Source organism: Diplotaxodon limnothrissa, linkage group LG11, assembly GCF_057381915.1.
Source record: "Diplotaxodon limnothrissa isolate DT_005_m linkage group LG11, D_limnothrissa_male_GT1.1, whole genome shotgun sequence".
Lineage (NCBI taxonomy): Eukaryota > Metazoa > Chordata > Actinopteri > Cichliformes > Cichlidae > Diplotaxodon > Diplotaxodon limnothrissa.
This window is the reverse complement of record NC_140606.1, coordinates 21,094,878-21,162,748: the sequence shown is the minus strand read 5'-3', so window position 1 is coordinate 21,162,748 and position 67,871 is coordinate 21,094,878. Positions and strand designations below refer to the sequence as shown.

At 39.0% G+C, this 67,871-nt stretch overlaps 4 protein-coding genes across 4 annotated transcripts in view; all 4 read left to right on the top strand.

Moving 5' to 3' along the window:
• Positions 1-13,300: 13,300 nt before the first annotated feature.
• On the top strand, positions 13,301-17,775 carry LOC146622686 (myelin-associated glycoprotein). Its single transcript, XM_085366341.1, has 8 exons — positions 13,301-13,343; positions 14,070-14,471; positions 15,154-15,465; positions 15,547-15,810; positions 16,608-16,880; positions 17,161-17,263; positions 17,356-17,521; positions 17,620-17,775. The coding sequence occupies exons 1-8, from the start codon at positions 13,301-13,303 to the stop codon at positions 17,773-17,775; spliced, it is 1,719 nt and encodes a 572-aa protein (XP_085222467.1).
• Positions 17,776-19,028: 1,253 nt separating this feature from the next.
• Positions 19,029-38,497, top strand: xrcc1 (X-ray repair complementing 1). The gene is made up of 17 exons (XM_085366337.1): positions 19,029-19,483; positions 19,582-19,674; positions 20,759-20,866; positions 20,954-21,112; positions 21,462-21,539; positions 22,592-22,715; positions 22,917-23,023; positions 24,938-25,100; positions 25,177-25,417; positions 26,525-26,641; positions 33,506-33,587; positions 33,662-33,761; positions 35,579-35,627; positions 36,448-36,584; positions 36,728-36,818; positions 36,914-36,989; positions 37,536-38,497. Exons 1-17 carry the CDS (start codon positions 19,433-19,435, stop codon positions 37,641-37,643), a joined length of 1,884 nt encoding a protein of 627 aa, XP_085222463.1. The 5' UTR covers positions 19,029-19,432; the 3' UTR covers positions 37,644-38,497.
• Positions 38,498-52,290: 13,793 nt separating this feature from the next.
• On the top strand, positions 52,291-54,099 carry LOC146622684 (protein FAM200C-like). The gene has a single exon (XM_085364900.1). The coding sequence runs from the start codon at positions 52,291-52,293 to the stop codon at positions 54,097-54,099; it is 1,809 nt and encodes a 602-aa protein (XP_085221026.1).
• A 7,863-nt stretch (positions 54,100-61,962) lies between these two features.
• Positions 61,963-67,871, top strand: part of drd2l (dopamine receptor D2 like) — a 7,368-nt gene continuing 1,459 nt past the window's right edge. Inside the window, exons 1-6 of the mRNA XM_085366343.1 lie at positions 61,963-62,334; positions 63,668-63,777; positions 65,067-65,203; positions 66,710-66,924; positions 67,227-67,310; positions 67,390-67,744. Coding sequence (XP_085222469.1) covers positions 61,963-62,334; positions 63,668-63,777; positions 65,067-65,203; positions 66,710-66,924; positions 67,227-67,310; positions 67,390-67,744 — 1,273 coding nt within the window. The remainder of the gene's footprint in view (positions 62,335-63,667; positions 63,778-65,066; positions 65,204-66,709; positions 66,925-67,226; positions 67,311-67,389; positions 67,745-67,871) is intronic.

Below are 67,871 nucleotides of genomic sequence, written 5' to 3'. Positions count from 1 at the left end.
TCAAATGATGTTTGAGAATATTTTTAGTGCGTTAGCGCAAGATAACAGTGTGATACAGCACATATTTTTCACTCAGTAATAGGGCTCATTATCGCCTTTAAAATATGTGACAATGACAGTAATGGTAATTGTGCAAAGCCCAGCGTTCCCATGTAACTACTGTCACTACGAGGATAATTATTCTGCTTCAAAAAATCTGCTAAGATACCAGCATACAGCTGTTTTTTCAAAAAGTTATGTTCATAAACATGATAGACGAGAGAAAAAGAAAATCCTTCACCTTTTTCCTGTGGAACTTTTTCCTCGACAAATATGATGTTTAATCTAAATCGCAGTGAATCAAAGAATGATAGAAATGTTAGCTTTGCATAAAACTTTGATATTTCTTCCATATTTAAGATATAAAAACTTACATTCTTACGAGCTTCATAGAGAAGTCATTTCCACATATGTGAGGTTTTTTAAGAACTGTTCAGGAAGCGATGTAAAAAGAGGAAATAACACAAAAGTATGAGTGTGAATATTAGATAGATGCTTTTACCAGAAGTGGCTGTTAACAGTAACACCTTCTTTTCTGACCATGATCTCCACAACACGTCTTGCACCACTGAATGTGCTGTAAACATTTCTATTCACTTAGTAATAATGTTCATTATTTGGCTTTGTGTTAATTGGCTAAAGGAATAAAGTAGATTAATGTTTCTATTTTCTAAACAAGAAATTGAAAGTTAAAAACAGTAACAGTAAGACCGATGTTGTGTAAATTTCATTAATAAATAATATGTACAATATTACTTATTAATGAATATAGGTGTGTTCACCTGTCACGTGCACAGATAAATTAAAATTTCTATCAAAGCCTACAGAAATTGAATTTAATGTTTTTCATCTTTGGCAGTTACACAAGTTGACACTAGGTGGGAGTGTTTTCGGGGGTTAGTTTGTCCTGTCTCTGAGCAGGAGCGTTTTCATTGTTCTACAATGTCATGGCTGTCAGGTTTCAGTTAACGGACTCAGGCGCAGACCGGGACTCCTTACAGGATTTACAGATTTTATTTACACAACGACACCAGGTGATGCTATTTACAAAGTGCTGGAGGGAGGGGAGGGGGGTCCAGGGTTCCGGGGTATGTGAGGGAAAAGACGGGAATCTGACGTCCTCCAAAGGCTCTCTCTCTTCACTCCCCACACTGGGGAAACACCATCCACTCACTCGTCCACGGGATGACAGGCAGGCAGGGAAAGGTCCGGGATAGATCTGTACACAGAGATTATAGTTAGAGGCGAACAGACGGAACGAACTCACAGATCCTTATTTACAATCTACTGAGCGACTGACGCTGATAACTCAACGATCCAGCGACGAGTGACACAGTGCTGCTGTCTTAAATCGGCCTTGTGATTATCCCGATCGGCAGCAGGTGCGTGGGCCAGGGGCGGGAGCCCATAATGAGCATCGCCCCGGCAGGAGAGAGAGAGAGAGAGAGAGAAAACATGTTGCCTAATACAGAATCAGCTGGTGAGGCACAGGGACCATGACAATGGCCATGTTTGTGGATTTTTTTCCAGCTTCCATATAGTTATTATATAGTCAATGTTCACTGAAATACAAATATAGTCAGCCACAACTAAAATCCAAAGTCATAATTATAGTTAACTTTTGATGACAATTATGAAAGAAAGAAAGCAGAACTGCAATGACATTGAAAGAAATAGCAGCAGGGAAACGTAATCTGATACTGTGGTTTTGTTTGAAACCACAGTCTGTATTGTTACGAATAGTCAGAGTTTTTCCAAACAAAACCACAGTATCAGATTACGTTTCCCTGTTGCTGTTTCTTTCAATGTCATTGCAGTTCTGCTTTCTGTCTTTCAGACACACTACTGTCAAAGTTATTACTGGTAATCAACTTTTGGACTCAAAATGCACAGCCCAGCAACCAACAGAGTGCTACTCAACAAGTTTTATTAAAAAGTTTGGGTTTTTTTTAAATAAAAAAAATAAAATAAATCAAAGCAGCAAAGACTTGAGCCCAAGGAAACACTGGGGTTTACAAGATTCAGTTCAAGTGGTTGTTCTGTCTGAAGAGGTGAAAGTGGTAAGCTGGAGCAGAGGTTAGTTTAAATAACTTAATCTTTTTTAGTAGTTACTTGATACTTTCCAGAGAAAAGCAACAATGTAGGATTAGACTGACAAGAGTTCCTCAAGGCGGTGGAAGGTGGACAGGCAGGTATGTATTACACGCAAGTTTCCACAGTTTTCTTCTCAAGGAATGTGGCAGAGAGCGGTGGCTCAAGCTGGTCCTTGAAAACCCAGTTACTACTTATCAGATAGAAGGGAAGTGTGACAAATGCAAAGCGTGAAGCTACACCAATAGGCAGAGTCCAGAGCAACGGCCATAGATAGGGCAAAAAAAATTAATAAATAAAAGGCTACAGAAGAACCCCAAATCAGCACCAAACCATGACAATCAAACCCTTCTCTGTCCAAAACTTTCTGCGTTTGCTATGTCAACAGTAGCTATAATGTTCCTCTGCATCACACTAAACAGAAGGTTTCTCACTCCGTAACAAAAAGTCAAATAAAATACATCATGTACATGTCTATACTTATAGATACCTAGGAATATCTATTACTTACATAGTAATAGTAGTGGTAAAATAGTTCAATTTATGTCTTGCATATTTCCACAACCCTCTATCCATAATCACATACTGTGTATGCTACCATTGTATATAGTGTATTATTACTTATTTTGTATTTGTTTGTATTTTATTTGTATTTTTGTATTTTTTTTCTTCTGCTATCTGTACCTGAGCTGAGATAACGCACAAATTTCCGCACTGTGGGATCAATAAAGCCTTATCTTATCTTATCATATCTTATCTTGTCATTATTTGGTGCATGTTACTACTATGTCAAGTGTAGCTGTGTGGCAGGCAGGATGAGGACCCAAATAAAGGACAGGATGAATGAAAAGAGGAAGCTTTATTGCTGTATTAGAAACACAAACTAAATAGAAAACTCAGAAACTAGAAACTAAGAACTGGAAACAACAAACAACCCCTTATCCTAACACTAGGTGGTAGTGTGTTCATATGCTAGCTCTGAGCTGGAGACTTCTAATTGTTCAGCAGTGTCATGGATATGATTATGACTTCCATATATATAAGCTAAAAACTAGTCACGATTAAAATTCATTGCTGAATTAACTTTGACTGTTATGACAATTAGCTAATAAGAATATTGTGTGTTGACATGAATAGTCAGATTTTTTCGGTCCCTGGTGTCTTTTCTTTAAATGTCATTGTAGTTCTGCTTTCTGCCTTTCAGATCCACTGCTGTCAATGTCAACAACCAACAGAGCGCTTTATTCATGAGACTCAGAAAATGCATACTGATTCCACTGTCGTGGTGTAGAGACATAAATAAAAAAAATATGTCTTTGACAACAAATTATGGAAAAACTGGAAGTTTTATTTGAAAAATAGTCAAAGGAGCTTGCAAAGAAAAGCGTCTGGACTTCTTTAAGTTGCTTGAAGACGTTTCACCTCTCATCCGAGAAGCTTCTTCAGTTCTAAGGTCAAATGGTGGAGAGTCCCAGATATAAACCTAGTGGGAGTAACCCCCCACAGAGGGACAAAAGGACCCCCTGATGATCCTCTAATCGCCTGAGCCAAGGTGGGAAACTGGGCGTGGGTCCCAATCAGCCAGAGTTTCGGGTGTGTTCATTGTGAAACCTGGGGGTTTACGACACCAACTCTCTGCCATCTATAATCCAGTTTTGAGATCCCTTCCCAGACGCCTTAACGCCCACTCACATCCTGGGCCATCTGACCTCAGGAATTCGCATGATAAGGTGGGGCCAGGTTTCACAATGAACTCACCCGAAACTCTGGCTGATTGGGACCCACACCCAGTTTCCCACCTTGGCTCAGGCGATTAGAGGATCATCAGGGGGTCCTTTTGTCCCTCTGTGGGGGGTCACTCCCACTAGGTTTATATCTGGGACTCTCCACCATTTGACCTTAGAACTGAAGAAGCTTCTCGGATGAGAGGTGAAACGTCTTCAAGCAACTTAAAGAAGTCCAGACGCTTTTCTTTGCAAGCTCCTTTGACTACGATGACCTGGATGACTGAGAACCTTCACAGACATATTTGAAAAATACGTTTTTTATTTGTATTTTAACAACAAAGAAAGTGAATGGATGGCCTACCTTGTAAACAATAATAGAAACATTTTCTTGTGCATTCTGCTTTCTTTCCATTCTCTTGTTATTTTTTTTAAATGAATACAATTTATTTTTCTTTAATACGTAAAAAAAAAAAAGATTTACAGAAACATTAAATAAATTTGTCATTCGAGCTGAATTTTACTTTCAGCTCAGAGTTTCTGTGATGTTGAAGAATTTCTTCTCTCTTTGGTGTGAAACATGTGGACACTAGAGGGCAGCGTGTTGATTTATTAATTCCAACTGAGTTTGGAAAAGAACCGACTTCTAAATTATCACACTGACACTTAAAAACACTTAAAAATCATTGTAATTATGTGAATCTTGTAATATTAACTAATAATAGTATTAGTTGTATTTAGAGTCCAATTGACCATTCAAAAAATGTGCAGGTACAGTGTTGTCAGTCATAAAAGGTTAATCACAAAGAACATACTAATCTATTAAAAGTTCTCTCGGGTTCAATGACAATTTAAACATCTAAAGCATGTTATCAGGTTGAAATTGTTAATTCTCCAGATGATAGAGCAGTATTACAGGTGGTTTTAAGTTATTAATACACCTGTCTGGGTTTTTAGGATCTACTTTCACAACTTGAAGTCAGACCGTAAGATTTTTTTTTTTTTTTTTACGTGTTTATTTCTTTTTCTTTCTTTTTTTTCACAGAAAAGAAAGAAAGAAAAAAAACACCAACACACACACACACACACACACACACACACACACACACACACACACACACACACACACACAAAAACATATTTTCACTCAATTACCCACAGATATAGAAAGAGAAAAAGATAAACTCCAAGAATGAATTGTCCTTTACACTTACTTCCTATTTAACTGAGAACATCTTAATCGCAACCACCCCCCCTCAACAGTTGGGACAAATCATTTGGCAAATAAGAAAGCAAAGGGGACCAAACATTGAGAAAGAGACCCTCATTTCCTCCTAAAATAGCGGCAGTTCTTTCGTGAGGAATAACTTTAAATAATTCTCTGTACCACAACGTCACAGAGGGAGGTTCATCCTTAACCCAATTAATGAGAATACATTTCCTAGCTACCAGCAATAGTTTGTCACATAATTTGCGCTGCAAGTGATTCAATGTTACTTCTTTTGAGGATAGGCCAAGAAGAAAATACCCGGGGTCCCTTTGAATCAGATTGTTAAAAATATTACTTAGTTCTTGAGATATGAAGCTCCAAAATCTTTTGATTAATTTACATTCCCAAAAGTAATGAAAAAAAGTGCCAGTTTCTTTTTGACATTTACTACAAAAATGGGAAATATGAGGTGCAATCTTATGCAAGACATTAGGAGCTATATAAAGGCGATGTATGATTTTGTATTGGGTTTCTCGCAAGCGGTTGCAAGTAAAAGTAGAACTACTCATGTTAATGGCTCCTTTCCGTAAGATTTAATGGTTGAGATGGTTCATTTCTGTGTGATCATTTTCCTCTAATCACTTCTGTAGAATAGTTCAGTAGCTCCTCAATCTTTGTCTGAAGCTCTTTGGCTTTCTCTGCATTCGCCCCCTTTTCCATTGTCCCTGCCACCTGGAGCCCCCTCAGCACTGACTGCAGGGCATCCGCATTCTTGACGGAGTCCATCTGGTCTCTGTCAGTCCGGATCTCCTCCACCCAATCCAGGTATGCCTGAAGTAACCCAAGGTCATCCACAAAGTTTGCAATGATCCTGAGTTCCGGCCGACGTTTCTCCAGTTCCTTCAGTCTTCTCCTCCCAGTTGCTCCAATGTCATTTCCAACAATGCTGTACAATGAAGAAATCACTGGTTAACAGATTTTTGGACATGCCTTTTTACAACCCTCAGCTATTATCAAACATTTAAAAAAAAGGAACCCAGATTAAAGATGGCAGTGGTATAACATGGAGTGCATTGGACACATGCAGATTTATTTTTTAATCTTACGTCAGTGTCTTCAGAGAAGTGTTTTTGCTGAGACAGTTGACGATGTTTTCTGTTCCTCTCTCTGTGATGCCGGTGATGTCCAGATAAAGTTCCTCCACAGTGTTGTTGTTCTCCAAAGCATTCCACAGCTCCAAACCCCCCTCAGGACCCAGGTTGTTGCCGCACATACTGTACACAGAAGCAGGAAACATATTCTGTGTGTGCTGCTTATATCAAAAAATGTCAAGGGGTCATGGGGAAAAGCATTTTTTGTGGCAATCAGAAACAGAATTTCTACAAATCTCACACTACTCACCAGAAGTGTCATTATCCTATAATTGGAAAGCATCAGCTTAAGCAAAGTTTTAATTGGTTGCTTGCTTCCATTAATTCTCTGCTAGTTTTCTGAGTTCAGGACACATTAATTGATTAATCACACTATAACTAAATATATTAAATTGCATTACAATTTTATGTATATGTAGGGTGTATGTGCAAAAGAGTTTGAGAAATAAAGCTAATCTTTAATTAGTTTGTCTTGGCCCCTGAGTTATGCCTTTGAGTTACACCTTTAGTGTTTTGGATGCTTGGCCTTTAGTTTTTTCCACTTTTCAAATCTAATTTCGGTAAGTCTCTGGAGTTTATTTGTGTCAGATTCTTTGTATTTTGATTTATTTCCCAAGCCTCCTCCAATATCCCTTTATATGTCTCTTGTCTGTGCATCTTTATTTAGTAGTCTTTATTAGCTGGATGGATGGGTTTAATTATTGTTCCTAGTTTTTAATTTATTTCTAGCTAAGTTTTAGTTCCTGATTTGTTTTTGGTTTTATTCGTATACCTTCCAGAGTTTTGAGTCTTTTTTAAAATCCTGTTTTACTTCATTAGATTCTCTCTCTTGTGTTTATCTCAGTGATGTTCAGCTATGTTTAGTTTCCCTCCTGTTTCTGTGTCCAACCATGCCCGTGTTTTCCTTCGCATCATACTTTGTCCCTGTGTTGATAGTTCATGGTGCGGTCACAGTTTTTTCTCCAGCGCTCTTCTTTTCTGTAAGGTTTGTGTTTAGGATATTATCACCTCTAATTAGGGCTTGTTTTTTGTTAACTTACTGTCCAGTCTGAATTTGAGTCCAGTCATCCTGCATTTCACAATGCAGCTATGCAATATTTCTATGATAAATATGTTTTTGGACTACTTTCCATGTAAATGGCTAAAACATAACATTTAAGTCAGTCACACACTGTAGGTTCTAAAAAATAATTTTCACCTGAGTGTTGAATATTTTAAATGACTTACAAGAGCTTCTTCACTTGGCACTCATTTGATTTCAGAATAGCAGATTCTAAAATAGCTGCTTGCTTATCCAGGCAGTTGTATCTCAAACTGAAAGAAAGAAACTTTTGGTTAACATTGTTTTTGGCCGTCTTACATGTAAGGGGGTTTGGGTCCATCCCAGCATGCATTAAACAGAAGGCAGGGCTAACACACATAGAGAGAAGCATGCAGACACGGGGGGAATATGCAAGCTCCCCACAGAATGGCATCAAACAGCTGGAAAGCTCAAACCCCAACTTATTTTTATTTTATTTTAACTGCAGTATATATTTTTAAGTGAATATAAAATGAGCTACTCACTAGAGAGATTCACATCGATGTAGAATTGGTCTCAGTCTGTTGAGTCCTCGGTTTCCGATGTTAGAGTAGCCCAAGTTGAGCTCTTGCAGCTTGTGTGGGGAAAACTGCAGCACGTAGTGTATCGCTGCACAGTCCACAACACTGAGCTTCATTTTAAACAGGTTGAGTTTTGTGATCTCTGGTGCTGCAAAGCTAGTGGTTTCCTTCATGTGGAACTCCATCAGACAGTGGAGAAGATTTAGGGCTACCTGGTTTTCCAGCTCCCTGGTTTTGAACTGATCTCGGAACCACAAACCGAGCCTGTTGGGGATGCTGTCTTCTTGCTCGATGGGAGAATGCACAAGACCTTCTAAATGGCCTGACAACCGTGCTCGCAGCATTCCCATGAAGAAACGTGTGAACATTTGGAGACTTTCGAGCTTATCCACGCTAAGGTGTAAATTTTGAAGGGGTGCAGCAGTAGAGGACGATGGACGTACCCCGAAGCACCAAAAGTCAAGAGCTTGTATTATGTCGTCCTGGCTGGAGAGGTTGATTGCGCAGTACAAGGCAGCTAGATGTTCTTGAACAGTAAGGTGGAAGAAAGAAAACATCTCCACTGTCTCCTCTTTAATAGGCTGGAGGATATGACAGAGGAAGGTGCTCTGAACATCAGCAGGTGTGACACCGTAGTTCTCCAAATCTGCTTTATCAAACAATATCTTCTTTTGTAGAAGGTTTTCATAAGCCAGTTTCCCCAGTTTCATCAGTTGTTGTTTAGCTAGGCTAAGAACCTCTGATCTACGTGTGCTTCTCTCTGTCCTCCCTTTTAGTCCATGGTGTTTGACTGCTGTAAACAAATAGCAGAAATAAACCTCGCTGACTGTTCTGGGTGGGCTTAACTCCAGAGACTTCGATTCACCTGCATTGTTAGGCTGTGAAGAGAAGAACTCAGCCATAGCGGTACAGATGATGTAGCAATAAAGAGGGATGAAGGAAAGCACAAATAGGTTGTCATTGTTCACAATGTAATCATACACCTTTTGAGCAACTTCACTGTCTTTGTAAAACTTGGTGGTGTACTCCTTCACCTGGTCCTCCTCAAAGCCCAGCACCACACAACATCTCTGGAAGAAACGCTTGGGAGCTTCTGTAGATGGCCTTGTTGTAATTATGACTGATGCTTCTGGAAGAAGGCTTCCTTTTATCAAAGCCACCATCAGCTCTGACACCAGAACGTTTGATTTTACATCAATGTTTTTGTCTGGTCTGTTCCAGTCCAGAGGGGATTTAAACTCATCTAAACCATCTAAGATGAAAAGCAATGATCTTGGTGTGGTGAGCAGGTCAGGTAGAGCCTCCTTTAGGTATCGGAACCGTTGTTCAAGAAGCTCCAGTAAACTCAGTGGTTTATCAACTAGATTGAGCTCTCTGAAGCGTAGGTCAAAAATGCAGGTGAATTCACGCATGTTCTTCCCAATTGCCCACTCGTAGACCAATCTCTGTACTGCCACACTCTTTCCTATACCTGCAATACCCTTCACTTTCACCCTTTTAGGGGCTCGTCCCAATGCTTCTTGGGGGCTCAAAAGATGACCGGGCCGGATACGCTGGCAGGCCTGGTGGACATAGATGCGAGCACGTCTGCCCGCCAAGGCAAAGTACTCATGTTGGCTACTGTCAACTAAGTCATTGTCTTCTGTCACGAAAAGGTCAGTGTAGCGGATCTCGATGTGAGAAGCTGAGTTTGAAGCCTCCCTGTTTCCCTCTGAGTAACATTTTAACTGCTCTGTGCGTTTCAGTAAGGTTGTTTTATGGGCAGAAATTGAAACTGGAATAGAAGATAAAGATATTTTTAAAAAACTAAATTACATTATTCTGCAGTGTTTTATAAGATAAAGATTGTGGCTTCTTGAATTCAGTTGACCTGTTTTCATCCTACCTCGGCTGCTGGCCAACTTTAGACTTCTGCAAGATTTTGGCTCTTCCTTAGCTGCAATATGAAAGTCAGATCTCCTTACTTGATTGCAAGCACAGGAATCAAATCACGAAAAATTGCATTTGCCTAATGTCAGTTTACATTTTAAATTGACTGATTATGTCCATTTCCAGCTCTATATACATTTTTTTATAGACTCAAGTAGAGAAGTTTGTGTGATTAACAGTTCAGAATAACCCTTTTTTACAGTATAACGGTAAATCAAGGCATACATTCAAATTCATACACATATTCCATATACAGCAAAAAATGAAACCAGGAATTATAAATTTAAAAAAACAGGACAACATTTATTGCTTATCTCTATAAAGAAAACATACCAGAAATAACGTACACTACTATATAATTCATATGTAAACATTTTTTTTGATGAAACAATGAATTCATACCATTAACGTCAGTGGTGAGGGTGAATCCTTTGCTCTTTGCTTTAAACAGTTTAGCAATGGGGTTTTTGGACTTCTTGTCTGTTGAAATCATAGAATAATTTATAGTTATTTTATATGCATTTGTTTAAAATGTCAGATTCACAGGTGACTCTGCTGACTGAGCATTTTCATATCCCTGAGTCTCATCATCAGGGAACTATGAATACCTGATCCAAATATCCAAATCACTGACACATTTTAACTTATGATAGTTGAGCTCAATGTCCATTATCTCTTAACCCTTTACAGCCGATCGGAGCGGGCACGCTCTGTTTTGCGTAACTATTTTTAAATCCCGGTAGCTCTGCAACCAAGTAAGCTAGCGCAATAATTTTTTTTGCATATGAAACTGGAGGAGTTGTACTTACATCTTATGCCATCAGCTTGTCCTAGGTCACAGTTTCCTTCCACATATAGCTTTGCAAAAACTGCATAAAAATCACTTGCAGCAACAAAAACATGATATTCCAGAAACACGCTTCGCCGATCCATCAGCTGTTTGTAACACTTCCTACGTCCATCAGCGCGAACTATCACATGACCGCATGACCTGCCCGAAACCGGAAGTGACGTCATTTTGCGGAAATGTAGTTTTTTACGATCGGGGCCTTATGAGCTTGTGTTTTACTTGTTATGTGTTTTAAAAAGTTATGTTTGACTTTATGACTTTCTGTGTCGTTTCTGGGATGCTTAAGACTCATATTGCACTGCTGGAAATAGTTTATTTTGATGCATATGCTGTTATTTTGCAAATTTGCACTATAATATTTATTTTCGTTTTTCCTGCAGTATATAAAAATTGGTGTATTTCAAAAATAAAACTATGAAGACACTCAAAATAAATTTCCTGTGGTGGGAAACTAGTTTGTGTAACTTTTTTGTATTTACAGTTTTGAGGGATAAGCCTCTTAAATTTCTCTAACTAGAAATATATGTTAAAAAATCAAAAACGATTTTCAATTTTTTTGTAGTTTATTGCACTTTTTTGCAATTTATGTAATTACTATGCACCTAATGCAGACATATTATTAAAGTTTGGGCTATAATGGTTGTATTGATGTATAGCAACTTGAAATGCTCCCAAAAATGGCTCCACAGCATGTAAAAATATAATATAAGCTCTGGCGAACTTGGTTCTATGGTAGGTCTTAAAGGGTTAAAACTCTCACCAAAGCAAAAAAAAAAAAAAAAAAAAAAATCCTGGCGAGGCATCAAAGCTGATTGTACCCTGCATCTAATCTTCTTTCATGTCTTTCCTCAATAGGTTGTAAAAGTTGTCTTCTATTAACAGCCCCTCACGATCAGCTCAAGGTTGCAAAGAAGATTAACTTCAGTTACACCTGTTTATGTAAAAACCAGCACATTAAAGCAGCCTCACCTTCAACTTTCACAGATGTAGGTGCTGATTTAGTGACTGCATCGTTCCTGCAGTGTCTCTCGACCCAGACCTGCAGGTCTCTGCAGTAGTAATCCTGCACTTCCCTCAACACCTGCAGGAACTTTTGGCTGCTGTCCTCTGTGGCACACACTGTCTCCAGTGCCTTTGCCACAGCATTGGAAGGCGACCTCTCCAGCAAAGACAGGTAGCAGGCAGACGAAAGCACCTCGGCATCACGGAGCCAACGCAGCAAGGGCGCTGGATGGTCACATGTCCACTTCAGCAATAAGTCTCTCTGAGAACGGAGCAGCTGCTGAGCTGAGCTCATAACTTCTTACAATAGTGCTGACCCCCAAAGCAAAAAAGTAATCAAAGCTTTAAATGAATTGTTACTGTATTCAGTAATATAAGAGAAGACCCAAACTTTGATGTTTCAGTTCTCACACATATACCAAACTGCATTTATGCACATGAACAACAATAAGGATTTCTGTACAAACGGTACCATTCTCAACACATACCTTATCCGTGCACTGTAGTATCTTTACATTAAGCTGTGGTTTTAATCCACATCTGGTGTTGCCATTGCAGTCTTGAGTTTTGGCACGAAGGCAGTTTGCAGTCTGTTTTAAGGAGCAGGGAGGTGCAAGCAGCAATTCAAACAAGCTTTGAAAGGGTCCAGAGTTCAAGCAGTTAAAGCCTTTGTACCCGACTCTGATTACTTGGTTTTGTTTGAGCCTGAAGAAAAATTTATCTCAAGGTGATAATGACAATAACTGCAACAAAATGGAAACAAATTTAAAATAAGTTATAAAAGTTGTTCCACATGTAGTCTGTGTTGAATATCTGCTCTGTCACTACACACTGCATGGAAATGAAATTACTCATATTAATATATTTAGTCAGATCATTTTAAAAGGTGTTAAATAAAGACTAAGTGCCCTAAAATTATTTATGCCAAATTCAGTTTACGAAATATGTCTCAATGTACGATAATAGAGAAAACAATTCTTATTTAATCTAAGGAGCTTGGAAAGAAAAGCGTCTGGACTTCTTTAAGACGCTTTTCTTTCCAAGTTCCTTAGACTATGATGACCTGGATGACTGAGAACCTTCACAGACAATTCTTATTTAAATGCTTCAACTTCATAAAGTTTCAATATTACACTTTCCCCCTTCATCCGTGATGACCTACTTACACACATGCAGACATTTGCTGTCAACAGCATAGCAAATATGTCACTAAAAAGTTAATATTCAAACCCCTCTTTTTTTCCACACTCTTTTTTTTTTTCACTATTGTGGTTTGGCTGGTCCGTACACAGGGAATGAGAAATGTATCAGATTTGAGTTGCTAGTCCCTTTGAGGAACTGGGCAACAGCATGAGAGTGACTCACTCACTGTCATGTGCTGTCTCATAGCTGCTTGCTGAGGTCTTTCTTTCCTTTGCAAAAAGGACTTCAGCACTTTAATGATTTTTGGATCATTTATAAGCTATATATATTCTAAAGTTATAACCCTATGATTTATTTGTTTTATAATTACACTATGAGCGACAAAGATAAGTGGAGGTAAAATAAACAAATATAATAAACAGTCATTTGATAATGGACGTTTGAGGGGGGCATCACAGGAAGTCATAGTACCAGTTGCATAATGAAACAATCAAGCTTCCCCCTCTTTGCGCCTTTGTTCATCCTTCCCTGTCTGAGCCATCAGAGCAGGGCTGCAGACATGCAGGCAGACATCGTCTTCCTTGTGTGTCCTCTGATTTTTGGTAAGTAATTAAACAAATTATTGATCATTTTAAATATACTTTAAACTTTCTTGAAAAAAAAAGAAATTCCAAAAAATTAACATAGTTGCTTTTTGGCTACATTTGGAGGACGTTTGCCATGTGGTGTAATTTAATGAATCCCTGTGCTCCACTGGCTTCTCCTAAATTATCAATATAAGAGGTTTATTTTAAGTACTTTTTTTGTCTTTTGAATGTTTTCTGCAAAATATTTTGTGCTGATGAAAATTAAATACTAACAAATCAGATTGTAATTTTGTAATAAAATGCTCTACATTTTTATAACTTAAAACAAATGTTTTTCATTACAAGAACATAGACATGTTTTGCAGTCTGAATAGTAGATTTAACTATTAACAGAGTTAAAACTCCAGCTGCTCTCTTCCTCTTTCTAAATATACAACTGTTGCAAAACAGTGTGGTATTTGTAAGATTTCCAGATAGCACAAACCTCTTGTCATATAAAGTTTAGTTTTTACGATGACCTTTCTATACAGTCTCAAGAAATCAATGCTGTTACAGCTTTTACAGCTTCTTTTTTAAATATATGAAATATTTTAATCAGCCGTGTCCTTGAGACATTCTCTTATGCTTTTTAGTTGTCATAATAAAACTGTGAAATATCACTGCTGTGTCTCAATTATGTAAAGTTCAATCTACTGTCGAATAATGCTGGATAAATGATTTTCTGTGCTTTCTGTACAACAGCAACATTGTGGAGGGGGGTGCAGGCTGTCTCTCCTGTACCCTCAGTCCCTGACCGTGTCCAGGCTCTGGTGGGGACCTGTGTGGTTATTCCCTGCTCCTTTACGCCTCCAGCCCCTCATCCTATTAGAGGGAGGAAGCAGTGGGTAGATGTGCGGCTAAGGTTCAGAGGTGGTGGCCCTTTTTTTCCTCTTCAGAGCACCGCTTTTAACAGCCAGGACAAAGGCCAAGTGAGCAGGGATTTCCAAGGCAGAGCATCCCTCTTTGGCGAAATCGCAGATGGTGACTGCTCAGTGAAAATCGAAAGGATCAGGGAGGATGACCCCCAGGTGTTTGAAATTTCTCTGAAGACAGTGGGCGACTCACTCTGGGGGAAGCCAAGGAGCTTCAATCTGGACCGTATTTGTGAGTGAGGAAAACAATGCATGTCCTCTTTTCTACTTTTTAAAACACTTTGATTTTTTTCACATGATAAATATTACATAGAAGAATTATTAGTACAATCAGACAATAGAGAATCCCCCGCATTGAAAGTTATATTTAAAAAAAAAAGCTGCATGAAGTGCATATGTGTCTTAAGCAGATTAACTATTAAATAAACTTTAAAATGTTTCCCGTGAAAACATATTTTCTTAAATCTAAAATAAATGTACAGGAAGAGCATTAAGCATTTCTTTTTATCTTTACATTTATAAATAAAAATTCACATTTTCTTTATAGAGCGCCAATTCACAACTATAGTCACTCAACACACTTTATATTTTAGGTAAAAGACCCTAACAATCACACAGCGCCATCTTAGCAAGAACTTCATGAGACTGGGAAGGAAAAACTCTGGTTTAACAGGAAGAAGCCCGACTAGCTGTTTGGGGGTGAATCAATATCAACTACAGGAAAAACACAAAAGAAGAAATATGGGATTATTCATTAAACAGTTTTGTTTCTATCACATATGAGTAGACTTGTTCAGTAGTTCTAGCACTAATGGTTGTTGTAAGAGAATTCGTCTTTTTGCTTGTATGATTTTTATGTTTTTAATACACTAAAGTGTTAAAATCATAATGATGGAGATTTTCCTTCTTGGCAGACACCCCTGAAGCTCCTGTCATCAGCGGCATCATGTCAGCCACAGAAGGACAACTGGTCACCCTGAACTGCTCTGTCAACTACCACTGCCCCTCCAGACTGCCTGATCTGCAGTGGAGGTGGGAGCGAGGAGCCCAGAAGAATATAACTGAACCTGGGGAAGTACAGACACTCTACCCAGATCCCCACAGGAAAATTTTACTGGCCTCTTTGACCTTTACTGTAACACACCAGGTGAAGCCCAAGCTCAGGTGTCAGGTCATCTTCCCAGGCCCTAAAACACTATCCACTTTGAAGGACCTACATGTGACGTGTAAGTATAAATTTGACACGTGTATTTGTGTTCCTGGCTCAGTAAGCTAAAACCTTCCTTTTTCCCTTTTAATGCTCTTAGTTCCTCCAAAAGATGTGAAGATTCAAGTCCAGACCCTGGCAGTGAAGGAGGGGGGCAATGCACTGCTCATGTGCTCATGTAAAGCTGACCCTCCAGCAACAGAGTACCACTGGTCCTATAGTCAACATGGCCGCACTGTGCACCTCAACCAGCGAACGCACACAGTCCGGCTGTACAACGTGACACGAGATATGAGGGTCCGGTGCGTAGCTCAGAACCTGATTGGCCGAGGAGAATCGCGACCCACAACTCTTAATATACAATGTAATTCTACCGCTTCTTGGTCTTCTCTGCATCCCATATATACGTGTTGTTAGGTTGCACCCAACTAACCAAACCATAGGATTTGATTTAACCAGGCATTTATTTGGCATCAAATTAACAAGGTTCAACAAGTAGAGCTTGATAAAAACAGATGAGGGGGATAATAAAAGGAAAATAAAACAACTACAGGTGCATAATTCAAATCCAACTGACAAGTAAAAACTGAAATCTGAACTTTGAACTCTCCCAGGAGAAAAAGCAATTGTTAAGTTTCAGTCATGTAAGTAGGTTGGTCCATGACAGAAACACAAAAATTAAGGGAAAGACAATAAGCTTTTGTTGTGTGAAGATAGAGCAAACTGCAGAGCAGCCATTGAGAGAAACAAAAAACAGGTGATTATACATTAACCAGGATGGATTTGAAAATAAAGGGCAAAAAACCTGTTTATCACCCAGTACATTGTTATGTGTACTGGGTGATAAGCAGGACAATTAAATCCCAATGAGTTTGTCTTACACAGAGTTAAATGTGGAGTTCTGCATGCATCTATTTGATTTCACTGACCAAACAGTCTGCAAGGCCTGTAAAGACACTAATCACAGCCAATAAATAGTGAATGAACTGTTGTTTTTACATACGCCAAGTAGGCTAGAAGGCAACTCATTTTCTGTAAATTTCTCATCCAACCCATTCAAAAAATTATAAAATTGCCTTTTAATCCTTAGATCCTGTGTTTTGTGTAGATATATCCTCATAAATATTATTGAGAACCTAATGACAGTATTATCTCTTCCAGATAAGCCGGCCATCATCCAGCTCTCCTCTACCTGTACTGTAGAGGAATCAGAGGTGGTGTGCCAGTGTTCGGTCGACTCCAACCCTAAACCTGCAATCACCTGGAGCGTTAATGGGTCTGTTCCACCTCAAGATTACAACGTGTCTGTAACATCAGAGCCCACTGTGCTAACGGCTATTCTGAGAGGGCAAATGGAAAAACCTCAGATGGTGATTTGCTTTGCTTTCAACGCTCTGGGAAACGACTCGCTGGTCTTGCTGCAGGGAGAAGAAGGTGTGTTCAAAGCACTGTTTTTCCATACTAAGAAAGACAACAGCCCTGCCTCTTGTTTATTCACTCTGATGTCTTGCTTGTGTTGAAACTTCTGTGCAGCATGCCTGCAGCTTAAAAACACAAGTAGAAGAAAAGAAGCTGCAAAGAAAACCAAATAATTTTCTTGAGCTATGATTGGAAAATCTGATTTTTCTTGTTTGCACTGAAGTTTGAAGTTGATATAATCCAGTGATGGGACACTATATGCTGATCCACTGCTGCTCTTGTGGTCCACATACAGAGATAGCATTTTTCCTGTGGTTGGTTTTACCTGCTGTCACTGCTGTCCTGGTCATATTCCTCCTGGCCCTTCTTGTCTACTGCTGCAAAAAGAGAGCTAGAAAGTATGTGCAGAAACATTTCCTGTTAAAAGTTTGCTTGGATTGTGTCACGCCTAATTATCAAGTCTATCAAATACCTGTTCTGCTTCTCTCAGGCACATTCTAAGAAGACATCCCACCATGTATCCTGGAGGATTGGAAATTTATCAGGACAGGATGCCTCTATATATAAACTGCACAGAAGTGACTCATGTTTACACCAATGGCAGCTACCAGCTTGTTTACCAGAACTGCACGCCTCTTTTTGTCCGCACTAAGCAGGTATTTGATAACCTTGATCTTTCAGTGCACAGTTTTTCCAGAGGAAATAGCAAATCACTTATTCCAGTGCAAACAGCTGCTCTCCCTTTTTTTTTTAGATCCGTCCAATGGGCAGGAGAGGTGGGGAGAGACGAAGACCTGGACCAGGTGGAAGAATTAACCAAGAAGCTGGTCAGGAAGTCAGAGGCGTAAGAGAGGTGCAGGGTACAGCTGTGGAAGATGCAGAGACGGGCATCTACCTGGAAATTCTCTGATCACAAAGCTAAATTACAGTTACATTGTACATTGGATTAATACTGTTCTCAGGATATTGCATACATTGTAAATCAATACTTGTATATATGTCATTTGCATTTGATAACATTGCACTCTGATCTGTGGTTGGTCTATCTTTCTTCTAGTTTCTAAACTGAACAATTTCTGCCATCGAGTGACAGAGATGTGCTTTGCTCTTCAAAAAAAAAAAAAAAAGAGCCAAGGGAGATGAAAAGGTTTGATGAAAGAGTTTTCATCGTTTTATCTGTGAAGCCCTTGAGGAAAAAAAGAAAACAGACCCTCAAATCTGATGTAGTCTGGCCAGACCACTCAGTTGCATTTCTAAAAGCAGCTGGAGCACAAGAGTGATCCTCAGGAAGCTTTAAAAGTTTCTCTGGAAGGACAAAGAGCTGCTCCAGCTGTGATGAAATTTATAACATTCATTACATCAGCAGTGACTCGGTTGTGTTAAGCATACCTGGAAGTTTTTCTTGTGTTGGAACTTTAATGACTTCTTTATGGCTATTGTTTAACTAATTTCCCTTAGTGTTCATCAGCTTCATCAGCTTGAGTATACACACACCCACACACACACACACACACACACACACGGAGTTCAACAGTAAACAACAAAAAAGAATAATGCAGAGAATCCTTCCTTTCATGCTCATCTACTCGAAAAGTCAAATTTATTTACATGTTTGATTATGAACTTTTTTTACTTCACTTTTTTTGTATGCATACTGAATCAGTGCACTTTTATTTACACTGGTCTGTACAAATGTTTCCTATATTATATCTTCTAGAGCTTTCTTATCTAATTTTATACTTCTGTAATTATGTGTACATTGCTGATCTCCAGTTTGATTTATGATGTACTCTCAATTTAAAAACACAACCTATTTTTGGGCTCTTTTTGTTGCTGGTGTAATGCATAATTTTGCAGATATGGTGTTATCGAACACTGACAGCTGAAAGGCTAATGTACATTCTCCCTGCTCTGAGATCTTAAAGTGTCTGCTCACGACGTTTAAAAGTGTATGTTTTGTCACAAAAGAGACAAACTGCGCAGGATCGGAAAAGATTTCAAGAATAAGTGCTCTCTTTGAATGCCTCTTCACATGGTGACCGACTGGTGGCAATATAAACCTCAGTGACACAACAATTCAATCATAGAAGAAGAAAATAAAGCTCTGATTGGATAGAAAAGTCGTTAGTCGGAAGGTACGTCATATCCTGGCGTTTACAGGCTTTTGGTGGGAAAATGTGTGCACCTTCACGCACATTTAACTCATAATCAAAATCTGTAGTATGAATTTTCTGTAACAGCAGAGTAACGGATATATGCCATGCCTATAACGCTGTGAACAGATTACGCGGAACAGCCCTTTAGGTGTGCTAAAGTCACCAAAATCATTAGTGAGAGTTGCCTATTGTTTGTTAGCATGCTAACATGTTAGTCATCGGTTTATCTGACCAATAAGAAATTAAACTTTCAGGATTAAATCACTTCTAGTGGAGAGAAACTGGATGTGTCTTATGACTTGTTAGCCGTTTGCGATCGCTTCGTGGGGAGGCACGCGCCCGTTTGGTTTATGTGACTGATCAGTGAATCGATCAGCTTTTAGCCTGACGATCATCAGTAACAACAACGAAATGCCAGAAATCAAACTCAAGCACGTCGTGTCGTGCAGCACCGAGGACTCTGTAAGTGCAACATGATGTATTGCTTTTGTGAGATTTGTATGAAGAAAGCTGAGCTGTGAGGCTGCTTCATACTCACATGTGTTGTGTTACAAAAACAGACGCACAGGGCAGACAACCTCCTGAGCTCTGACACGTACAGAAAGTGGAAAGCAGCCAGACCCGGGGAGAAGCAGATATCAGTCATTCTCCAGGTTTGTTTGTTTTGTTGTTGTTTTTGTGTGTTCAAGTGACACCAAACTAATTCAATAACATGTGAGGTGTCGTTGATTAGATTAGTTAGATGGCAGATACTTACATATATTACATAAACACCAAATTACACACATGTAACTTTGGGAGAATCATACAATCTATTGAATTCAAACAAACTTTTTGTATTTGCTTTCTTTACACTAGAAGAAGTTTACACGCAAATTATAATTATAAAGTGAATTTCAGACGTTGTGTTACCGTCCCTGGTCATAACCTGAGATCCGCTGTCTCTGCTGCCAATCTCACAATCACGACTCACAATCACGACTGAGAACTAATCACTTTCTCCAAGTAATCATTTATATTAGCTTTTTTCCAATCTTGCCCTGTGAGGGGCGGCAGATGGCTGCTGGAGGTTTCTTCCTGTTAAAAGGGAGTTTTTCCTTCCCACTGTCACTAAAGCGCTTGCTCATAGGGGGTCATATGATTGTTGGGTTTCTCTTTGTATGTATTATTGAAGGATCTACCTTACAATATAAAACACCTTGAGGTGACTGTTGTTGTGATTTTGTGCTGTATAAATCAAACTGAATTGAAGCAGTCTGTAATTTTGTTTTGAAAGGTGCTATTAAATAAAGTTATTGCTACTGTTATTAGATAATGATGATCAAATATATTTAAAGTTATGCTTTGAGTTGCTCTAAATAATGTGTTTATCTGGTACATCACCAAATAAAATTGTATACTGATACATCCAGGTACTTTTAACATTTCATTTGTTATTAATCATGTCTTTCTTACCATACAGACAAATTTGGTGATATTTGCATTTATCTAGAAAAAGCTGAATTTGTCTTTATTGTGCAGAGATCAGACGGCTGAATGCAGCACCACGTGGTTTTAGAATAATTCGATTAATTAATAGTGTGTTGATTCTTCTCTTGCTTTACTTTCGGCCTTAGAATAGTTTTTTTTTTCAAGCTTTATTTAACCGCAGCTCTTGAGATTAAGAATCTCTTTTGGAAGTGTATCCTGTGCTTCCTTGGGAAGTATTACCATGCAACTTTTACTTTTCTCCCTCAGTTTGAAAAGGAAGAGCAGGTGCACAGCATTGATATTGGAAATGAAGGTTCAGCTTTCATTGAGGTGTTGGTGGGGAATTCTTCAGCTGTCAGAGATCAAGACTATGAGGTATTCTTACAAATAATAATAATCGCACTTCCTGAATGCTGTAATGACTTCATTTTATCCAGTCTGATTTTAATCTCACTCTTTTAGGTTCTCCTGGTTATGTCTTCCTTCATGTCGCCCACGGAGAGCCGCAGTGGCACCAACATGAACCGTGTGCGTTTCTTTGGGCCCAACCAGCTGCAAAAGAGCACAGCTCAGGAGAAGTGGGACAGAGTGAAAATTGTGTGTAGCCAGCCATACAGCAAGGTAAGTGTCTAAGAGTGTTTGATGTGTAAAGTGACAAGCCCTTTGTAATTAGCAAATATGTCTATTATTAAGACTGAAGCCGTTTATGGAATGATGACAGTGTCTGAATACAGCAGTGCAACAGGACCTGTTCTATAGTGTCAAATGAAAGCAACATAATTGCAGTGTAGCGTGGTTTTCCAGTTACGGTAACTTTTTATTATGCAATGAAATATAAGCGCTGAGATGATCTTTCCAGATCCTTTGTCTCAGGTATCCTGTTGTTGAGGCACCGTTTGAAGTTGTAATGGAGTTTGAATTGTGTCTCTTTGATGGAAATATAATGTGAATCTGTCTTTGCTCTTTATAGAATATTGCATATGGGCTTGCCTTTGTTAAGTTTCATTCGCCACCTGACAAAGACGATCCTCCTCCAACTTCCTCCCCAGTAAGTACTCCACTGAGACCATGCACACCAATCAGGAAAAACAGTATGCCCTCTGATAGGTGACGTGAATAAGACCGATTATCTCTTCATCATGGCAACTGTTAGTGGGTGGGATGTATTAGGGAGCAAGTGAACATTTAACCCTCAAAGTTGATGTGTTAGAAGGAGGAAAAATGGGCAAGCAAAATGTTTGACATAGTCCAGATCGTGATGGTACATCTCCAAACCTGCATCTCCTCTGGGGTGTTCCCACTCTGCAGGGGTCAGTATCTATCAAAAGTCGTTCAAGGAAGGATAAGACGTGATGGGGTCATCAATGCACAGACAAGCTACTGTACTTTAGGCTTTGTAAAGGCTAAATATTCTATTACACTAATAGAAAGTAAAAAATATGAACAAAGTTTTTGGATTGGAAAAAATTCTGACGTGCCTTGAAATGGAATTTTTCCAGGCCTACAGACGGCTACAATAACAGCTTTCTCTGTCTCAACCTCACACTTTCCAAGTGTATGGGCTCGCTGACTCGTTTTTGGATCATATTAACTAAAATGTTAGTCTGGTCATACTATATTTCAAAATGTAGCTGTGGTATGAAACTCCACTGTGACACGCTGCCCTTCTCATCACATCTGTTTTTCTTTTAGCAACTGATGATGACGAATGGTGACAACTGTTGAAGTGTTGAGGTTCATTCGCCAATTCTGTCTTTTCAGTGATTTAAAACATCTTTTAAATGTTTTAAATCACACTCCAAGTTAATAATCTGTGCGACTTTGTTATAGTAAAATTCAAAATGTGCTTGCTGAGGTACTCTTTTACTTGAACAGGAATTTTTACTTGATTTATGTTTTTTTACTTTCGTTTATGCTGTAGTGGGAATTCAGCATAAACGCCTGACGCTTTTGTTTTAGCACTTCCTGGATATTAATCTACTTTCTTACTCATGGACTCATTTGTCATGTTACAGCCTTTTTGCTGTATTAGGGGAAATGCACTTCCATCTCTCTATCTTCCTTATTGCCTCTGAAGTCTTCCTTCTTCTGTCCTGTCAGAAACTGACAAAGCTGGGACAGTTCAGGGTGAAGGATGAGTCTCCTGCATCCGGGCCCAGCCTTCAACCTGGCAGTCTCTTCTTCAGTCGGGAGAACGCAACAAAGTCGAGCACTTCACTCAAAGGTAAATCCAATTATTTGAGTTTACCAGCTGCTGGAGGCCAGTTAAATTCTTTATGTTCACTGTAATAATAAAACTGTAATTTTGTTAAATAATAAAAACTCAACAGAGCACTAATTAGTTTTAAAAGAAGTGATTTCAAAGACATTCTTTATGATCAGGCTGCTTTCTTTCTTAACCTGCTCTCTGCACCTCTCTCTGTAGCGTCTCCTCAGAGTGAGAAGATAAGCTACGCTGCTGCTGCTCTGCAAGCGAGCGGCAGCTCCCACTCATCAGGCCAGGCCTCGTCTTCCACCTCTGCCTCACCACAGGTAGTAAACACCCCCGCCCTCCACTTAATGGGCAGGAGGATTTTCTCTATATTTAGACCACATGAAAGTGGATAGTTTGTTTTAGTTTGGGATCTGTGGTATCATGTGATACTGTAGCATGGTGGCTCAGTGGTTAGCACTGTTGCCTTACAGTAAGAGGGTTCTGGTTTCAAACCCAGAAAGGTCACTGCATGGGGTTTACATGTTGTCCCCATGCTCACACAGTTTTTCTTTGAGAGCTGCAATGAGAATGAAAAAGATACCAGGTTAATGCTGCCTGTGGCAACTTCTTAATCTTAAGAGTTTCACTTCCATCAAAGCTTTTGATCTAATAACTGAAGTAAAAATAGGTCAAGGTTGGAATCATTGTTACTGAGCACCTCTTTTCACAGAACTGCATCGGTTGAAGATCCTGGTTTCATTGAGTTATTTTCCCACATGCACAGTCCTCATGGTTCATTGATAAGGAAATTTAAATCTGAGATGGAGGGTACCTCTTGTTACCGGCACAGCCATTCCCCTTTAAGAACCTGTGTGTGATGTAATTCCCTTGTTGTTTAGTGTGCGAGAAGCAGCTGGTGACAGAAGTGATTAAGTTCCCAGAATCACAATTAAAGGGTCTGAATATGCACATGTTTCAGTGTAAGGCCGAGACCCCAAAACAAAGACTTCCTTCTTTCTTTCCCCTTAACATTAAATATTAGAAGGTAATGAGCCAGTACCAGCACATCAGTATTTTAAACTTTCAGGGAGCCTTAAAAAAACTTCAATTTCAAACTCTGAACAGCCTGTGGGGTGTCAATAGCAACAATGGCAGAATACTTGAAACTGACTTTACCTCATAGTGGGCATTGATATGAACTTTTTTGTAAATGCACGTATTTAAACTGGAGTAACATTAGGCTAAGGTAGCTTGACTGAAAGAGAAATACACGTGTGCTCCCTGGTTTATTATCATGACAAAACTATATGGTTGAAAAATAGGAAACTGTTGTGAAATAAATTTGATACTTGTAATTTTTTTTATACTTTTTACCTTCACCTTCAAGAAAGCCTAAAATACATTGTGTATTTTTTTTTCCATGTGTACATGGCACACATGAAAATGCACCATTGTTATTTTGCTTGAGGACACCTTGAGAAGGAAAGTAGGAGGGGCTCAGACACGTGGAAGTGACAGCCGCATGTCACTTTGGCTTTTGAAAGGAAAATTGAATAAAAGCCACCTGCTGCGATGAGCTGCACAAATACATGCCTGTGCATAGTAAAGCCAGCTGAAAGCTACCCCAGTTAGATACAGTTGTGCACGTAAGTTTACAAATCCTGGCAAAATTTATGATTGTTTCTTTGGATCATTTTTCTGTTTTGTTTTGATTTCATTGTCAAGCTGGAATATCCAAGTGCGTCCTATGCACAGCTTCTGGGCTGATGTCTACAACTCTTCCTTCAGTTCAGAAACCAAAGTTTCTGTCTCTACTGTTAGGCACAATGTAAGCATCTGCTTTGTGACATGGGTACAGCAATGTTGTTCTTCTGGTGATTTGACCATGTTGCCCATTTTTTTTACCCATTTGTTTGTATCCCAAAAAATTTTCTGTGCAGTTGTGGCTGATTTTTTTTTTTTTTGTATTTTTTTTGTATTTTTTTATTTTGATGGTCTTCTAAACGTGGCTTGGTTTCAACATAATCCCTCATTTTCCACTTCTTAAATAGAATTTGAACAGTGCTGATTCTCTATTCCTTTATATATAAAGTTCCACTATGTTCTCCCACAGATCCTTTGATAATTCTTTTGCTTTCCCCATGACTTCATTGATTTTATCTATAGACTACAGTAATAATATAAACTGGTACCAGGTGTTAGCGGACTTCAGGCATGAAATAGCAATTTCAACTCTGAATTTTCACCTCTAGCCACCAGCAAAAAGGAAATTTGAATTCAGCAAAGAGCGACAATCTGCTCCCGGCCCTCCTCCCTCGAAGAAAAAAAGTCCATCTGGTTCACCTGAGGGTAAAGCCGCAACCCCCAAACACAAGCCGAGTTCAGTCAGTACACCCAGCCCAAGCACGGCCAAAGGTAACACAGTCTCGGAATCTTTGCATTATTTATTCATGTGGAGAACTTTCCTTGAGTTTTCTAATAATCTCTACAGCATCACCAGTTCAGAAGGCTGCTGACAGGAAGAGGGAGAGTGAGTCTAAACCTGAGCCTAAAACTAAGCAGAAGGCCAAATCCCAGAAAGAGCAGCAGGTCCCATTCACCCGGCTCATGGAGGGGGTGGTGTTTGTCCTCAGTGGATTTCAGAACCCCTTCCGAGGGGAGCTGAGGGAAAAAGCGCTGGAAATGGGAGCCAAGTATCGACCCGATTGGACGCCTGACGCCACACATCTTATGTAAGTTGCTGAAAGGAATGGATTGGCATAATCTAGCATTCATAACTTTAATTCATCCCTGAATTTAATACTACTGACTTTAGATGAAAAGATTTATTCCATTGTCCGTGTCTGCTCAGTGAATGGGGAGCTAAAGCCTGCGGGTGGTTAGTGTATTAGCAAAAAGTGGGAAACGGGGAGTCTGGTACTGTTCAAGGTTAACAAAACCTGCTTATCCAAACTTCTGAATTACTTATTGGCATTTCTGTCTTTGTGGTGGGCTAACAGCTGCAGGCTCTATCCTCTAGTCTTATGCTTTATGGACAGACATTAAAGTTATATCAGTTTTCTCTGCTATTTTTTACGATTTTAGAACAGTAAAAATTTATAGTACCTACTGTTCCGAAGGACATTTGGGGTGTTTTTTCATAACCTCGTGCAAAAATATAATGTCACTTTATTTACAGTGTTGTTGGGTTTAGTTGACACCACCAACACAACATCAGTTCTACTAAAATATGGCTTTTATTTTACCACATCAGCTCAAGCTGTTAAGGACATTGTTTACTGCCGTCCTTTGGTGTCAAGGACAGCTCACAAATATAGGATTCACCAAGAGAATGCGCGGAGATAAATGAGCAAATGCAAAAGAGCTGCAGATAAGGCAAAAGATCAATATGTGGTGAAACTGCAGAAAGTTGGCACATGATAAAAATGAAGGGAGATAAGCAGAAGGAAAACGTTTTCAAGCTATGCTTTTTATAAATAGTTTTAAAATTGAATGTTGTGTGAGACGTTCAAACTGAAATATCATAATGATCTCTGAAAATAATCACGGTAAATAACGAGATCACGTTATCTTTCAACAAAATTTCAAACGTGCCTTGCAAGAGATCTGTGTTGTAATTGTTTCAGATGGGTTTTTGTGTGTGTGTGTGATTTCGATTATCATCTTTGAAAAAGATCAGAGTTTTGTGTAAAAGTCCTGTCAGCACTCGCAGTAATTCAGTTTGATTGCATCTTGATCTCTGCTGTCAGAGCAGCCTGCCCTTGTTAGCGTCTCTTTACTGATGTAACCATACGTGTCTCTGTGTGTCCGTGCATCTCTTTCGGCCCATTAATCTGCAGCTGTGCCTTCGCTAACACCCCCAAGTACAGCCAGGTGAAATCAGCGGGTGGAATCATCGTACGCAAGGATTGGGTGCTGGATTGCCACAAGAGGAAGCAGAAAATCTCCTACAAAAGGTGAGTGGGAAATGCAGAAGAAATGGTTTTACTTTAATAACAGACAGTGGCTCAAGCTTGACTACAGGAACTTTAAAAGGGCACTTCCACTCAGTGACAGCCGGGTTATAACCTGGAACATGTGTCCAACATTTGAATCCGCATCTGATTAAGGCCACGTCGGCATCTCTACATCACACGGTCTATGCAAAACACTCTCATTGATTAAATCATCGCAACATACACCCCTCACAGCAGTGTTTGCCGCTTGCTGCAGAGAACATTATAACCTTGAGCAGATGATCCCTGCTGTGATCACAAATTCAACCCACCCAACTCCAGCAGCTATCTAATTATAGGGCTCATTATAGGGGAAACTTTAGCAGCATCAAGATCCTTCTGTCATCGCTCCACACAAATCTGTGTGTGCTGAATAATGTAGAGCTGGATGCTCATCTCAGGCAGTGGATGGCCCAAATTAATTGGGATAGGACTGCAATTTACTTTATGTAGCTGGGCCCTATAATATAAGGAGTCCTTTCATACTTGTTTTGTTGGCAGTGATTGCCTCTGGTTCGAAGTCGAGCCATGCAAGGTTCATTAAGCTCAGGCATATGTGAGTATATGAAACCTGGTATTCTATAAGCTGTACTAATTTTAATCACTGTTATTTGTAAGTAGTTTTGTGTACATCTTGCTAATGAATCAGCTTCATCCCTGTGTTGTATAGTAATAATGTTACTATACTAAAAACAATGGGCAGGTGGGGCTAGTGGTTTCTGAGAGCCCAATATTAAATATTGTACTCCATTGCTGCTTTTTTTGTGTGAATTTACTGAACTGTTCTGCCTTTTTAAAGGGTCTTATCTTGAATGTAGTCAAGAAGACAGAATATATGTAAAAACACCTATTACTCATACCCTATAGCAATGGTCCCCAACCCCCGGGCCAAGGACCGGTACCGGGCCGCGAGAGTTGATATTGTAAAAAGAAGGTACTGGGTTTGAATCCACCGGCTGTCTAAGGATTAGGATTTGGGGTTCGGTGTGCAGCGTTTGCATGTTCTGTTCGGGTGCTCTGGCTTCCTTTCTCAGGCCAAAGACATGCATGTTAGGTTTAATGGCAGTTCCAAACTGGCCAGATGTGTGAATGTGAGAGTGAAGTTTTCTGTGTGTTTGCTCTGCAGCAGACTTGGGACTTGTCTAGGGTGCACAGTGCCAGATATCGCATCAATATCAGACATGTGATAATATCCTAAACAACCCAGTGGCAGTACAGTTATAGTAAGAGAGACACTTCCGACCCCCTTCCCTTTCTGTAGCCGCTTTACTGCAGCCTGAGTTTATCTACACACTTTATGGTTGACAAAGACGGATGACTACTCTTAATGGCCTACGTTTATCTGTGTCTAACTCCTCGTACACAATATGAGACTCACCACCAAATAACAAGCAGTGGGGACGAAACAAACTGTTGAAGACTTCTCAGATTATTTCCTCATATGCTGTCTGCTTCTGCATCAGGCTTTACGAGGGTTTCACCTACCGCTGCCTGCTGTGTTAACATTCACCAATGTGCTTTAAGCAGCCTGCTTGGTTACCCGCGTTTTCAGCTAACTACTTACATGATAATAAAAACTAAGAAAATCCAATAATTGTGAAGCATGTCGTATTCGAAATAATTTTCTCTGAGCTGTCCAGACTTTTTCAGAAAATAACATCACAAACAGGAAGGATTGCATGGCTGAAGATAAAATAAGATGTGATGTGGTTCGCTACTGTTCGATGTAGTCAAAGTTAAATTTCATGTTTAGTTGACCGGAGGATTTTTAGAAAAGTCATCATTTGATAGTACTTTTTCTTTGGCTGATTTTTTGTTCCACAAAATCAGGACTAGATGACTGCTGCTGCAACATCCAGATGCAACATCCTTGATGTCATTACTTTGGTAAGTAATGACATCAAGTGAAGGGTGTTCAGGGTTCTGTCCCAGGCAGCATCAATCAATGATTTAAAAACGTATCTTGTACTTGAATAATTGTGGATCTGCATGGTGATTGATGATAGTCGTCAGCACCTCCTAATCATTCAAACCTTGCAGATACTCTAAATCAAAGATTCACATTCATTGCCTGTTTTTACACTGTGCACGAATGCCAGTGCACATTTACACAGTGAGCTCCTCGTTTAACGTTTTCATCATTAAAACTGAAAATGTCACCTCACTAATGACCTTATTATGTTTGCATCAAACCTCGTTTGTAACACCGTGAGAGTTTTCATAATTACATTTATGTTATAACAATATATAAGTAACGATGTAATGAAATGACTCCATAATGGAAAAGAAGCGTCACATTTCGGCTCTGTCTGCATCCCAGGAATGCACTCGGGAATGTCTCAGATGTAATTAATGAGCCCTCCTTTGCTTATAATTAGGCGTGACTATCGGTAGGTGTGACTGTCAGTTCTCAGAGATCGTTGCGGCGATGCGGCAGGGCATACCTCGTAGATAAAACAGGTGCGCTGAAATCTGATATTTTTCATGTCGAACTTCAAAGCTGTAAATGAAAGTGGCCAGAGTTGCAGTGTGATGAGATTTCTCTAGACAGCTACAGTCTGCATATGAGGCACGCGAAGAATGTGAGAGATTGAGGAAAGCTTTTTAAAATAAAATCCTGCTGAAGGGCACAACGTGGAAAAATCCGATCTTTATTTAACGATTCTCAAAAAGTAAATTCAAATGAAAAGTTGACTGCAGCCTGTGTCGTCATTCGCCCTAATGCTCCCCTTTCTGTATCAATTTGTGATAGTAGAGAAGATCTCTCGCCCCCAGTCTGCTTCCCCCTCTCCCGTTGTCAGAATAATCCATTCCCCTGCCCAGCTCCGCTATTGTGCAGCCTGTGGAGTGTGCGGCTTTGATGTATCTTTTATTTAAAAGCTGCATCTGCTATGGGTAATTAAAGGGACCACTTACTTTGATGATGACAAGTACCCAAACAAATACGCACACTCGCACTCAAACTGTTGCTCCCAATGTGCACGCAAACACCGAGCGTCTGAAGGCGAATGCTCACCTTCACCGTTTCCTGACATGCATGCGGATCATGTCATGTATGTGTTAATGAGCCTGTGACATCAGCTAAGCACCCAAGAAATGCTTTCTGCACATTCATTATCCAATCAGTGAGAATCCAGGCGCAGGAGGAGAGGAGAAGGTGCATATTTAGATCCATAGCATCCAATCAAAAAAGAACTCAGTGAGTAAATATATTTCTCAATTAATCAGTGCTTTTTAGCAACGTCTGAAGGAGGACCTGGAGAATACTGCTATATTGCTGCCAGCACAGCAACAGAATTGCATTTTAATTAATTTAAAACACAAAGCTCTTTCAAACACTTCACTGCACCGTGGTGTTTTGCAAAAAGCGTTAAAGTGCATCAAGTGAGGTCATTTATTTATTAAAAATTAGTTTAACAAAAATATTCTTCGTATCAAAAAAACTTTTCTCCATTAACAAACAAAAATAAAATATTTACAAAATTTAAAAAAAATGTAGAAATTTAAGGACTCGCAGACGAGAAGCTTTAAGATTAAAAAAAAAAATCAACAGCATTTCTGCCTCATTCATTGTGACTTTAAAGGTTTGATAACACAACCTCATTGAAAGATGCTGATATTGACAGTCTAATGTCGGGCTAAAAGCAATGGCAAAGAAAGTATGTCTGTTATTTTTAAAACTGTGAGCGATGAATGCTTAATTCTTTGACGCTGCTTTTCGAAACCCCGACTGCAAGGTGATATATCAAAGTTGATGTTTTTGCTATGCATGGCTTTAATAGTTGAGGGAATTTTACGTACTTTGTTGGACGGTTAAAAAATAAATTCATTTTTAAAAAAAAAACCTTGAGCTACTTTCTTTTAAAAATAAGTGTTCCATAAAAATCATTGAATGTTTGTTAGTAATATAAAAATGTTTATTCTTTTACATTTATTTCTGCATTTTTCGTGTTACGTAAAGTTACGTATCAGCTTTTCATTACTGAGCAGATCGAGCTGCTTAACAACTCTCGCTATCTTAAGAAGCCGTTTTTCAGTTGTTTCTTTTGCCCACGTTGTCCTTTTTCTTTATCCAATTTTCTGGACACTGAGTTTTATAACACGAGTAAACATATGTCAGTAAAACTCCCTGTGGTATGTGTGGAAACGATTACACCATAACTATGGCATTTCAACTCTCTGCACTTCACATTTCCAAGCTAATAAAGTCCATCTGAATTTATATGGCTTGAGGGAAAATGTAGAAAAGGTGGGCAGAAATAAAACGTTATCACTGGACGCTTCCTATTTATACGTGTGTGTGTGTGTGTGTGTGTGTGTGTGTGTGCAAGAGCTACAAGACTGGTTTTCTACTCATTACTTGCTTGTTTTTCTACATGTCACATTCAGTAGCATTATCACTACACACAGGTGTTCTTGGTGGAGTTTATTGGACCATTTAGCTTATTTATTCTCTGTACAATCTCTTAAAGTTTTCAGAAAACATTTTAACAATGAAGTAATTTTTGGAAATGTCCCGAGATGTTCGTTTTACCAGTCTGTTAAACAGAAATTTGAATTTAGACTAATCCAACTGTTCTTAAGAGTCTGACTGGGAGTAATTTTAGCAGTATTATAGCTATGGCAGTGCTTGGTATCTGCCCAAGAGGGGATTTTTCTTGGTAGCTTTTGCCCTGCCAATAGAAATGACATTTCGCATCACAATAACATTCACAACAAGATGGAGAAAATCATGATTGCATCTTTGTGTTTGGTCCGGTTGACCACAGAGTTGAAAGGTTGGAGTTTCAGTGAGAAGACTTATTCACCTTGTAGTTGGCAGTGTCGTCCGCCTGGTGCTACAGTAGATGTGGCACAGATGGAAGAGCAGAGAGTGGTGCGACTCCTGTAATCCTCCGTTTGCTCTTTGTAGGTATGAAAAGTACAGGAAATCACATATTTAATTACATGTAAGTTTAAAAAAGGTGGACTTCATCACTGATCCGTTCCCGTGGTTCTTTAATTTTTAGAGCAAACTATTGCTTGCACAGCTGATGTTTATGTAGATTTCTTTTTATTGCGCTGCAACAACATATGCTTACATGTAGACCAGTGTTTCCCGTCACTGTTGGTGTGCCGTGACAGATTATCTGGTTCCACCTGATTAGCACTTTAAGCGACCTGCTTGAGTAACGGGCAGAACAATTACATTCTCTTCCACCAGAGGACAGTGCAACTTCTTGCTCCAATTAAATGGGTTGCCAACTGCCAGTAAAACAGAAGAAGACGAAGAAGAAATTACATAATCATGCTGCAAGTGAGACAATTCAGCATAGCAATCGATAAATATTTGAAAAGAATATGCAATATTCTGTTTGTGATATTTTTGTTTGTTGGTGTGCCGTGTGATTTCTCTAATGTGAAATACGTGCCGTGGCTCCAAAAGGTTGGGAAACACTGATCTAGACTAATCATCATACACTGCCCAGCCAAAGCAAAGGTCAAAATAATTGCGCACATGTTGTGGCATCACTTTGATCAGCTCTCAGTATTTATTTTCATCCAAACTTGCATTAATATTTCATAAAAGATCTCATATTGATGCTGAGTTGGACCGCTGCTTAAATTCTTTCTAGCACATCCCAAACAGTCTCAGTGGGGTTGAGCTCTGGATGCAGTGGTGGTCAGTCAGTGCGTGAAAATTACGTCTCATGGGTCCTGAATCGCTCTTTCACAGTCTAAGCCCATTGAATCCCGACATTTTTATCTTGGAATATACCCATGCCTCAAGGGGAGAAATAAAATCAATTGATGGAAAAACCTGATCATTCAGTATAGTCAGTTAGTCAGCTACTTTAGCACATCTTGCTGAACCGATCCTGACCATCCAAAGATCATAACACTGCTCCTGCAGGCATGTGCAGCAGGCATCAGAAATGACGGGTGCAGCACTTCATCCACCTCTCTCCTCACCCTGATGCCCCCCATCACTCCGAAAAAGGACAAATCTGGAGTCATCAGACCGCTGGGGATAGGGCTCCATTGATCCCTATTTAATTTAAACTTTTCCCTCATTGCTCCACAATGATAAGTGCATTTTTTGATAGTACATTTCTCCACAGTCCATATTGTAGAGTAATATAGCAGGTCAGAACAAAACTAAAAGAGCTTTTCTTCCCAGTTTCAACTCTTCTGTTGCATAATTAGATCATATTACACTAAACCTTTTTAATACTGATTAAAAGAGTTTAGAAATGTAACAGCTGTAATTGTTAAAAACTATACTATTGTATTGTTTTACTAAATGAAAAACAAATAAAGCAGGAATGGATTTTAAAGAACAAATGAGTAGTTTCTGTGATTTATGACTTTGCCCGCTCTTATCTTTGTGACATAGGTTGCCTTAATTCTCATTGAAAACTGAAGTTGTTTTCACTGAGTGCTTCAGATGATCCACTTGTGACTGAGAGTAATTGGTGAGAAAAAAAAAGACCAGCCAACCCCCCAGGAAAATGTATTGTTTGTTTTTTGGGGACAGAAGTTTTTGTATTTCTGTCCCTCTGTCCCTCGTCCTGCAGAAAACTAGATTTCTCCCACTATGCAAACTTCAAAGTATGTAATACACAGTCTGTGGTAATGTTTTAAACATTAGGTCGTTGATCTGTCAGCTAAAAGATATTACCATCTTGTTGAAATTTAGTTTTTTTTCTCCCCCTCATCTGACAAGGGATTGTTGCAGTTTGAGTCATTGCACAAGTAGAGCTGATTGGGAACAAGATATGTTGAGGAAAGGTACTTCACTCTTTGGTCTTTAATCATCCTGACACTGTTTTGTTTTTTCTGTAGGTTTCTGATGGATGGACCCGAATCGAGCTCAGAGAGTGAAATGGAAGTGGACGACGAGAGCGAAGAGGAAATGAACACAAAGGTAAATTTGTTTTTTTTAAGTGAGCCTATAAATATAATCGAATGTCAGGTTTAAAGCTCCCTGCTGCTTTGCAGACGCCGCAGAAGAAGGAGAAACAAGTCACGGCCAAAAAGACGCCAGAGAAGGAGGAGGAAGATGATGAGTATGCTGGCTCCACTGATGTGGATGAACCAGGTTGGCATCAAGCGCTTTTTAATGTGTCTGAACTTTGAGACATTTCTGCCAGCATCAGTATTTCGGCTTGACTTTCTTTCAGGCTGTTATAGGGATAAAAGTCGAGCACATCATTGCAGAAACATCTACAAAATGAAAGCAATGTAAAACATTTTTTTAATGTTATTCAGCTGACTTAGAACCAAGGTTTGCCCGAGACAAATAGACTGAAGGAAATGGCAGGGGATGGGAAGTTGACAGTCGGTTCAATGATCAGGTGAAACGGATGAAATTGAAAAATGACAGCCAAGTTAAACAGGCAATTACAGTTTGAATCAAGTGCCAGTAATAGGAACACAAACCAAAAACAAGCAAAAAGGAAAAAGAAAGTTCTCTCTTCCAACATTAGACCGTCATGCACAGACCTGTGTCAGTGTATCTTTGAGTCTGCTTATCGGGTAATATTATTTACAGCCGTCAGAGGTCTTACTGAGACCTCTGACAGGTTTATTTGTGCCAAGAAACTGCTCTGTGAGAATCAACCACAGTGAAGGAAACTACAAACCTAAAGGTCTGGAACCCTAAATTTAAAGCATACTTGTTAATTAAATTCATTTTAATGAATAAACAAGTAAACCTTCATTTGTATATCTGCACTGAAAAGATCCGGGAGCTGAGCGTAAATGGCTGAGACTCCAGGAAAATTATTCACTCTGTTAGCTCAAATAACTAGAGATGGAGAAGAGGGTCGCACGTGAGCTGAAGAGGACAGAATGGATAGAGAGGAGGCCAGGGGACAATTTGAGAGCCCAGGGATCAGACAAAAGGGACAGCCTTTATAAAGCACTTGGAAATGGATGAGATGGCAGCACTGCCATTTTAAAAAATAAATAAATAAACAAATAAAAAGAACAGGAACAACATACTTACTGTAGATGCAATTTGAGGTGGGGGGGAAAAAAAGAACAGGGGTAAAATGTAATCACCATAAAGGGACTTGAGCATGAATCTCATTTCTATGTTAATACGAGAGCCAGAAATAAAGTGTTGAGGTGCATCAGAGAGGACAGACAGCAAGGGCTGACCCACCAAACACATACATGACGACAGACGGCTTTTTAATTAGACCACCTTCTCTTTTTCCCGTCAACAACACAGGATTTTACGGTGGTGGCAGATATGCAAGCAAGGTGACATCTACTCAAACTCTAATGTGCAAATTAAAGGAAAAACCTGATCTGATGGCTTGTGCTGTCGGGCGGGGGGGCGTCACTTGGTCCTCACAGATTTGTTCTCAGATGACCTTTATTCTGCGGTGGCACAGAGAGTCGATAAATGGCTAAAAATGATGAAAATCGCATGCTGTGGCTTTTGTGAGTGTTAGACGGCTTTCCACCCAGTCATCACCAAACACCAAATGAGAAAATATCTTTTGGAAGAATGGCACTTCATCGTTCCAGCGGGGTGCAAGAGAACTGAAAAATTGATGCTGTCAAGGTGTTTTTGGCAGAAATGGCTCGGCTGGTTTCACCTTTAATTTGGTTCTCGGGTACTCATTAAAAAGCAGATTCGCCTGGTGTGTTTTTTCGCTCCCATCTGTGCTCGATGAGAATTGTAGAAAACATAATGGCAGCATAACAATCTCAATCTCCAGGTGACCAGAATTTAAATCTTTTCATTAGTTTAAGATTAGGGTCATAGAGCGGTCACAGTATTTTGTGTTGTCGGTGAACTCAGTGAAGGGAAAATTGTGTTAAATACAAAACTCGTTACCAACATTTTCAGGCAAACCTGGTGAGTTTAATCACACTTAAAAAAAAAATGTCTCATTCTCCCAGGAGGCGATGATGATGAATCTGCAGTGGACACAGAGGATGAGCTGCAGAGGTAAACAGGACAAATCATTTTGATTCTGCTGTTTGTAATGCTCATTCTTCGATAACTAATTCTTATTTGATTGTTAGGGTGCTCTAGTCTTATTCTGATTAATAATTTTAGAAGAACATGTTTTCTTTCGCACCGAGCCAGTTTTTCCCAGCGACTCCTGCTGTTTCCAGAGCATTTCATTGTCTTTTAGGTCACAATGAGCTGCATTTTACTATTTTCCTTCAGCATTACTGCCGTAATCAGCATCGTTTTTGCAGACATTGCAGTAAAAACATATGATGTAATGTAAAAACGTGCTTTATGCTACTTTTCCAGCACCATTCAGCAGATTAAATGAACTCCTGCAAAGACACTCTATTGAATAAAATAGTCTATCTGCTCCCTCAAGATGTTTATGGGAGAAGACATAAAATTCTTGGCTCTTTAATAAACAGCTTTTGGGCACATTAGCCTTTAAAAGAGATACTGCTGTACTAAAGTAGCCTATAGTGTTGTCATGACTAAATCTATATTGACTTTATGACTATATTGCTGATGTTATATATAATATGTATATCTTACTTGTTACATTTAGTCCTAAATGCACAGTTAAAACAACATTATATCCTTTTTAAAATTTCTCCATGGTCTTTAGCTGATCCCTTAGCGAGATTCCCTGGATTCCCTGAGCGAAAATAATGAAAAGATTCATTAAATGTGTAAAAAAGACAGCAGAGCTGTGGCCCCTGCTAGAATGTGGCCACACAATACCAAGAAAAAAACCATCTTTTGAGAGCAGGCTTGTTAACATGTAGGATAAAAAGGTTTGTCCTTGTGAAAGGGTGGAAGAGGGGAGAAAACAGAAGAAAGCAGCAACAGAAGGAACGGTGGTGAAGGACGAGGATCCTTACGGGGGGTCGACGGATGAAAACACTGACGCTGAAGCTGAAGAGGATCATCCCATCCCCGAGCTCCCAGGTATGCATCAATTAGTTCCCATCCAGCTTCTGGCTGCTTGTGTTTTGCTTTCTTTATTTTTTCTCCTCTTTTCTTATAATTTTCCTACAGACTGTGTTCCACTCTTCTTGATCTTTTGCTTCCCACTTTGTCTTCTCTTCTAGATTTCCTAAGCGGAAAGCACTTTTTCCTCTACGGTAAATTCCCCAATAACGACAGACGACTGCTGTTACGATACATTGTTGCCTTTAATGGGTAAGAAAGACTTTCAGTGGTTATTCCCAATGGACAAAAAAAAGACATAATCTGTGCAATTATAATTGTAATTTATGTGCCTGTCTTTGCTACAGAGTGATCGAGGACTATATGACAGAGAAGGTGCAGTTCGTGGTGACCAGTGAAGGGTGGCACGACTCCTTTGAAGACGTGAGTCGTACCCTCTTTTCTCTTTTTCTTTGAAAATAAGCAGCCACAACCAAATAAACATGTCTAACAGGGGCTTAAAAAGATTTAATATTCGGTGTACCCATGTGTGTAAGCTTTTTATCTTTTACTCCCACAGTCAAGACAATTTTGTAAAGGAAATTGCTTCACTTAACTTTGTGTCAAGTGTTGCTTTATTATACAGTGTGCACAGCTAAAAATAAAAAAAGGGAGAGGAAATACCCTTTAAATTTTCCACTCCAAGCGTTATCAGCCCAGAGTTCTGAGCCCTTTTCATTTGCACAGTATACACCAGTATACACCACTTTAGCATTCCCAGGACAAATTCAGCAGCAGTGGGGACTAGTACCTTTCAAGTTTAGGTTACTATGGTTTCCAGCCATTTGCGTGCTTTTTTAGCATTTGAATTTGAAGCTTAGGTATAGTTTGAAGGGTTTTAAAGGCTTTACACCTCAGCCTGTCTGACCATTTGTAATGCAAGTACATGACATGACTGCGCTTCTTGCTTTTGCTCTGACTTCCTCGCAGGCGCTGATGGAGAACACCAATCTGAATTTTGTCAAACCGGAATGGATTTATGCAATCAGTGCACGACAAAAGATGCTGCCCTATCAGCCCTACACCGTCGTCCCCTGAACTATACACTGTATGCAGCGTGCGGCCGCACTCACACCCTCATCCTGATGAAGGAGCAGCAGGGAAAGCCATAAACACATTTTCCGTTTCAGATAAACAGCTACACTTTCAAAGAGCAATAAGTCAACTGTTTGTTATTATCGATGCCTTTATATTGGACTTCATATTTGATATACATATAATTTCTCCACCTCAAGCAGTTTTCTCTGCAAATGTTTTCAACCTTCGGCCAAGCTCTGCAGACTGTCCACTACATAGTGTTTCTTTCTTGGGGTTATTGTTAGGATTAAGTATAGGTTTATTTTTAGATTGTGCTCTCGAGGGTCGTTAGCCCCAGGAACCAATTTCATCATCTCCACCATCATCTTCATCATCCATGTGCTGCTGAGTCTCTTGGGCTTTGCGAATGAAGCACACACTCTGGCTCAGGTCTTTTGAATTTCTCACTTCCTGTGCTGCAGTTTGTTGCTGCTCGCTTCGGCTACCTCAGGCACTGTCTGGAAATGAGTTACCACCCTGTCCTGACAGCCAGCAGCACTGATAATACACCATTTGTGTAAGTGGGAAGACTATTATGAAAACGACCCAAAGTCAGGTGAAAGATGTCAGTTATGGAAGGTTACAGCCATGGAAAAAAAGAAGAAACTGAACATTTTTGTTCTTTGTTTTATTTGATTTATTTAAAAAGGGATAACATTATAAATTTCTTTGTCTTGATAAATGAATTTTGGTTTTATTCGTGTTTGTAGAAGAAGCACAGGCTGAGGACATAAAACAGACATCAGTGTTAGCATCCTTTTTAAGATTCTCATTAATTCAAGTGCAAGTGTCCAGCTTAACATCTCCTTTGCTGCTTGGCCAAAGTGGCTTGTTCAGTTCTCTGTCTCAAACTTCTTTTTCCTTGTAATACCTAATTATTTTGTCTAAATAAAAAAAAAAAGATTTTTAATTAAAAACTTTGCTCTCTTTTCTTTTTATTAATCAAACTGTCTCTGCACTGAGCTGCTCTCATTTCTTTCTCTGCCTTCACTTGTGTTTGCAGCTCGAGAGGCACTCTTCCTTTTCATTCCTTCTGTGATCTCTAGTCCTCTCTCCTCTCTAATTTACTTCTCCTCCTGTTTTGTGCCCTGGAGCCACTGGGTCTTCTGCTCTCTCAGTCAAGGGGATTAGAAAGATGCTATGTGCATGAGAGACGGGTGAAGGAGTGGTGGTTATAGGGAGAGACACTGCAGGAAAGATGAAAAGGTTTGGATTCTCAGCAAGGATGCGTTTTTTTGTTTTTAAAGTGGCCAACTATTGGATTGTCTTCTCGTACAGTTCTTGTCTAAGGTGCAGTCGCACACATACTACCAAGTGTGAAGCATCGCAGGGACGCTTGCAACAACTTTGTTGCAGGAACTTATTTGTTTCTTGTGAAAGAAAGAGTTGCAAGGTCAAATCCGTTCAGGTCTCGAAGCGGTGAAATTTACGGTAGCAAGTAATGTCGACTGAAAATTTGTCATATTTCACTGAAAGGCTGTCTGTGAGACAGCAGGAAGAATTGGCTGCTTTTAAACCTTCAAATTTGACAGGTGGACTTTGTTAAATAGCGGTTTCCACCTTACTCTTGTCACCTTGATTTCTTCCTGGCAAATTCATTCGTTCCCATGAGCAATTTTATATCTCTTGTGAATCTTGGCAATGACTTTTCCTGACAAAAGCTTTTCTCTCTGGCTCGTGAAATATTTTGTTTAACTCTGTAGACCTAGTCCTCTTTATCTGTGCCATGCAGTACTGGATTAAGGTGATGGATGTCTTCCCTCTAAATATTATAAATCCTCCATCTCCCTCTCTCTTGTTTTGAATTAATTTTCTTAGATAGCAATTTTACTGTGGCACAATCATTTTTAAACCTATAGTACACAATAAGATTAATTCGCATACACACGAAACAAATTCGCGAGTGGTCAACAGACTATCAACAACAGTGACAGAAAATGCATTTCTCATATATTAGATTTCACTCAATAGAAGGAAAAAAAGAAAAGATGTTGAAAAGCTCTTCCAGGAAGTTTGCTTGTCGATGAGTTAGCTGGGGTTTTGAACTGATGGGTCGTTAAAAATGTTAAAACTTTCGTAAAATATTAATTCCAGTTGTTTTAGTCAGAATTTTGGGATGGATTGTTAATTTGGAGGAAGTTAGAGTACAAAGTCCAAACGTACTTTGTATTTCAACTTTTGTACAAAAATACTTTGTATTTCAACTTCTCGTTAGCACAAACATCTAATCAGGTCAGGATGAACTGTCAGAGTTCAATCTGAATAAAGAATAAAGGTCATGTAGGTCAGTTTGCATGTGGCGTGGATTTTGGTGCCAAATAGGCCGATCTGGGTATTTCAGAGACGACCACATGACTATTTCTAGGCATTATAGAGTTTAAAGAGAATGGGCAGAACAAGAGAAAATATGACTGTTTAACCTTCACCACACCACACTGGAAGCAACTCCCGTCAGCCTGCAAGAAGCTGAGGCTACAATTTGCAAGGCCTCACTGAGAAACTAAAACAAAAAAATATTGCCTGGTCTGATGAGTCGTAATTTCTGCTGCAACATTGGAATGGTTCCTGTCAAAAAATGTGAAAGCATGGATCCATCTTGCCTTTGAATCACCTTGTTGTTGAATTGTGCTATACAAATAAACTTGCCTTGCCTTGCCTTGCCTTGTGGATCCAGTTCATGCTGCTGGTGGTGTAATGGTGTGAGAGATGTTGTCTTGGCATACTTTAGGCCTCTTAGTACCAACAGAACATTAGTTGAACACCAAAGCCTACCTGAGTATTGCTGCTGACCATGTCCACCCCTTTATAACCACACTGTACCGATCTTCTGATAGCTGCTTCCAGCAGGGTCCAATGCCCCAATCACCCCACACTGGTTTCTTGAACATGAGTTCATTGTACTGCAATGGCCTCCACAGTCACCTGATTTCCATCCAGTAGATCACCTTTGGCATGTGCCACCAACAAATCAGCAGCAAATGTATGATGCTATCATGTCAATATGGGTCAAAGTCTGTGACGAATGCTTCAAGCACCTTATTGAATCTCCGTCACAATGAGTTAAGGCAGCCCTGGAGACAAACAGGACTCCAGCCAGAAGCAGAAAGATTTACCTAACAAAGTGGCTGGTGAGTGCATATTAGTTTATTATAATTGGTGACGCATTCATTCATCTGTCACTTTAATGTTGCTGCTGGTGTGTCTGTGTTTATTTTAATCCTTAAAGAGCCGTGAGTATAAAATGAAGTTACTCATGTAAGTGCAAGCATTTCAAAACTGCACTTGACATTACCCGAATAAGTGTACTACTATGACTTTGACTTGATGATTAGATTCATTGATGTGTTGCTTCATGGATCCATATACTTATCCTTTTAGGTAACTGCTCTGCATTTTTGTTAAAAACTCATTCATATTTTGATCATAGATTCAATTTTTTTCCACTCAGGTTTTCCTCTTTCCCCCCAGCTCGCAGGGATAGTAAGACTCACCAGCTTGAAGGACGGTTCCACTGTGATTTCTTTTTATCATGACAGCTGTGGCAGTTTCTCCTGCATGGCACTTTTAAATCAGATTTGCCATATGGACTCTAATATTTCTGTTCGACTCCAAATCTCTGGAGCATTTTTTTTTTTAAACCTATCATTAAAAGTGATCCATCACAATAAATGAAAAGCAGAATTTCATCAGCATTCATAAAGGGCAACTCATTGCTTCATATTAACATTTACTTGTCAAAAAAGTGAATGAAACCTTTTTACTTGATCCTATAAATACTATTATGCATATTTATGAAAAGCAGCTGACTGAATAAAGTATTGAGTTCTTCTGCACAAGTTAGTAATTTCCTCCAGTAAGTCCCACAGTTTGCTATTCAGATGTCACTTATTGGTTTGCTGAGTGCGTTTCATCAGTCACTGTCTTGGTTTTATGCAACCGAGAACTGACCATATTAGAAATGTTATAAGAAAGAGACACGGCACTCAAAGGATCCTGAAAAAAGAAAATTAGATCCGAGGTAATCGGTTATTTTATGCATGCAGTATTTGTGCATGCAGTATACCTTACTTACCAAAACTAAAACACTGATTTCTTGGATAGGCTGTTCTGTGACTCAAAACAAAGCCTGCTTTGCTATTTGTCAGATAACTTCATAAAAACACAAACACGGAAGAGAGACCCAGTTTAGTTGACTCCAGTCAGTTCTGTCAGCCTGCATTGGAAACTGCTTCTCACTCTGTATCCAGCGATAAAGCATAAGTTTAAGCCTAAAGAGTTAAAGAGTCAATAATAATAATAAAAACATAAAAACAAAAGAAAAAAAAACCCACTTGCAATAAAATGTCTTAATGCTCAATCAGCCCAAAAAGTTGATTTTGGATGTAGAGTTTTCCCACTGAAAATGCTACGTCCAGATAAACAGAATTAGCTTTTTGGGACTTGTAATGGTAAATGGCCTGTATTTGTATAGCGCTTTACTAGTCCCTAAGGACCCCAAAGCGCTTTACACATCCAGTCATCCACCCATTCACACACAGGTGATGGCAAGTTACATTGTAGCCACCCTGGGGCGCACTGACAGAGGCGAGGCTGCCGGACGCTGGCGCCACCTGACCACCACCAGTAGGAAACGGGTGAAGTGTCTTGCCCAAGGACACAACGACCGAGACTGTCCAAGCCGGGGCTCGAACCAGCAACCTTCCGATTACAAGGCGAACTCCCAACTCTTGAGCCATGATCGCACCTTTTGGAATAAAAGCAGACATTAGCTATAATAATTAGGCTAAAACAAAACGAACATAATTAGTCCTGCTCTAAAACTGGGCACTTTTTTTATGGGATTCTACTGGCATTTTTTTTTCTTTTTTAGGGAGTTGGCCCAGGAACTGTGACCTTTTGGAACAAGGTGACCAGTCAGTCAGACTGGTCACAGACTGGTCACTTTGGTGTCGTGGCAACCTCAAGGAAGTTACTGTTCGTAGTTATTTGTTTTTGTTGGCTGAAGATGTTATTACTTTATATTTAAATGATATATATGATATGATGATCTTATCTGATTCTCCATCTGAATACAGTATTAGTATTGGTATAATGTGGCACACTCAACACTGTTCCAAAGTAATGCATTTGATTACTCAGATTACTTTATTGTTATAACAGGTATTATGCTGTTATCTGTGCTTTAGTTACATTTTCAGATGAGTTCTGTTAAATATGCTTCCACATTTCTTTTCTTGTGACAAAAGACAAAATGCAATATTTCTGTCTCTCCCTGCCTCCTTGGTACACATAAATAATAAATACAATATGAAAAGATAGACTTTAGTACTACTGCAAGGTATGATTGTGTCAGTCAGGTCAACTAATGTGACGGCAGAGAGGACGGGTGTATTCACATCATTCTGTGCTGAGGTTATGAAAAATGTCTCTCGGCTGTTGAAGAGGTTTACATTTTGAAGAAGTACCTACAAGTATTTCCATTACACTGGTTGCAAGGCCTGCTGAGGAGAAGCTTTTTGTTTGGCTGAAGCTGTTTCTCATGAGGTAAATGAACAAGCTTATTCTTACCAGTAAAGAATCCCACTGCTGCTTACTTCCCATGACTAAGCATTTTTTTTCAATCTCTTTGTGTTTCTTCACAAAATTTGCATTTAAACTGTAGTAATGATTGAACTCTCTCTCTCCCATAGAGTGCTTTTTGTCATGTCTCTTGCTGCTCTACCTCTCTTTCACCTCCAACCAGTCATGGCGGATGGCTGCCCCTCACTGAGCCTGGTTCTGCTGAAGGTTTCTTCTTGTTAAAACTTAGTTTTATCTTCACCATGGCTGCCAAATGCTTCCAAATGCCTTTTATTGTTGAGGTTTTCTTCTCTTTCTAATATCTTAGGGTCTTTAACCTATAATCTATAATACACACCATGCGGCAAATATTGTGAATTGACGCTTTATAAATAAAATAAAATTGAAATAGAATATGAATTAATGGAAAAAATAATAATAAATTTAAAAAATAAATAAACTATGCACTTAACTTACTCTGCATTCATTATTAATCAAATTACCCTGTGCTGTAAACTAAAATAAGCAATTGCAGAAAACAACATTGCGCAAACCACACAGTTAAAATGATAGAACAGAAATATAAATACTGGGCGCGATTTGGTTTTTGCACCGCCCCTTAATATCAACCGGAACCAATGGAATTACAGTCTGTCTGCTGTGAGCGCAAGTTGGCTCTGTGATTTATTTCTTAACTGAAACTGTGAAACCTACACGAACCCCTCCTCTCCTCTTCGTCTTCTTCTTCTCTCCTCAAACTGTTTCCATCGTCCTCCATCTCCTGTCAGACCCCCGCAGCACTGACCCGACAGAGGAGGGGGACTTTACCCCTGATGGTGTTTACGCCCACCGACTGAGGTCAATCTAGGGGAAGGTCTGCCGTAAATTGTTGATTGGATGCCGCGGACGGACAGCCAATTTCTCGCCAGTGCTGTTCCTGAGAGGAGAGCGAAGCTAAATGTGAGCACCTGAAGCACCATAGGGTAAGTAACCGCTTTAAACCAAATTGAAAAGCAGATTTATTCTTTCTTTCTTATTTTTTTTTATTTTATCTTTTAAATATAGAAACCTTTGTCAGTTCAGATAGGACTGGCAGCGTCTTAAGGGGAACTTGTTGCCATGCTTTCAACGCTTTTCTGTGATTTTTCATGATTTTTCTTGGTTCCAATATAGAAGATTGACAAGTTCGTTTTGCGGATGAACGCCAGCAGGGGCATGGTGACATTTTATTTTTGAAATAAAATCACGGCTTGGATTTTGGGTTAATACGTGTTTGGAGTGTATAAGTGCTTATTACCCGGAATTCAAAATAAAGTCAAGGCATGCCTCAAAAGGTATGTCTCGTATTATTGCTCATTTAATGCTTTCATTTTTTTTTTCATAAATACACTGAAGTTTTCCTGTTTCCGTTATTAAAATAATAATAATAATAATGCTGATTGCAAAAACTACATATTCATTCGCTCTGTTCCATAATAGTCCTGTCAAAGAAAGTCTTATAGAAAGACTCCAGTAGCTGTATGATTCACAGTATTATATAGTTTACATTCTGTTTTTTTCTGCCGATGTATTTTCAGATATCTCGGTAAAAGATGTTTGTAATGTTATTTTAGCCTGTAACTATTCTTCTAGGTTGCTTGAAATTGTGAATTTATTTACTCACCTTAGTTTGTTATTGGAGAGTCTGAGCATGATTGTCAACTTTACCATATTTTCATTTATTATAGTTTTTTTTTTTTTTTTTTTTTTTTTTTTTTTTAACCTCAGTCTTCGGGTGTTGCAGAAATAAAATCAACTTGCCTCCAAATGAATTGCAGAAACAGATCTTACTGTAAATCTGAAGTTCTCATTTGGGATACCCTCTAGTGGTTGCAAAGTGGCATTAGATTTGTTTAGAGTTCTCTCAACAGCTGAAGGGTGTGTTTCAGTAATGCTGTATTCCCTCAAATGTGCATTTTAGAATGGTGAAAATTTGTAGATTTGGCAGGGGACGGGTGGTTAAGTGTGTAAACAGGAGCAAACCCTGGTTATGTCTACACTTTAAATGTTTGTGCCATATGGGCACTTTGACAAATCAAATTTGACTCTTAATGAAATGGAGAGGATGCAGTTATCAGTCTGTTCACACTGAAACTGTTTATCCTCAGCAGTCGCTTAGAAGTGGCTTCCAAACGCTGCAGTGTCTCATTTTAAATAAAAGATGGAGAAGATGGAGAAGATGTCAAATCGCTTCTTGAATAGAAGATGTTTATTTTTGGTGTGGAGCGTCACCCGGGGATCACATCTTCTCATGCAACACTCTCATGTGCCACATTGGTGCAAATTATTCCTTCTCCCACTTGCTAATCAATTTATTGGTATTTCTACCACACACAAGATTCTTATTACTTATTGACTGACCATATATTACCACAGGGGGCTGTGAATCCCTATTGCAGCACTAATATACTAATGACTTATATCTATATCTATTTTTTTTTTCTTTCGTGGCTCAATTAAGTACTAAAAATGATTTTTTTTTCTCCACTGTGTAACAAAATACACAAATAAACCATGCTGTGATTTTATTTGTTTCCAAAAGTCAATAACTGCTCCTTAAAAACATATGAAAAAAGGAGGCAAGGGAGTTCAGGGAGTAATTGGGAGCTGAAGTAGGGTTAAGACGCTGAATATTTACTGGCCTCATCTCAGCAGAGAGCTGATTATACTGCAGCTGAACATCCGTACCATTCCCAGTGGCTGGGACTTGTTCCTCCCTCTCAGTGAAAGAAATAAAAGATTTATAGCAGGCCAACTCACAGCCTTAGTAAAGCTGAGGGAAAATTTGAACGCATTTTTTTTTTTCTTTCTCTTCTATGCGTATTTTTTTGCCGTTGAATTGGGGGCAGGCAAGGCCAAGAATGTAATAGACCTGTCAAGCATCTCCAGAGAGGAGCAACCAGCAGAGGAAGAGAAACAGGAGATTGGGCAGGAGGAGAGGGAGATAAGAGAGAAAAGGGCTTGTGAATGTTACTGAGTTGGGACAACAAGGGCATCACTCAGCATGGTTTTGAAAGAGTGAGCTGATTAAATAATGTAGTAAAACTGCTACTTGGAATCTGATTACATAGCCCACAAAAAGTAACAAACTTGACTGTTGCAGCAACAATTGGGTATCATTAGTTCATAATATTTAAAAAAAAAAAAAAAAAACATCTGTTACCTGTGCTTACTTTTTCCCTGTTAATTAGAGTCAAACTAAACTAAATGTAACCTGCAGGATCAATTTACTGATGTCTTTTCACATCAGTCTCATTACATCCTATAGCGCACCATATGGGAAAACAGGTTTCCATCCATGTTTAATTATGCATTTTAACTCATGAATGTTTAAACATGTGGTCCATCGAAGCACTCATGGCCCAAATGTGGAGCCTGAGGCTGGGTTGGGGGCAGATGAGATGAAGCTGGTTACTTTGTCTTAGTTCATAATAAAACAGTTGAAAAACCACCACAGTAATCTAAATTAAGCTCACTAATAAAAAAGAGATTAATCAGATTTTGAATTAATTTTCCTTTTTAAATTGGCTCTTGCTTTATGTTACATGTAGTGGCCTCACACGTTTTTATCTTCAAGCGCATTGTGTCTGTTTGATGCTTCTTTCTGAATTTGAAATGTATAACTCTGCTTTTTAGTGCAACCATGTTTTCTCACAAAATTTTCTATGAATGTGAGAGAGCGAGGTTTCATGTTGCTCAGACTCAGTTTACACATCATGGATGTGAATCTGCACAAAGTAAATCAAGGTTTTAATGAGCAACACTGTCAAAGGTGCTGCATCATAACAGCTGCTTGAATCACAGCTGAGTGTTTTTTGGCTTCTGTGTTTTTAGCAAGAAACATCTGGGGTGTCTCACTTTGTTGCTTCTTGCACGAACATAACTGTCTCATTACAGTTTGACAAATGCGCTCAAATTCTTAAATCAGGATTAGATACTTCTGCGGTACAAATCTGAAAACCACCACATTGTTAACTTTTTATCTGGAAACAACTTTAATTTTTGTTGTGATACTCTTAATTGTATTAAGGTAAGTCAAATAAGACGTCTTTCACTACAATAATATTAACTGGAAAGGATTTCAAACCAACTTCCACTTTTTCTACACTTTTTCACTTGTTTTATATTTCCATTTTCAGTGCTTTGTGGCATTGCTCATCTGTGTTTGTCAAAAATAGGGTGCATGGTGGTGCAATGGTTAGCACTGTTGCCTCACAGCAAGATGATCCTGGGATTGATTCCAGGATTCGTGGCTGTGTTGAGTTTGGATGTTCTCCCTGTGTCTGTGTGAGTTTCTTCAGGTACTCTTGTTTCCTCCAGCAGTCCAAAGATGTGCACATAAGGTTAACTGTTGATTCTAAAGTGGCCGTAGGTGTGAATGGCTCTCTGTCTCTCTGTGTTAGACTGGTAATATGTACAGTGTATGGCTCCTCTCACCCTGGGATATGCTCTAGCCCACTTGCAACCCTGAATTTGATTAGGAGAAGAGGATGGATGCTTTTCTGGCTGTAATTGTCATTTATAGTGAGTAAATACACTCACAGGACACTTTATGACGCACACATAACTAGTAATGGCCTTAATCCTTTGTGGTAGGGATTCAAAAAGGTGTTTAAAACATTCCTCAGAGATTTTGGTCCATATTGAGATGATGGCATCAGACAGTTGCTGCAGATTTGTCAGCTTCACGTCGATAATGTGAATCTTCCATCTGAGTACAGTGAACTCATTGTAACGTTCAAGAAACCAGTTTGAGATGATTTGAGCATTGTGACAAGGCATGTTGTCCTATTTGAAACAGAAGATGGATCTGGCTAAAAACAATACTTAGTATGCTGGGGCTTCAAGATTAAATGCTCTTCTGCTGCCTTGGTTGTAACAACTGGTTATTTGAGTTACTGTTATCTTCCTCTCAGCTCAAAGCAATCTATTCTCATCTCACCTCTGTTATCAACAAGGATTTTTTTGCCCAGAGAGCTGTTCTTATTGTATATTTTCTCTTCTCAGATTGTTCTCTAGAAAGTCTGGGACCAAAACCCATTCTACACTCAACAAAAATATAAACGCAACACCTTTGTTACTGCTCCCATTCCCCATGGGATGGACGTAGAGACCTAAAATTCATTCCAGATACACAATATAACCATCCCTCCCAAACAGTGGTCACAAATCAGTCCAAATGTGTGGTAGTGGGCACATCTGCTATATTGAGATAATCCATCCCACCTCACAGGTGTGCCACATCAGGATGCTGATCTGACATCATGAGTAGTGCACAGGTGTACCTCAGACTGCCCACAACAAAAGGCCACCCTGGAATGTGCAGTTTTGTCTCACAGCAAAATGCCACAGATGCCACAAGCAATGAGGGAGCGTGCAATTGACATGCTGACAGCAGGAATGTCAACCAGATCTGTCGCCCGTGCATTGAATCTTCATTTCTCAACCATAAGCCGTCTCCACAGGCGTTTCAGAGAATATGGCAGCACATCCAACCGGCCTCACAACCGCAGACCTCGTGTAACCACACCAGCCCAGGACCTCCACATCCAGCAGGTTCACCTCCAAGATCGTCTGAGACCAGCCACCCAGACAGCTGCTGGAACAATTGGTTTGCACAACCAAACAATTTCTGCACAAACTGTCAGAAACCGTCTCAGGGACGCTCAACTGCATGCCCGTCGTCCTCATCGGGGTCTTGACCTGACTCCAGCTCGTCGCCGTATTGTGTATCTGGAATGAATTTTAGGTCTCTACGTCCATCCCATGGGGAATGGGAGCAGTAACAAAGGTGTTGCGTTTATATTTTTGTTGAGTGTACATTCAAAGTCATCTTTCTTCCTCATTCGGGTGCTCAGTTTGAACTTCAGCCGGTTGTATTAACTTTGCTTCTATATCTAAATGCATCGAGTTGCTGCCATGTGATTGGCTGATTACATAGCTGTGTTGACGAGGACTTGAATTGCTACACAAATAAGGTGGCCAGTGAGCGTAAATAAAAATGAATCAGAGAAAATATACACCACTGGGACAAAGTGATAAGCTTAGAAGTTACTTTATCATTTCAATTCAAGATGACAAATATGCAAGTTATACAAACATCCATTTCCAGAAGTTGTCGAGCTTGTACTAAGTGGGAACCTTAGGGAACCAGGCTGCTGTATTTATATATGCATGGTTTGCTTTTCTCTGTGAAAAAGAGTTTATGCTAGCAGACATGATTGCACGGTAATGTGAAGTAAAACCAATGCACTGATTAATGGCGGCCTTTTAATTCCAATCACTGAAATCTGCCCAATTTATCACTTTAGTTTGGCAGTAGGTCTAACAACATGTACTAGACAGAGCCAAATAGGTGTACTTATTCATAATTTTAACCACTGAGGCTCTCCTTTTGTATCCTGCTTGTATTTTTTACATTTTAATTAATATCTTGTTATGTTTCACATTGCAGAAGTTGACTGTTTTATGAGAAAATGGTTGAGACATCAGTGGTATTCACAAACACTGAAATAAATAATATAAAATAATGAATAAAAATAATCTTTTCAGAAGTTTATAAAAACGTTTAATTGCAAATAAATCTTTTATTGAATGTTAATTTTATGTTGCTTTTCTTAGATAGGCGTGTTTTTAGACATAAATGTTCTTCATAGGGATTTTTCCACAAAGATATTCATTAAAAATAAACAGTTCTTATAATTACATCTTCTTATCATCACAAATTGAAAAATACGGAATGAATACATATGTATGTCTTGCCCAGAGATCTTCATGAAAACACATTTTTGAGTGAATAGGCATGTTAGAGTTAATGAAAGGCCATTATCTGGGTTTATAGAAGAATCTGTCATGGTCACATGGAGTTTTCATGTTTTCATCAATGTTTTTATCAATCACACATTAATTATGATTTTAGGCTTTGAGGCACATTTTTTTCACCACCCTGTTGCAGTAGGTGCAACATTTTAAATTTTGGTATTATTTTTCCCAGCTATCAATGTGATGTGCTCCCTCTCTTAAAACGACATAGCTGAACATAGCTGATTCTTTACACTATGATGCATCTTTAGCCCAAAGTCTCACTTTGTGTTTGGATTGCAAAACAAGAATTACTTTGCTTAAAAACAGGAGATAATTCTGTGACTAAAGCTTCTGGGAAATGTTTATGTTGTGATTAGATTGTTAGTCATGAAATATTCCTCGCAAGTTAAATCTTTTTCTTAGTAATTTGTGTTAAAAGTATTCGAGGTTCAATGTAACTTTTGTAGTTCAGTTCAAGAAAAAAATTTAATAAAATAAACAATCAGTTGCTTGGGACAAAATATGCCCCAGCATTGTTTGAAGACTTCATCTTCTCATTCTTATTATTGCAGTGCTTCAGCAGCTTTACAGAAGCTCTGCAGTCTGTCACTGGCAAATAGCTTTTTTCCTAGTTTTGCACTCTGTCTTGGGGCATCTTGCTCTTTGATGTTTTTAAACTAATTTGTGAAAGAGACTGAGGTAAGATGAGCTCGGTTTACAGTTGCTCAAATATGACTGCAGGAAAGTTGTTTATTTTGAAGAACAAATGTTTTAATTAAATATTCTTGCTTTAAGTGTTTGGTGTTGAGAGAGTGAGCTCAAAAACAGGTAAAGATGTCAAGGAAATTGGCTGAGAATCTGTACTGCAAACAGGTGATTCTCTAGTGAGCAAGTGAAGATAGCAACTAAAGAGTTTTTCCATGATCTGTCAATCATCTTATTGCAATTTATGTTGCAGCTGATTCTACAAATTGTCTTGAATGAAAAAAAACATTGTTTTTCCTGCATATTTTACAGCATTTACTACACACACACGCGCACACACACACACACACACACACACACACACACACACACACACACACACACAAATACAGAGGTTACAGTGGGTCAGATCAATCCAGAACAGCAATCCGACAATTTCAGTTAATGAGCAATAAAATCTGATAGGCAGGCTGATACTGTCGAATGAATGAATTTTTCATGTGCTTCCAGTGACTGCATGGAGATAGTTACTCAGTAATAAGAAAATAATGACATCCCATGGCCTGCTTACACCTAGAGCACATCATGCAGATATAAACTTGTGGTTGTGGTACTTCAGTATATAGGCAGAAGAGGTGCCTTTTTAAAGTGGCAGGCACATTCTGAGTGGGAAAAACATGTTATTGTGAAACCCTGAGTGATACAGAAAATTGTAAGAAAGAGAGGACAGGGGAGGGAGATGAAACTATTTTCAAAGGAAAGGACTGCAATTTTATAAACTAGATTTTAAAATCTTATGTCATGTGCTAATTCATTTTGGAGTTTTTAAACCAGATTTTGGATCTATGCATGTTCTGTTGCTGAATCAAGTTTCTTTTTGAATGTTTTGAAAAACTAACTGAATCATAGTAATTTTGTGTTTGCATAAAATATGTGTTAAGAAGTTTAGTGCAGGTTAAAAAGGTTAGTGATGTGCTGTGTAGGACTGGCGCTGGGCTGGCTCCCTTGCACCAGTTAGGCTAAATCAAGGCTAAAAGACAGAAATTTAATTCAAGGTGATAATGTTGCTTAGATGTACTCACCAAACCCACCTTTTATACTATTCATATTGTCAAGGGGGTTGGAAATTTGCCATATAGATCTCTGATTGTATCTTGTGAAATCAATCACTTGAGATGTCTTTAGATGCTGTTGCCAGTGGTTTGTCTATTGCAGTGGTTCTTAACCTGGGTTCGATCGAACCCTAGGGGTTCGGTGAGTCGGTCTCAGGGGTTCGGCAGAGCCTCCACTGCGGAGGTCGCAGAGGTCCAGCCACGCCCGAATTATCGTGTAAATTTGTGATGACACGCCCCCTTCTGGCCATCACTGGCTGCAGACGATCATGCTACACTGCTTGGCCAATCAGGGCTGCGGGGAATGTAGCGCGCGCAGTAGTCAACATGTGAATGTCGTGGTAGTACTTCGCGTGATTTTTTTTTAAACATTTTAATCCATACTAACTATGTCGGGCAAAAAAAGAAAGTGGTTGGACGAATATGTACAATATGGATTTACATGTATCATGGAACGTGATGGGAGTGAGCATCCTATCTGCATGATTTGCAACGCCAAGTTGAGCAACTCTAGTCTCGCACCGGCAAAACTAAAGGAACACTTCTTGAAGCTGCATGGAGACGGGGAATACAAGAACACAACACTTGCTGAATTCAAGGTGAAGAGAGCCAGATTCGATGAAAGGCCCACTCTGCCTGCTCTTGGATTTGTACCCGTTAACAAACCGATCCTCACAGCATCGTACGAAGTTGCTTACCTGATCGCAAAGCAGGGCAAGCCACACACCATTGGTGAAACACTCGTGAAACCAGCCGCGTTAAAGATGGCAAATCTGATACTCGGAACAGCGGCCGAAGGTAAATTATCACAAATTCCTCTTTCAAATGACACAGTCAGCGACAGAATAGAAGACATGAGTAAAGACATCTTGGCTCAAGTAGTCGCCGATCTGATTTCAAGCCCGGCAAAATTCAGCCTTCAGCTCGATGAGAGCACAGACGTTGCTAATCTAAGCCAGCTTACTGTTTTTGTGCGCTATGTGAAAGATGACATGATAAAAGAAGATTTTTTATTTTGTAAGCCTCTTACAACAACAACTAAGGCAGCCGATGTGAAGAAGCTTGTGGATGACTTCTTCGGAGACAACAATCTTTCATGGGACATGGTTTCTGCAGTTTGTACAGACGGAGCTCCCGTCATGCTGGGAAGAAACTCTGGTTTTGGTGCGCTAGTAAAAGCCGATGCACCACACATCATTGTGACTCATTGTATTTTGCACAGGCATGCATTGGCAACAAAAACCTTGCCTCCAAAAATGGCAGAAGTATTAAAAACAGTGGTGGAATGTGTGAACTATGTGCGAAATAGTGCTCTGAGGCACCGCATCTTCAGTGAGCTGTGTAAAGAAATGGGCTCTGAATTCGAGGTACTTCTGTACCATTCTAATGTTCGGTGGTTATCCCGGGGACAGGTGCTGAATCGTGTTTTTGCCATGCGTGTGGAATTAGCCCTGTTTTTGCAAGAGCACCAACACTGTCATGCAGATTGCTTCAAAAATCCTGAGTTCATTCTCATTTTAGCGTACATGGCTGATATATTCGCAGCTCTCAATCATCTCAATCAGCAGATGCAGGGTGGTGGAGTCAATATCATAGAAGCGGAAGAACACCTGAAGGCTTTTCAAAAAAAGCTAACGTTATGGAAACGACGAACAGAGAACAACAACTTTGCAAACTTCCCCCTTCTGGACAACTGTGTAAGTAAGGTCGAAGATGTGTCTGGAATCGGAGATGTTTCTGTATCCACAGAACTGAAGCAAACAATTGCAACGCACTTAGATGAGCTTGCAAAGTCTCTCGACAGATATTTCCCTACAAGAGAGTCATATCCAGCATGGGTGAGACAGCCGTTCACGTTTGCTGTTGAGACAGCAGATGTCAATGATGAATACCTTGACGAAATCATTGAAATTCAGCAGAGCCAGGTTCAACAGCAACTCTTCAGAACAACAACACTCTCAACGTTTTGGTGTCGACAAATGGACAAGTATCCAATTATTGCTAAGAAAGCCCTGGATTTTTTTATACCATTTGTTACAACATATCTTTGCGAGCAATCCTTTTCGACGATGCTGGACATAAAAACGAAGAAAAGGAACAGACTTTTCTGTGAAAATGACATGAGACTGGCACTTGCCAAGGTGAAGCCACGCATATCTGAACTGGTCTCTCAAAGGCAACAGCAGAAGTCACACTGATTTGCAGGTATGTAATTTGTTGTAAGTTCATGCATTGTGTTGGTTTTGTTCTTTGAACAAGGTGATGTTCATGTACGGCTCATTTTGTGCACCAGTAAAAAAACATATCTATGTCTTGAATTTGAAAAAAAAAAAAAAATTTCACTAAAGAGGGGTTCGGTGAATGCGCATATGAAACTGGTGGGGTTCGGTACCTCCAACAAGGTTAAGAACCACTGGTCTATTGATTTGTTCAGTTGAACTTGTCTAGGATATGGGTTGATTAACAATGCAGAGTAGAGGTCAGAGTCAGTCAGTAATTGTAATGTGATGCTCATGACGGAGCGGGTGGTGCTAAGGTGGTAAAAGTCTCACTTAATTCATTCATGGACTAACAAGAAAATTCAAACTGTGATGCTGCCAGTCAGTAGTCCGTTTCAACTTCCTGTTGCCGATAAATATTTCATGCAGCTTTTTGCATGCTGTCGTACAGCCTCTGTGTTTGAGTGTAACAGAAGAGAGCCAAAGACTTGTAAGCGAGGGGAAGAGAAGTTCTTATATATCTATATCATGTCTCCTCTCTGCAAAAAGACATCAGTGCCAGGCTACTAATCGCATGTTTCAAAGAAAAGGCTAGTTTAGATGAGATGTGTTGTTACTAATGTTTTCATTAATTAAGCGTATTGCGTTCCTTCTTTTGTCTAAAGCTAAATATTTGTCTGTTTTAGTAAACGACAAAGCTAAGGTTGTTCTCTGCGACAGACTCCCTCTGGAATTGGTTTTAAGATTTTTTTTCTGCAAAAAACTGCAACAAAAACAACAGAAAAAGTTCTCTTTCTGTTTCAAATAGGTTTAAAATTCATTTACTCATTTGCTGTGTCTAATAGCCTGCTGTTTCATGAGTCGTGGCTATGTTTTGAGATCTCAGATGTCATTTTATTTATCCCAGCTATCAATGTGATGTGCTCCCTCTCTTAAAACGACATAGCTGAACATAGCTGATTCTTTACACTATGATGCATCTTTAGCCCAAGGTCTCACTTTGTTTGGATTGCAAGACAAGAATTACTTTGCTTAAAAACAGGAGATAATTCTGTGACTAAAGCTTCTGGGAAATGTTTGTTGTGATCAGATTATTAGTCATGAAATATTCCTCGCAAGTTAAATCTTTTTCTTGATAATTTGTGTTAAAAGTATTCGAGGTTCAATGTAACGTTTGTAGTTCAGTTCAAGAAAAAAATAAAATAAACAATCAGTTGCTTGGGACAAAATATGCCCCAGCATTGTTTGAAGACTTCATCTTCTCATTCTTATTATTGCAGTGCTTCAGCAGCTTTACAGAAGCTCTGCAGTCTGTCACTGGCAAATAGCTTTTTTCCTAGTTTTGCACTCTGTCTTGGGGCATCTTGCTCTTTCATTCATTCATTTTTCATTTATTTATTCATTTTCAGGCACAACAAATACCTATATTGAACATAAAATACACAAAACAAAAAACAAAACTTGCCTGAAAAAGGAGTGGGACGAAGAAAACTTATTAAATCCCACCCCTATACTCACTCATCAACAAAAAAAAACAATAAACTTCCCGCAGCTACGCCCATCATTGCATACAGACCCATCAACAGCCCCGGGCAGATACAAGCATCTAAGCGGCAGCTCGCAACCAACAATTAGAGCCTTCATAACTGAATACAGAATATATAAATTATAAATTGCATTACCACAGGTAACAGGCAGTAATAACTACAAGTAACAAACACACATACATATACATACATATATATCTACACACACAAGTACATATATGTACATACATACATACGCACACTTTATTTTTTATTTTTTATTTTGGAATCCATACCAGCAATGGTAAGAGGACAGACATTACAGAGCACACTAAAACCCATCATTGAGTATACTGTGACCAGACCAACTGTTTGTAGAGAAATTTAAATCTATGAATATTTTTGCATTGTTTCAATTGTAAACTCAGACTGTTCCAGATTTTCACACCACATACAGACACACAAAAGCCTTTACGGGTTGTTCGAGTTCTGGGTAATTTGAATTCTCCAAAGCCTCTCACATTATAAACCTTTTCTCGAATTTCAAATCTAGTTTGTAAATTTGCCGGTAAAAGTTTAGTAAAAGCTTTATACAAAATTATGGATGTATTGTAATTAACCAGATCCTGGAATTTAAGTAACTTTGCCTGAAGAAAGAATTTGTGAGTATGATCTAGATAACCAGCCTTGTGAATAATACGCAGTGCTCGTTTCTGTACTGTGACTAATGGATTAGTTGTATTTTTATATGTATTTCCCCACACTTCCACACAATATGTAAGATATGGAAGAACCAGGGTACAGTACAGAGTACGAAGTGCATCTTTATCAAGGAATTGTTTCACTTTGTTCAAAACTGCGAGGCTTCTAGAAATTTTGGTTTTTATGTGTCTGACGTGGGGTTTCCATGAAATTTTGTTATCAATTATAACTCCCAAAAATTTGTTTTCACTCACATTATCAATTGGTACACCTTCAATGATAATTGGTAATTCTATATTATATTTTAAATTACCAAAAAACATTGCTTTAGTTTTATTTATATTTAATGATAATTTATTTATGTCCATCCATTTTTTTATTAATTTTAGCTCCCTGTTTACAGTCATTACAAGATCAGTATAATCATCGCTACTGAAAAATATGTTGGTGTCATCTGCGAACAGTATGAGTTTAAGTACTTGAGAAACATCAAAAATATCATTTATGTATACATTGAAAAGTTTTGGTCCCAACACTGACCCTTGGGGAACACCACATGTAATACCAAGTTTCTCTGAATGGTAATGCCCTATGCTAACATATTGTTCCCGACCTGTTAGGTAACTTTTTAACCAGTTACCAGCTTTCCCTCGAATACCATATCTTTCCAATTTATCCAGTAAAATTGAGTGATTGATTGTGTCGAAGGCCTTTTTGAGGTCAACAAAAATACCAACTGCATATTTATTTTTATCCAGTGTATCAGTAATTTCTTCTACTGCCTCAATTATCGCCATTGAAGTGGTTCTTTGCGTTCTGAAACCATACTGACCAACATTTATTATTTGATGTTTTTCAAGGAATTTTTCTAATCTTGAATTAAAAAGTTTTTCTAGAATTTTTGAGAATTGAGGCAGTAGAGAAATAGGCCTATAATTGGTAAAACTGTGTTTGTCATTACTTTTATATAGTGGTATTACTTTCGCAATTTTCATTTTTTTTGGAAAACAACCGGACTGAAATGATAAATTACAGATATATGTTAAGGGACTAGCAATATTCAGAATAACCTGTTTAACTACAGACATATTTATGTCATGATAATCCATTGAAGACTTACTTTTACATTTTAATGTGATATTTATTACTTCTTGCTCATTTGTAGCTGAGAGGAACAGTGAAAAGGGATTTGATTTTATATTACTGATATTTTCATTTTTATGACACGGGATGTCCGCTGCTAGTTCAGGGCCAACATTTATGAAGAATTTATTGAACCCATCGACAATATTACTCATGTTGTGATTTTCACCATTTGCATCAGTAAAATATTCAGGATATGATGTTCCAGAAGATCCTTGTTTAATTAAGTTGTTTAACACATCCCAAGTTCCTTTTATATTGTTTTTATTTTCATATAATCTTCTTCTATAATAAAGTTGTTTGCTCGTTCTTATAATATCAGTCAATTTATTTCTATATGCTTTATATCTTTGTTCCACTTCTTTTGTTTTTACTTTGATAAACTGTTTATACAGATTGTTTTTCTTTTTGCAAGCATTAATAATTCCTTTTGTGAGCCAAGGACTTTTTATCTTTTTTTTCTTTGTCATGTGTTTGTTTACAGGACAATGTTTATTGTACCTGTGATGGCATGCCACACATGGTAAGCTCCACACCTCATCACCCGTTGATTCACTTTAGTTTAATTTACAGTCACTACTTTAAAATATTCTATTTATTGTTCAATATCATTTCTTTATTAAATGTATTCATTTTTCCATCACACCTTCCAATGTTTATATGGAGTGCACACATATTAACCTTGCAAGGTCAAAGTTCTGTTTTATGTTATATTAATACATCTTTCTTTGTTTGAGTTACCTGGGGGTTGGTGTCTCCTCCTGTCTGGCAAAAGGTGTGGCAAAGGGCTGGGAGACCTGAAGTACTGCTGACAGCCTAATTGGATTGCACCACATGCTTCATTGCCTGGGGGGTGTTTCATGTTTGTTTAAATGTTTTGTATTAGTTGGTTATATGGCAGCCATCTTGTTTTCCCCCGTGTGTGTCATTTGGTTTAGCTAAACCAGTATTTAAGTCCCCCTGTGTGTCATTTCAGCAGGTCAGTTTGCCATATGTTTGTTTGAGGTTTTGTTAATTATTATCTTGAGTTTAGTCTATTGAGTTGACCTCTTTTATTGGTCTGCCTGTTTAAGTTTTGGCTTTGTTAAATATATTTTCATATTTTTGGGTCAATAAAACCCGTTTTTTTTGAATTAAAACCACCTGTGTCCTTTATGCTTTACTGCTTGGTCCCTGACAGTACCACATAGTAAAAATATCTAGAAAATTATCATAAGCCTTGTCCACATCTGACTCTTCATACACCGAACTCCAATCTTGTTGTGCTTAATCGAAATTGAAGGCATGAATTGCTTCTTCATTTATTGTTCGCTTTGCTATCATGATCTTGGTATCTATTTTTTTTAAATCACAGTCACACAAAGTAAAAACTGGTAAGTGGTCAGTTATATCACAGACAAACAGACCACTATTAATTTGGAAATCCATGACATTAGTAAAAATGTTGTCAATAATAGTGGCGCTATGTGATGTTATTCTGCTTGGCTTTGTTATTGTTGGATATAGTGATAAGCTGTACATTGTGTCAGTAAAGTCATCTTTGATGTTGATGTTTTGAGATCTCAGATGTCATTTTATGGTAAGGATTAGGGTGCGGCTCATGATTAAGATCGTCATCAGTCGACACTACTGGGTTGTAAACCACATTCAGCAAACAATAAATTCTTTTGATGGCACACAAATGAGTGTTACATGTCATTTCAGGATACTGGGGTGCTGAGTCTAATGATTCCCCTAAAAACAAAGATTCCTAAAGAACATGCTTGTCATTTGCGTCATTTACAGAACATAACCTGCCATCAGATTCAGTGTGACATTAAAATAAAGTCTTCACATGAAACCCAATTGACAGGGTTTTTTTCTCATAAAGATTGTAACATTATGATGCAAAACTTGTGCAGCATAAATCAATTTCTCAGCACTTCATCTGTATGCTGACAACAATCCACATTTCTTCCCCCCAAAAATATGGAGCATTACTTTATTTCTGAGCAATTTCTCATGAATTATTCTGTACAGCCCACAAACTGGGTTTGAGCGACAGCTTGCACAAACACCCTACTCCTGATGGCCCTTTGGTCAAAAGAATTGCACCGTCCTTAGTTCACCCTTCAAATTGAATTACATCAACTAGTTGTGGATTACAGTACCACTGTGCATCAATATCGCCAAAGGGAGAGCATGGCTTATAGAGAGCAGTCAGTGAATAATGCATCCTAAAAATACAAACAAAAACGAGGCAATTAATAAACTAATGTTTTCACACAGCTCACCCAACACACTGATGCATGCATTGCACATGTGGATTAGTGTTTCTCTCACTGACCTAACATCAATAATTCTTTTTATGCTATGGACAGGTTATGTAGGTAAAACCTTTGTGTATTGAACACTGATAATACATACATAATTGATCAAATATGACTGACTGTGTTAAAACTTTCATGGGTGGAAGGCATGTCAGAACAAACAGAATACTGACTCAGTGATGAGCATCCATACGGCTTATAAATGCTATAAGCTGTCACAGTGCAATTATAGTTTATATATGAAGTGTGTGTGTGTGTGTGTGTGTGTGTGTCGTCATTAATTCAGAAGCATGCTGGTCAGTGAGTATTAGGATGTTCAGTTAGTATTACATTACACATGTAAGTGGTAAGTGGTTCTTCTATAGCACTCTCCTCTACTAAAAAGGCTTTAAACAAAATACCTCATATACACAAGCACTTTTTTCCTACACTTAAGTGCTTTCTAGCAAATACTCTGATGGATGGTTTGGAGAGCAACTTGTGGTTCAGTATCTTGCACAAGCATACTGCATGCACACTGGAGCAGGCAGGAATTGAACAATCGATCTTCCAATTAGTAGATGGCTTGCTTTAACTCGTGCATGTCTAATTTCCCCTATGCGTTTACATGAAAGGTGTCATGTTGGCAGCAACGAATCAATCTAAAAGCTGAATTCATGGATCATATTACTCTTTTTCCACAGAAAACACAGAGACATTATCCTGTGTTCCAAAGGTTGCAGGTTAGTGGTGTAAAAGAGTTCGAGCAGCAGATTAGAATGAAGTACGCTAACATTTTATACGGTTTCTACAGCATCAAACTAATTTGAACGTATTCCTCTGACAGTGCAATGCACAGTTTGTGTTTCATGTGGTTTTAGGAAGCTACACATATAAAAGGTACACCCCCAGCAGAGAATCTATATCACACTTAAAACATGCTGTAAATAAAAGAATTAGTGAAAACGTGGGGTGGGGCTTCCATCTGATTTTTAACCCCCTCGGACCATAACCTGCTCCTGACTGTTTTAGTTTTTGCTCTGGCAGCTGCAGACTTCCTGTTGTTTAAGAGTTTGAGAGTAAAGATTGAATATAAAAACAGATTTGAAACATAGGCTTGGTAAAAATTTGATCACATCACCAATTACAGTGTGGGGTTTGTGTTTTAGGATCATATATTAATGCTTTCAGAACAATAAATTTTTTGCTGCCAAGAGATAGAAAATCAAGGAATAAAGTTGGGTCTCATAGTTAATATTTATTACTGACAGCCATTAGAGAAACACAAAGAGATGCTGCTTTGCTTTGGGCCTCAGCTTTCTTAATTCATATACAGGCATAAACCCAGAATGATTTGCAGTATTTTTAACACTGTCTTTGCATAATTTTTAACCCTGTAAGACCCAACCTATCGAAAACAGCCAGAAAATTCAAATTCTTTGGAATTTAGATGTTTATTAACCCTTATAACAAAATCCACAATTTCTTTTTGCTGTATCATGTTGCGTATGATATATTTTTATTACATATTTATTATATATATTTTTGTATCACATTTGATACATTGGGCATTTTTGGCAACTTTTTGTTAAAAACAATGTTAATTTTATACAAAAAAGGAGAATTTTGTCCATAACATTTTGAAAGTATGGCAAGTGTTGATCATGTTGATGAGATAGAGGTCTCAGAAACTCATATATCATATATGATACAAAGGGCATTATAGGATTAAATGGAAGTTGATTGTCTGTGATATAAGAAATATGATTAGCTAAATAAGTTTTCCTTTTTACAAGAAAACATTGCGTAGCACCTTTTCTGGCAGCATAACCACCTGCAGACAGCAGCGGGAAGAAATCCAGGCAATAATGGGAGCGTCAAAACTAACTAACTAAAAACTAACATAAAAAACTGAGTGTGCAGTATCCAATGATTTTCCTTTACTCTGTGCCCTTTGTGTGGTTACAAAGCTGTCTGTCTGAGGTGAGACCAAAGACAAAGTTCCAATAATAAGCGTTCCTTCGTTCTCCTTTCCTGTCAGAAAAAGTAGCCACTCATCTTTGGATCTATTTTAAAAGACAGAATCAAATGCACAGTGGGCCATGAAGGGCCCCACAGTAATTATGTGTCTCCTGCTTTTTTGTGTCATTAATTTTCAGCCTGACCATGTTCACTGGAGCAAGATGACTTTACCCAACAAGTCAGACGACACCTCCTCCCCCTCCTTCCCTCTCTCTTCCCTTGAACATAATTTCTCTGTCTATGTCACCAATGACCCCTCGTACTCCCCCATATCCTTCCCCACATCCTCTTCCTCTTTGCTGACTTCCACCAACTGCACCAGCTCTGCTTCACCCTACTCTCCACCATTCAACTTCTATGCGGTGCTGTTAGTCCTCCTGATCTTCTGCGTGGTGTTTGGTAATGTGCTGGTGTGCGTGGCGGTGTCTCGAGAACGTGCCCTGCAGACCACCACCAACTACCTCATCGTCTCACTGGCTGTTTCTGACCTGCTGCTGGCCACGCTGGTCATGCCTTGGGGCGTATACCTGGAGGTGTGTGCACTTGTGTTTGTTTTCCCTTCTTTTCTTGTTTATTTTTTTGTGGTTCAGAAGAAAGACAAAAAAAAAACAGAGAATCAAATCCTTAGATGCAATGGAAATCAAGAGGATAAGAGTGTTCGGTAGTTTTCAGCCTTTTTCGAACAAACACAAAGCAAATGAGACCAGTAATATATTAGATAAGAATATGAGCCGACTGATAACCAGCCTTCCAGAATTTCACATATGCTGTTTTGTCTAGCTTCTTATAGTAATTTCAGTAGCTTTGGTTTGTGGACTGCTGGTTGAAAATGAACAATACAAATACATTTTTGTTAGTATGAAGTTACCAGAACAACATTATGGATAAGATTGGTATGGTAATCAAGAAAATAATAGGACTTATTAATAATGCGCATATTCTTTTGGAATAACCTGTCAGGTCTTCTCACATTTTGGTTTGCCTTTTGTGTTTTATTAACAAAAGGGGAGAAAAGCTTCCGTTGTGTATCTTTGCTTATTATGCTTCCTTTGTTTCAATTCTATTTTTTCTTTCTTTCTGTTAGTTATTCTGCTTGATTTTTTTTTTCTTTTGAATTCTGAAATTTGTCTTAGTTGTCATCAGTTCTCCGGGCACTTTCTGTCCTACCATATCCCTTTGTTTGTCCTGAGTTTAATTAAAGTTATCTTTTTGTTTGTGTAGGTGATGCCTCTGTGTTCTGTATATTGGGTCCTCTTTTTGAACTTCAAACAACACAAAAATACCCACTCACATTTACAAGATCAGTCAACGTAATGTTACATGGTTCCTTATCTTTATTTTATTATAACCTACTCAAAGAAAGATTGAATCAATAAGTGTTTTGGCATTTTTGGCTATTAAATAACACATACCTTTGTCACATATCAGATTGGCTATTGATTATATCACTGATTAATTATTTAATAATTATAAATACTGTTACTCTGTTTTAGTCAAGAATAATTATTGTTTTTTTTTTAGATCCAAGGGACTTACTTGAATTATTTTTTTTAAATCCTTTGGTGCACAGCAGTCACTGTTAGAGTGCAAAATACTTATTTCTGCATTATTTAGTAGGTAAACACAAATCCTTTGTCTTTTTCTTTCTGACAGTCTTTGTAGTTAAATTTCAAAAGGAAGTAATGATCTTTATTAAACTATTAAAACTCAAATTAAATATTGAATTATCCAATAAGAAGCAAAAGTTTGAACCAGCCTGGTTAATATTGATGTGCTGCACATGAATAAAAATGTACAAAACGTGATACCAGGTTAAAAAAATGAAAGTGAGTTATGAGTGAGTAAAACTCATTTGCTTTGTTGAAGGTGGTAGGAGAGTGGCGATTCAGCCTCATCCACTGTGACATCCTGCTCACCCTGGACGTCATGATGTGCACAGCCAGTATCCTCAACCTCTGCGCCATCAGCATCGACAGGTGGACACTTGCCTAAAAATTACTCTCACATTATCACCTTTACTGCTTGTTTGTTCTCTTTTCTCTTTGTGTCTCCTCTTATTGTTGAGCTCACCTCACTTCTATTCTAACAATTTATCTTCCTCTTGAGAATTCCCTTTCAGCAGGAGAACAAGTTATTCTGTTATAAACTAGTTGAAATTATATAAGTCATTTTTAACCAAATAACATGACAGTAAATCAGTATGGTATTTCTTCCACCTAATCTTGACCTTTATATTTTTTTTTTGGCTGGGTTATGCAAATAAACGCTAACCAAAGAGCATGCATATACATACATTACCTATACAAACCCCACTAAAAACTGCATTGCCATCATCCAGCTGTCACTGAGTAGCCAAATCAAAACTTCTTTCTGCTGCAGTCATCTATCTGTCCACCTTGTAATGACAGGTTTTCACAGTTGCAACCCTAATTAGTATTTGCTTTAGTGGAACCATATAAAAAACCTGATTAAGTGTTCCACCTCACCTGATGCCCTCTTAATGGTCTGGCGAGAGGTGGCCAGACACCCAGCGGGCAGACAGTCTGCAATTGGGTCCTAATTCTTCTGACAAAGTAACACATTTAGACTGCACCACTTTGGTCTTGTGTAATTTTTTTATAGCATCTAAGGATAGTCTCTAAATTGTTTTTGTTGAATCCACAGAGAGTAATTTATATATAATTCAGTAGCAAAGCTGTCAGGGCTTAAAGCCCCCAAAGTGACCCATTACAAGGACACAGGGGTGAGGTAAAGTGCTGTGATTTAATTAACTCGAGCACTTTGTATGCAAAGTCATCCAGTGTATTCTGCAAAACAAGAAATAGGACAAATCTAGATAATGATTGTGCAGCTAGTGTGGAGTCATTATTTTGTATTTTACTTTAGGCTTCATGTTCCAAAATTGAACTTTGCTATTTGGGCTGTTTGGGACCTGATGAATGTAAAAACAAAGAATTGCCTGATTTTTATATTTTACCTGATTTTTGTTTCTGACAAAAATGAAATGAGGGCATTTGTTTTCAATTGAACAGTGGCAGCATAATGTCCTTGTAAATGGATATCAGGCCCTTGTGGAGCAACATTTAATATTTTGGTCTGCACAACCCAAAATGTGATGTCCACATATGTGGACGCCAGGTCCTAGGAGGTCAATTAGGTGCAGAAATACATTTGTTTCCTCTGCATTGACGTGCATGTCAAGACACAACCATAAGTTAACGTGTAGGAGGCGCGTTAATGTGTCTGTGTGTATGTATTGTTGCAGATATACAGCGGTGGCAATGCCATTGCTCTACAACACCAGATACAGCTCCAGGAGGAGGGTGGCGGTGATGATTTCGGTTGTGTGGTTCCTTTCTTTTGCCATCTCCTGCCCTTTACTGTTTGGGCTGAACAACACTGGTAAAGGGTCATCTGATACTTTTTGACTTTTTCAGTGCTCAGCTGTAAATTGTTTTCTTTAAAATTATAGAACTGTTTCTTTTTTTTAATACAAAAACAGTCTTTCCAAACTGTCTTTAAATTTGATTATTCGTCTTTTAAAAATATAATGCTGTGACATTTCAATATGTTGGCATCATCGATGGTTAAAATTGTCTCACAGTAGTAGCAGTAGGGAAGGTGCCCAGCAGCTAACCTTATTGGAGAGCTATGAGGTAGAGAAGCATAGTCCAACTCCACCTCTAGGTACATGCAGACCCCGACCTCCTTATCTATAAACACTGGGAATTGGTGCTGTCTAGTCCATTTGATTCTGCAGTGAGCACGAGTTGGTGATGAAGGACTTCAGCTTTCAAAGCACTCACACTGAACTCAAAGGCGGCCACTTGAGAATAAGTGGGGAAACATAGAGTAATGCGAGGGTGAGCAAGAGGCATCCGGCAGCCTCAGTTGTGGGTCCAAATGCAGCAAGATACCAAATGATGTAAGTCAAACTGTGAAAAATATTCTCTCTCCCCAGAAATGTGTTGCTCGTAGATTACAGCACGGCATTTGAAAGGTGCTCTGTGCATTGCTTTTCATTCAGTTCCAGCGCCAGCGTTTGAATGTAAAGGATCACATTGCATCATTGGTGGCTTGCAAAGCGACCCATGGCTCATGAGTTGGGAGTTCGCCTTGTAATCGGAAGGTTGCCGGTTCGAGCCTACCGCCTACTGGTGTTGGCCAGAAGTGGCGCGACATGGCAGCCTCGTTTCTGTCAGTCTGCCCCAGGGCAGCTGTGTCTACAACTGTAGCTTGCCTCCACCAGTGTGTGAATGGGTGGATGACTGGGTGTGTAAAGCGCTTTGGGGTCCCTAGGCAGGACTAGTAAAAGCGCTATACAAATACAGGCCATTTACCATTTGCAAATGTAGGTTTGATAAAACGCCAATGAAAACAGCGTTTTACTTCATGAGTTAACATTTTTAACATGGTGTCCAAAAAGTTTCAAGATCAAGAAGAAATGAATGAGTTTAATGGTAAATTCAACTGATGGTTATTACAGCTGACAACGAATGGAAACAGATGACCAAAGTTAACAGCACCTTTAATACAGAATAATTGAATATGTTGTACTCTTCCATACATCTTTACTATGATTATCATAGAGTAGATTTGCCCACCGCCAACCTCAACTGTGCATCAGTGCAACAGAACTGATTCATGTTTCTAAGATGGACTGTTCATCAGTTTTTAGGGTAGCAGAGCCACAGATTCCTATTTAGGATAACTTGAGTGCCATCTCACTTGTCTTTATGATTGCTCTGATAATAGTTAAATTCTGCACCAGTTTAAATCCTAGGTTAACCTCTCTTGCCTTTTGCCTTTGTACTTTACACATAGACAGATAAATCTTGCAATTATCCCTAAAGGCTTCTGTACTATATCCATTCTTTGCCCTTTTTCTTTTTTTCTGCTGCACATTAGCTAATCGTGAAGGCACCATGTGCAGCTTTGCAGACCCGGCATTTGTGGTGTACTCATCTGTGGCCTCCTTCTACGTTCCCTTCATTGTAACATTGCTGGTGTACGCGCAGATCTGCCTGGTGCTGCGCAAACGTGGCAGACGCACTGCCCCGCCACGCAGACACGGTTTGCTTGCGCAAGGTGCGGCTGAAGCAGAAGGTCACCGACACAGGAAGGTAGATTTCATACCAAACTAATGTTTATCAAGCTTGAGTCAAGTTTGAGTTTTCTTCCAGCCATTTTGCAATTGTAACGAGATAGAAAGTTTAGATGAAGTCAACAACAGTCTTCATCATATTTGAAAAACACTTTTGTAACTTCAGATACACACACTTCATCTCATGCACAGTGTAATTTCCATAAGATGACACTAGATTCTTATCCTACCAGCAAATATATTTTACTGTGAGATATCAGTTTCCAGTTCTTTTTTGCATTATCTTTTCTTTTCAATATACATGGCATTCTTCCATTTCAGAATAAGTGTACACAACCAGAAGATGTGAAGCTGTGCACCCTGATCCTGAGACCTGCCTCTGCAACCCCACAGCGCAAGAAAGTGGTGAGGGTCATAACTTAAGCCAGCACTCAGTCCAAACAGATTCTCTTTTTATTGTCATTTTTATGTAATTCTCACACAGAGCCTGGTTAAAGAGGCGGTGGTTCACCCTCTTGAAGTGGAGCCAGGTCATTTCCTGCCACAGAATGAGCAAGTTCTGGCTCCTCCGCCTCCTCCTCAGGCCTCTTCGAAATCTGGACGACCCCGGATCTCCCTGTCCATCTCGGTTGGACCTGCTCCTGTTCTCCCCTCAACCGTGACACGATCGGCTCTGACACCTCGTCCTCCCACCCTTGAGGATGGCATGAGGGGCCGTGAGGGATGGAGGGAGCGCAGTGCAGGCAAAGAGAAATGGGGCATCACCAAGGAAAGGGTGAGAGGGAGGCTGTCACAGCAGAAGGAGAGAAAGGCGACTCAGATGCTTGCTATTGTGCTCGGTAAGCAGTGGGAAATGCAGACTTATTAATGAGGTGTTCTCTGCACCACGTGTGCATGCTCAATCTTCACTTGTAGTTTGTCACACTGTGCACTGGTGCATTCACAAACTCTTTCTACCTGAAAGCC

What these genes read in the sequence shown, in the direction of transcription:
- LOC146622686 (XM_085366341.1), top strand. Translation starts at nt 13,301, where the DNA reads ATGCAGGCAGACATCGTCTTCCTTGTGTGTCCTCTGATTTTTG. An exon ending in CTTCAATCTGGACCGTATTT is followed by an intron (nt 14,472 to 15,153) that starts GTGAGTGAGGAA and finishes CCTTCTTGGCAG; the next exon opens with ACACCCCTGAAGCTCCTGTC. An exon ending in GAAGGACCTACATGTGACGT is followed by an intron (nt 15,466 to 15,546) that starts GTAAGTATAAAT and finishes TAATGCTCTTAG; the next exon opens with TTCCTCCAAAAGATGTGAAG.
- xrcc1 (XM_085366337.1), top strand. Translation starts at nt 19,433, where the DNA reads ATGCCAGAAATCAAACTCAAGCACGTCGTGTCGTGCAGCACCGAGGAC. An exon ending in CAGCCCAAGCACGGCCAAAG is followed by an intron (nt 25,101 to 25,176) that starts GTAACACAGTCT and finishes TAATCTCTACAG; the next exon opens with CATCACCAGTTCAGAAGGCT. An exon ending in CACTGATGTGGATGAACCAG is followed by an intron (nt 33,762 to 35,578) that starts GTTGGCATCAAG and finishes TCATTCTCCCAG; the next exon opens with GAGGCGATGATGATGAATCT.
- LOC146622684 (XM_085364900.1), top strand. Translation starts at nt 52,291, where the DNA reads ATGTCGGGCAAAAAAAGAAAGTGGTTGGACGAATATGTACAATATGGA.